This window comes from Xiphophorus hellerii, chromosome 14 (assembly GCF_003331165.1).
Source record: "Xiphophorus hellerii strain 12219 chromosome 14, Xiphophorus_hellerii-4.1, whole genome shotgun sequence".
Lineage (NCBI taxonomy): Eukaryota > Metazoa > Chordata > Actinopteri > Cyprinodontiformes > Poeciliidae > Xiphophorus > Xiphophorus hellerii.
Genome location: NC_045685.1, coordinates 17319274 through 17391362, shown reverse-complemented (window position 1 = coordinate 17391362; position 72089 = coordinate 17319274). Strand labels below are relative to the sequence as shown.

General features: G+C 39.2%; 2 protein-coding genes and 1 long non-coding RNA gene across 4 annotated transcripts; 2 read left to right on the top strand and 1 right to left on the bottom strand.

Moving 5' to 3' along the window:
• Positions 1–49989: 49989 nt before the first annotated feature.
• Positions 49990–60601, top strand: LOC116733375 (protein FAM83D-like). The gene is made up of 10 exons (XM_032584200.1): positions 49990–51070; positions 52074–52220; positions 55303–55427; positions 55510–55831; positions 56044–56144; positions 56681–56740; positions 57342–57395; positions 57475–57691; positions 58181–58387; positions 60073–60601. The coding sequence occupies exons 1-10, from the start codon at positions 50654–50656 to the stop codon at positions 60265–60267; spliced, it is 1845 nt and encodes a 614-aa protein (XP_032440091.1). The 5' UTR covers positions 49990–50653; the 3' UTR covers positions 60268–60601.
• Positions 60602–61771: 1170 nt separating this feature from the next.
• LOC116733395 (something about silencing protein 10-like) lies at positions 61772–67917 on the top strand. Of its 2 annotated transcripts, XM_032584230.1 has the most exons (16): positions 61772–61965; positions 62162–62249; positions 63203–63259; positions 63335–63391; positions 63473–63584; positions 63664–63732; positions 63821–63942; positions 64018–64173; positions 64263–64334; positions 65030–65070; positions 65144–65240; positions 65703–65834; positions 65916–66037; positions 66112–66181; positions 67543–67650; positions 67733–67917. In XM_032584230.1, exons 1-16 carry the CDS (start codon positions 61949–61951, stop codon positions 67820–67822), a joined length of 1410 nt encoding a protein of 469 aa, XP_032440121.1. In that variant the 5' UTR covers positions 61772–61948; the 3' UTR covers positions 67823–67917. The 2 variants fall into 2 exon arrangements, with proteins under 2 accessions (XP_032440121.1, XP_032440120.1); XM_032584229.1 differs by having other exon boundaries at positions 65910–66037; positions 67543–67917.
• LOC116733396 (uncharacterized) lies at positions 67865–69354 on the bottom strand. The gene is made up of 2 exons (XR_004342014.1): positions 68814–69354; positions 67865–68138 (listed from the first exon to the last, which is right to left on the bottom strand). It is a non-coding gene; the product is annotated as an uncharacterized LOC116733396 (long non-coding RNA).
• Positions 69355–72089: the final 2735 nt, after the last annotated feature.

Here is a 72089-nt window from a genome sequence, read left to right as displayed (position 1 = left end):
ACTTGCGTACCTTGCAGACAAAAAGATCGCCTTGCTCATCATTACAATCCCAGACAGCGCTGATTAACTGAGCAGTGATAATCTACCTCTGCCATCTCCGCAAAATGTTGCAAGCGTTTTGTTCCCAGATCCTTAGTCACACTGTCCAGACAGCTTCGTGTGTGAAGGAAGGTACGCCACAGAAAAGCCAGCTGAGCCTCTTTGGAGGCCTCGGGTGCAAAACCTTCCTCAGTCAGCCATGTCAAGATCTGCTCCAGCTCCTGGAAGAAGAAGCATAGACAGGATTATGTGAAGCAATAGACAGCACTTTTATGCCTGTGAAGCTTGTATTTATTTATTTTTTGCTTCTTGAAATGAATTAGAATCCACAAAGGAAATAAAAATCTTCCTATACTTTTAATCAAATACAATGATAAAAGCACCATTCAGTTTTTATACTTCACTAATCTGGAACACACTTATAGAAAACTGCAAAACTGATTAAACAGTTTTTTAAATCAAGGCTAAATCCATTTTGCTTAGAGATGCCTTTGATTAATAATACCTGGAACATCGTAAAGTCTACTTTATGATGATGTTCACTTTATGATGTACATCATTGTTTATCCTTGCATTTTGTCATTGCAATGTGATTTTATTGTTGTTTTATTTTTCCTTCTAGTCATGTAAAGCGTTTTAGAAAATATGTTCTTATAGGGTCTTCCCTTGTCAATCTTCTTTATGTTTTCAGGCACAAATTTAATAAATAATAAAATAAATTGATAAAATATACTGTAATGACGCCAACACCGCAGCTGTAGTCCCGCCAAACAGGGTTTATTAGAAATAGGTACACGCTGCTATTCCTGAGGCTGCAGCTCACGCCTCTAACAAACGGGCACACTCAACTGTTAGCTTCATTGCTAACTCCCCTCTGAACTCTCCCCCACTTCCGGTCCTGGTACTCCCGCTCCACCTATCCCCCGCCCACATGACAGGCCTATCACATGAGAGTGGGAGCCAGCAGAGTCAGACAGGGAAAGCCCATAACACTCTAACAGAAAGGATCACAATGCAACTTATAACAAATACAAATAACCATATGAACCCCAGCAGAACTAAAACACAGAATCGTTACACTACCCCCCCACTACAGAGTTCCTCGCCCACGAGGGAACAAACAAAGTCATCAAACCGTCTTGGGGCCCTCCTCGTCCGCTGTGGGCGCGCTCCCTGCGGCGCTTCAGACGGCATCGCTGGGACATCATTCGGCAACAGCGGTATGGCTTCTGGAGAAGCTGGTAGCGATACCGGCGACCCCGACTGATGGCCTTCTGGGGCCTGTGGTGCAGCCCTGCCTTGGTAGGGGGCCAACCTGTCCCTGTGCAGTGCTAGTTTTCTCCTGTTCTGGAGCATCTGCACTCTGTAAACAACCTCCCCCATGCGCTCCAACACTCTGCAGGGGCCCACCCACTGACTGTCCAGCTTCGGGCAACGACCCTTCTTTCTCCGAGGGTTGTAAACCCAGACCAACTCTCCTGGTGTAAAGTGTCGGCCCTTAGCTCTTACATCATAGTTCCGTTTTTGACGCACACCTGCTTGTTCCTGTTGTCTCCGAGCAAATGCATGTGCTGTCTCCAACCTATCCTGAAGCTTTCTGGCATACTCAGGACCAGCTGAAACAGCAGGTGCATCCGGAGGGCGTCCAAAAGACAGTTCAGCTGGTGTGCGCAACTCTCTCCCCAACATGAGGAGCGATGGAGTGCACGCTGTGGAGTCCTGTACAGCTGAGCGGCATGCCATTAGCACCAGTGGAAGGTGCTCGTCCCAGTCCCGCTGATGCTCCGCTGTGAGAATGGCAAGCTGCTGTCCCAAGGTGCGGTGGAGTCTTTCCACCAGTCCGTCGCTCTGGGGATGTAGTGATGTCGTTCTTGTTTTCTGGATGCCAAGACGGCTGCACATGACAGAAAAAACCCGTGACTCAAAATTTCTGCCCTGGTCACTATGAATAATGTCTGGCACCCCAAACCTGCTAATAAATCCCCCCAACAAGGCATCTGCCACTGTCTCTGCCTCCTGATCAGGGATGGCGTAGGCCTCTGGCCATTTTGTAAAATAGTCAATAGCTGACAGAACATAACAGTTTCCCTTGTCTGAGCGTGGCAGTGGACCCATAACGTCCACCGCCACTCTTTCCATAGGGGCCCCTACAACAAACTGTTGCAGGAGGGCATGCGACTGACCTGTCGGCCCCTTCCGTGCTGTGCAGAGGTCACAGCGGCGGCAGAAGTCCTCCACGTCCCTCCTGCACCGGCCCCAATAAAACCCCTGCCGGAGGCGGCGGAGTGTTTTTGTGACGCCAAAATGTCCGGACCCAGATGCTCCATGCATGGCCTGCAGGACTACGTCTTTCAGGCCTTTGGGGACTACAATTTGCCACCGCTCCTCACCTGTGGCAGGGTCTTTCCATGCCCTCTGCAGCACCCCGTCTTCCAGACACAGAGCCTCAAACTTGGACCACAATCCTTTAGTTGCCAGCGAGAGCCCAGCCACCTCCTCCCATGGTGGTTTCAGTTGCCTCTCCACCCACTGTAACACAGGCTGGACGTCAGGATCCTGTTCCTGTTGATGCCTCCAGCTGTCTGTGCCAACCGCCTGCAGCTCCCTGCAGATTACTGGGTCACCCCGACATGATCCTGGCTGGCTCCGTTGCAGCTGTTCCTCCTCCAACCTCTCCCTCCGGTCACAGTAACTGCATCCCCATGCAGCACAAGGGCGACGGGAGAGGGCATCGGCATTAGCGTGCTTAGCTCCAGCCCGATGGACAACTGAGAAGTTGTAGGACTGCAGCTCTTCCAGCCACCGGGCCACCTGACCCTCAGGTTCCTTAAAAGACACCAGCCATTGGAGAGCAGAGTGATCAGTCCTTATAGTGAAAGGCAGGCCACACAGGTAGTACTTAAAATGACGCACAGAAAGCACCACCGCCAGCAGCTCCCGCCTTGTCACGCAGTAACGCCTCTCTGCTTTGTTAAAGGCCCTGCTAAAATACCCCACCACTCTCTCGCCTTCTTCCCCCAACTGGGAAAGGACACCCCCGACTCCCACGTTACTTGCATCCGTGTCAAGAATGAAAGGGAGAGAGGGGTCAGCAGGAGCGAGCACTGGGGCCTCAGTCAGACTTTGCCGCAGACAGTCAAATGCTCCCTGGCACTGTTCAGTCCACACGTAGTCTCGGTTCTTCTGGAGGAGTTGGAACAGGGGAGCCGCTATACTTGCAAACCCCCGCACAAACCTCCTGTAATAAGAAGCCAGGCCCAGGAAACTTTTAAGATCTCTCTGGGTTGAGGGGATTGGCCACTCTGCCACCATCTTTACTTTGTCCTCCATCGTGCTGATTCCCTCCCTTCCAACCCGGTGACCCAGAAATGTCACTTCTTGTTGCATGAAGTGACATTTATCTGGGTGGAGCCTCAGCCCTGCTGCTCTAATTCTCTCCACCACCCGACGGAGTGAACCCAGGGCCGTTGCAAAAGAGGTGCCATGGACCAGTATGTCATCCAGATACACCAGGCACTCTTGGCGAGGGATGTCAGCCAGCACCCGGTCCATCAGTCTGGAAAAGGTGGCAGGTGCATTGCACAGCCCAAATGAGAGCACTTTAAACTGCCAAAGTCCCCGTCCCGTGCAAAAAGCAGTCTTTGGTCTGGCACTCGTTGATAGGGGGACCTGGTAATAACCGCTGCGAAGATCCAGAGACGAGAACCAGTTGGAGCCTGACACTAGGTCCAGTGACTCATCGACCCTAGGTAGTGGATATGAATCTTTTTCTGTCACCCCATTCAGCGGCCTGTAATCAGCACACAGGCGCCACTCTCCATTCTTTTTAGGCACCATGACAACAGCAGCCACCCAGGGACTGTCCGAAGGCTCAATAATGCCAGCCTGCAACATGTCCAACACTGCCTTGTCACATGCTTCCTGCCGGGCCAGGGGGAGCCGGCGGGGCCGACATTTTATCGGGGGTGCATCTCCTGTCAGAACGTCGTGCTCCACCAACCGAGTCCGCCCCACCTGGTCTTCACTCAGAGCAAAACTGTCCTTAAAGTCCACGAGCAGCTGCCACAGTTGTTATTGCTGCTGGGTGTCCAAAACCCTACAGTTCTCTGCCCAGATCTTCTGCATCATGGTCACCGATGCATCTTCTGTCTCATGAGGCATCCAAACTGGGGGTATAGGGTATGTAGGTGTGGGGACTGTTGCGGCAGCAATCTGGTTGATCTGAGGTGAGATGTGCTCAACAGCTGCAATCTGAGGTTCTGTGTGACAGACCACAGGCCCCAGCAGAACTGGGTCAGAAACTGCGGGCATCAGCGGAATGAGGGGGCCTTCTTTAAAGCTCCATGTCCCCCATCCCAAATCCAACTGGCACCCCGCAGCCCTTAAAAAGTCCAATCCTAATATGCACATGTCCTGCACCTCTGCTACCCACACGGGGTGGGTGATAGATCGGCCACCTACATTAACAGTCATTGTCCCCCTCCCCTTCATAGGTGCCATGTCCCCTGTGACTGTGCGCTGTAGTGGGCTGAATCCGAGTCCAGTCTGGTACCACATCAGGCCTCACTAGCGTTACTGTGGAACCAGTGTCAATCAGGGCCGTGCAGGGAATTCCTTCCACTGTGACTGGGACATAACAAAAATCCCCAACACAGGTGCGGCCAACCACTGCAACCATGGTCGGTTGGCTTTGGCTTGAGTGCATGTCTGGGGGAGTCTGGGCCAGGACCCCCTGATGACGCTGTCGGGCCCCGCCTGCTGGCAATGAAGGTGTGGAGGCTACGGCAAGGGTCTGCGATGCCTCCCCCATGCAGACCCCGTATCGTTTCCCTGCTTCTTGACTGCTTTAGGACACCGTCTGAGGAGATGCCCTGGTTGACCACAGCCCCAACAAAGGACAGGGGCTGCGGATTTCCGCCAACTCTGAGGCCCAAGCAGGCTTCTCCAGGTTCCACTCTGCTCCCTCCACAGATCTGCATGCTGGTGGTTGTCCTCTCTGGTCCTCTCCAGCTGCTACTCCAACCAAGCACTCCCTCTCCACAGCTAAATCCAAAGCATCCTGCAGGGTTTGGGGGTGCATCAGCTGGACCTGCACAGCAGCTCCGGAGGTGACAGAGCTCTGATGAACTGATCTTTCGCCAATTCGTTCTGTACACCTGACTGCATGTGTGCATACGCTCTGCGTGTGAGGCTCTCAATGTCATTAGATAAAACACGCAAGGGTTCACCCGGCAACCTGCTCCTGCCACTGACTTTATTTTTAAAGATGTCGGGCTGTACACATTGTCCAAACCGCCTCTTTAGAGCTCCGATTAAGGCATCATAGTCTTTTCTGTCCTCTGAACCGAGCAGCAATAAGCAGTCCAATGCATCATCTTGTAGGCAGAGAGCTAGCTGCAGGGCTTTATGCTCCACTGTCCAACGTCCAGCCTGTGCCAGCAGCTCAAACTGTGCATGGAACGCCTCCCAGCTTGACCTACCGGAGTACTTGGGCGTCTTCAACTGAACAGCCATGCTATGGACGCCACCATCATTGCAATAGTCCTGCCCGCCACCACACTTGTTGACAAGATCGTTCGGCGCTTCCTGGGACAATGGCGTCGACGGGCGCAACTTCGCACCGGCACCCAGACCTGCTTCGGCAGCCATCCTCGCTGCGGAGCCGTGCAGGGAAGCCTTCGCCCGAGCCATTTTATTAAGCTCCGCACACCACGCCTCACTGTCCTCCTCTCTTTCCGACTTAACTCTCACGTGGGGAAACGTGCCGTCCATGATGCTAGTGCAGCCGGCGGAGATAACGAGCTAACAAGACCCACTCGGCTCCGCTCGTAATGGTTTACTTCTGACACCAATGTAATGACGCCAACACCGCAGCTGTAGTCCCGCCAAACAGGGTTTATTAGAAATAGGTACACGCTGCTATTCCTGAGGCTGCAGCTCACGCTTCTAACAAACGGGCACACTCAACTGTTAGCTTCATTGCTAACTCCCCTCTGAACTCTCCCCCACTTCCGGTCCTGGTACTTCCGGTCCTGGGACTCCCGCCCACATGACAGGCCTATCACATGAGAGTGGGAGCCAGCAGAGTCAGACAGGGAAAGCCCATAACACTCTAACAGAAAGGATCACAATGCAACTTATAACAAATACAAATAACCATATGAACCCCAGCAGAACTAAAACACAGAATCGTTACAATACGTTTGTTTTTAATATATCCGGACTATAACATAAACACTGCATTTACACTTCGTCTTAAGTTTCTGCTAAAAAAAAATGATTAGATAATTTCACTTTTACAAGAAGTTTGTGTTGTTGTTTTTTTTTAAATGAACGTAGATGATTTTTGTTTTTAAAAGCAACCATGACACAAACGTTTCTGAAAACGGTGTTATTCTGATTGTCCTATTAAGGTCTGCAGTGAGAACTGCGTCCTCTGTTAGCTGGAGGAGTCGCTGTTTACTTTAGCTGCTGAGATTGTCTGCAAAGTTCAGCTTCGGATCCATCCGAAAACACCATGTGACGTTTCTACTCTTGTTTTTGCGGAGAACCGTGTTTTCAGAAGAGCTGCTGCGTCTTAAAAGTTTCACGCTTCGGCTCTTCCAGCTATTAAGAAAAAATATATATATGTTCACTACCTCTGCTTGAGCCATCAGTCCTGAATCGAGAAACAACTTTGAGTGGTGATGTGTGAACAAAGACGCCCTTTACTTGGAGTTGTCTATTCGTCCAGGTTACTACAAAATGCTAACACCGAGATTCAGAACCATAAACGTATGAGAAGTTTTTTCTCTTTCCGTCGGTCAACAGTTATAAACTCGGACCGAGAGATGCGTTCAATGTACTCCCTAACGTAGGATTTAGTATCCAGAGCCCTGAAAGTGCCATGTGATGACAACTTGAAATGTGAACTAAAATGCAGCATGGCATGAGGTGAATATTTAAAGTATATATAATCACGTTCTGTGGTAGTAATGACAGCAAGAGAGCGATATTAAGTTTGAACCGCAGTGATTTATCCGGTGGTCCCTGAAGGCGTCACAGCTTACCAAACTGTTCGGTACGTCAAGTTGTTTGGGTGACGTGTTGATCATTTCTCCTACCTTTTTTTTCTTCCACAACTTAACTAAAAACAAAACAAGAATCCAAAAGGGGTGGATGATAATTCTTAACATATTTTAAAACTCTCTTCTGAACTGAGTTTAATCAAATTCGGCTTTGCACATCAAGAGACTGTTATGTTTTTTTTTATTATTATTTCCACATTCTTCCATGCAAAAAGACTCAGATGGAAGCTCATGTATAAATATAAATGTCTAGGTCCAACCATAGTCTTTTATATCAAGTTCTGAACACCGATATGTCATTGTTCTATTTCATTGTTGAAGGAAAGCGAGCATCTGCATCAGTCCTGGTTTCTCTTCCATCTGTTTAACCATCAGCTCTGACCAGCATTTCTGTCTTTGCTAAGCAGGCCCACAGAATAAAGCTGCCACCAGGGTGGGGATGATGTGCACAGGGCTATGTGTTGCCAGTTTAAATAATATTGCACACTTAAACACCTCCATGCATTTCAAAATCCAAATGTATATTTTCAGTTTATTACTCCTGTAAAGTTAAAATAAATAGCCATAACACCTATATGATGTACGGTAAGCCAATTACAAAAAATGTAAGTATCTTACACACATAGCATAGGAATGATTAAGCATCTGGTGATGACATGTTGGTAACGGGGTCCCTATCATATACAGAACTCTTACTTTATGTTGCTGTTATTTTGTTACTCTAACTGTGGTTATTGCAGAAGACTCTTGGATGCACAAGCGCTGTGTGTGAGGTTCGGGGTGAATACCATTAGAGATGCCGTGTGTTTTTCAACAGTCAATAAAGCTAACTTATAAAAGATAAAACTAAAGCTTGTCCATTCCACAGTCCCCATTTAAAAATCTGCTCAGGGCTAAAAAAAGTCTTGGCTCCAATTTACCCATTTAAAGACAAACTCCAAGGATTTTCTGCTTTATTCATTTTTATTTTAAAAGACTGAGAACATCCCTGTAAAGAAATCAAAATGGTCAGCAAGGAATTCCCAGGAATGAAAGGGAACCAGGATGGATGGATGGGTGGATGGATGAATGAAGGGAACCAGGATGGATGGATGAAGGGATCCAGGCATGGATGGATGAGTTCATCTGGGTCAGAAGGCAGCTTCTTATGAGGACGGTATAGTTAAATCCTCATTTTCTTCTCTCAGATCTGCCCAGCAGGAGAAGCTCGCTGCGTCTCCTCTCTTCCAGCGTCCATCGGCTCAGTGTGACGTAGCGACTCAAACTCAACAGGTGAGGCCGTTTTCAGGCTGTTTGATCTCAAATCTCCCCCACCAGTGGCGCCTCAGATGAGCGAGTCGTAGCGACACACCGCCGACCCGTTCGGCTCATTACCGACGGTACCACAGCCTGATTCTATCAAGCTGCTGTGGGACACCTGATGAAACTCTCCCTGCTCAGACCCAAATAAAAAGGAGAAACAGGAACTCAGACATGAATTATTTTCATCAACATTTGTAAGGTTGTTGTGATGGAAAATAAAAATCCAACTGAGAAAAAAGAAGCTGCTGAGTGGAGGACCGAAGGGAAAGAGTCCTCTTCTTCTGGTCCTAACAGGAAGAAGACATTTAAATTTATTCTGGACACTTAAAATGTCTTCTGGTTCTAGTACTAAATGTTCATTAGAATTTAAAGTTTATTGATATTTGAGAATGTGTTTTTGCATCATTGTGCCATAGCCACTATATTAGTTGACAATGGTATTAAAACAACATTATCGTTTATGGCAATAACTTCTGGGACAATTTATTGTCCAGCAAAATTTATGTTGACAACCGTCACAATAAGTTTTGCTGGATGATAAATTGTCCAAGAAGTTATTGCCATAAACGATAAAACGGTAATGAGACCATTTTCAACCAATACAATGGCTAAAGCATAACAATGCAAGAACACAGTCTCAAAGATAAAACTTTAAAAACCAAACTGAGAAGAAAGAAGCTTCTGAGTGGAAGACTGAAGGGAAAAAGTCCTCTTCATCTCAAACTTTAAATTCTAATGAACATTTAACACTGGAACTGGAAGACATTTAGAATATCCTAAATACATAAACAGAATCTACAAAATAAAAGGAATTATAAAGTGCATGGTCTCAATTAAACCTTGTTTTAAAAGAACAATTTTGTTAACAAAACACCAGATTGAAGACTTTATTCATCCAGTTTTTGGTAGAAACAGAGAAACAAATCAAGCAAATGGAAATTGAGGACAGGAAGGCGACAACAGGACAGGTGCAGGTTCTAGGTCAAGCCCTTTAACGACTCAGAATATAATCACCACTTTTCAAAAACTAACTTCTAAATATTACTTAAATAAACAGCAGAATACCTGCAGCATTCCTTAAGAAAGATTGCCAAGAAAGTTTCAAGTCAACAATCAGGAAGCGACAGCTGGGAAAACTTTCAGGGTTTCCTACAGAAAACCTGCTGAGTCCAGTGGAAGAGCTGCTCTTACATCAGCGGTCTGCTGCGTGTTTCGGTTATAAAATGTCAAGTTACAGAAAGTCTGAGGTGCAGGATCAGGAATCAAAACTCAGAAATAACAGCATGTGAAGCCAACGGAAAACTGATGGGACGGCACAATTGGTTCACAACTCCTCAGTCAGTTCAATGTCTTAACTATAAACCTTTACTTTAATCTGTCTTTACCATCACTGGTGGAGAAAATCCCCATCTAAAATAACAACCCAAAGCTTGGTGAGGGGGGGGAAAAATAAAGCCTGGTGGCCCCGCCAGGGTGATAAAACACTTGGAGAAACTGACTTCAGTCTATAGCTCTGGTGGTAAGCGGGAACCCTGTCTATATCGTCATCTCTAAATAGGAACACTGTATCTATATTTCTAAGCAATCTTTGGGCTGCTCTTGGTCAGATCCCTCAACTAGGACCGTTTGCCCCGGCAGACCCAACCCAAATAGATGCATGAAGCCTCCGACAGCCCTAGGATCACTGGGACACTCAAACCCCTCCACCACGATAAGGTGGCAGCCCACGGAGGGGAAAAACAAAGACAGAAACAGTTCCATTCTCTGACCTGAACTGATCTGTAGAGAGGCCAGAAGGTGGCGCTCTTGTGTTTCTAACTAAACAACAAGTTTAGTTAGAAACTAAACCTTTTCTAACTAAAAAACTTAGTTAGAAACTTAGCTTTTTGTTTTCTCAGTTATTTTTCTCTCCACAGAAGCTACACCTGGTCTGGTGTTCTGACTAGCTGTGGTTGCTTCCTGGAAAAGGTCATTGGCTGACATGATGCTGCCATCACCTAACCGTTCTCCCTCTCCTTTTCATTTCCACGAACATGGAAAGTTCTCCTAATCAGTTGACCTGTTGTTGTGTCTCTGCTCTGTCTTCTCTCACCTCCAGTCGGTCATAGCAGGTGGCTGCTGGTACTGAGCTCGGTTCTGGTTCTGCTGAAGATTTCTTCCTGGTAGAGCGGAGTTCTTCTGCTGCACTGTCGCTACATGCATGCTCTGTGTTAGGGACTGCTGTAAAGTCAACAACTCAACACAAGCGATTTGCTGTCGCCCCCTGCTGGTCAGATGGAGTGAATGCTGTAAGTAACGAATCCATACAATCTGTTGGGTTTTATTTGGTACAAACTTTTCAAACTACTTTATAATTAAGTGAACCTAATGAATTGATAACTTGGATCAATAGTAATCTGACTAAATTGAAATGACTTTTTATAAAATGCCTCGACAACAACATCGTTGTGAATTAGCGTTATAATTATAAGCTTTTAATGTTTTGGTATCTATTTTGGGGGTTTTGAATGTTTTGGTATCTATTTTGGTGTTTTGAATGTTTTGTTATTTTTGGGGGGGTTTTGAATGTTTTGGTGTCTATTTTGGGGGTTTTGAACTTTCTTGTATTGGTTGTTGGGGTTTTTGTTTTTTTATATTGTTTATTTTTGGGGCTCATTTATTAGTTTGAAAGTTCAATTTTATATATTGCTAATTCACAACAAATGTCATCTCAATGCACTTTGAAGTAATTTTACTTCAATCACATGTATTCATATTGCTAATGCTATAAGCTCAGTTGATTATTAAAGTAGTCTAAAAAGTTTGTACCAAACTAAACTCAGCAAATTGTATGGAGTCGTTACTTACAGCATTCACTCCATCTGACCAGCAGGGGGCGACAGCAAACCGCTTGTGTTGAGTTGTTGACTTTACAGCAGTCCCTAACACAGAGCATGCATGTAGCGACAGTGCAGCAGAAGAACTCCCCTCCAACAGGAAGAAATCTTCAACAGAACCAGAACCGAGCTCAGTATCAGCAGCCATCTGCCATGACTGACTGGAGCTGAGAGAAGACAGAGCAGAGACACAACAACAGGTCAACTGATCAGGAGAACTTTCCATGTTCGTGGAAATGAAGAGGAGAGGGAGAAATGTTAGGTGATGGCAGTATCATGTCAGCCAATGACCTTTTCCAGGAAGCAACCACAGCTAGTCAGAACAGGAGACCAGGTGTAGCTCCTATGGAAAGAAAAATAACTGAGAAAACAAAAGCAGTTGAAATAAATTATATAAAAGAAAATGACAAACAGCATAAATACAGACAGATCACAATAAACCAGTCTAAGCCTACTCATAATAAATGCCATAACCATGGTAACGCTAAAATGATGCAAAAAACACACCCTCAAACATCAATATACATTAAATTCTAACATTTAACATATCTAAAATAAATAAAACTAAACTAAATTGTTCATAAAAAAACAGAATGGCTAGAGAAGGCCAAAGTACCAGACTGAAACTTATCCAGTTTTTGGAAGAAAAAAAAAAAAAAAAAAGATAAACTGAAGTCGTTTTGATAAGCGTTTCAAGTTCAGTTATTTCTTCTGTCTGTCGATGGTGGGGGCAATGAAGTACAAAATCCAAGAGAAAAAAAAAAAGACGATCCAGGTGGATTTCTGAACGACAACCGGACAACAACAGGACAGGTGCAGGTTTAACTCTTTAGCAACTCAATGAATAGTCACTTTTCAAAACTCACACTTGTAAATATCAAACAGCAAAATACCTGCAGTATTTCTTGAGGAAGATTGCCGACACTGATGATAGGATAATTAATGTCATCCATCAGCAGGGGGTTGGAGGAGGAGAGGAAAGCCTTTTCTGTTGGATGATGGGGATCCGATGAAGGGCGAATCCGAGACGAAAAACTAGATGATCCAGGAGAATTCCTAAAGGACAAAAGGACAACAAGACAGGTGCAAGTTTAAGGTCAAACCCGTTCTATGAAGTCATCATTTTCAAATAGTCAAAATACCTCTCTAATAACAGCAAAATACCTGCAGCATTTCTTGTGGAAGACATCTGAGCCCAATGGCAGGGTCACTGAGGTCATCCATCACCCAGGTGGCATTAAGGTTCTTTTTCGTTGTTGTTGGGGCAATGATCCAGGAGGGTTGCTGAAGGACAACAACAGGACAGGTGCAGGTTTAACTCTTTAGCAACTCAATGAATAGTCACTTTTCAAAACTCACACTTGTAAATATCAAACAGCAAAATACCTGCAGTATTTCTTGAGGAAGATTGCCGACACTGATGATAGGATAATTAATGTCATCCATCAGCAGGGGGTTGGAGGAGGAGACGAGGGCCTTTTCTGTTGGATGATGGGGATCCGATGAAGGGCGAATCCGAGACGAAAAACTAGATGATCCAGGAGAATTCCTAAAGGACAAAAGGACAACAAGACAGGTGCAAGTTTAAGGTCAAAACCCGTTCTCTGAAGTCATCATTTTCAAATACTCAAAATACCTCTCTAATAACAGCAAAATACCTGCAGCATTTCTTGAAGAAGATATCTGAGCTCGATGGCAGGGTCACTGAGGTCATCCATCAGCAGTGGGGGAGACGAAGGCCTTTTCCGTCGGCCATTGTTGGGAGCAGTCGGGGAGTGGATGGGTCACTTGAGGACTTTTCTCCCCCATCAGTCGCTGGGATTTTTGTTGTCACTGCAATAGTTTTCAAGCATTTACCTGTCGGCCGGGTTCGTTTTCACACAAACCCGACCGAAAGGTAACCAACCCTTACCCGTCGGGAGAGTTTGTTTTCACACAAACCCCACCGAAAGGTAACCAACCCTTTACCCGTCGGGAGAGTTTTGTTTTCACACAAACCCCACCGAAAGGTAACCAACCCTTACCCGTCGGGAGAGTTTGTTTTCACACAAACCCGACCGAAAGGCAACCAACCCTTTACCCGTCGGGATAGTTCGTTTTCACACAAACCCCACCGAAAGGCAACCAACCCTTTACCCGTCGGGAGAGTTCGTTTTCACACAAACCCGACCGAAAGGTAACCAACCCTTACCCGTCGGGAGAGTTTGTTTTCACACAAACCCCACCGAAAGGTAACAACCCTTACCCGTCGGGAGAGTTCGTTTTCACACAAACCCCACGAAAGGTAACCAACCCTTTACCCGTCGGAGAATTCGTTTTCACACAAACCCGACCGAAAGGCAACCAACCCTTTACCCGTCGGGAGAGTTCGTTTTCACACAAACCCGACCGAAAGGCAACCAACCCTTTACCCGTCGGGAGAGTTCGTTTCACACAACCCCACCGAAAGGCAACCAACCCTTTACCCGTCGGGAGAGTTCGTTTTCACACAAACCCCACCGAAAGTTAACCACCCTATACCCGTCGGGAGAGTTCGTTTTCACACAAAACCCCACCGAAAGGCAACCAACCCTTTACCCGTCGGGAGAGTTCGTTTTCACACAAACCCGACCGAAAGGCAACCAACCCTTTACCCCGTCGGGAGAGTTCGTTTTCACACAAACCCGCCCGAAATGCAACCAACCCTTTACCCGTCTGTAGGGTTTGTTTTCACACACTCGACCGAACTGTATGTGAAAAACACCGAACACACAACCTTTTGTTACCAAGGGTAACCCCTTTTGTAACCAAGATCAAAAGTTAACATAGCCTACAGTGTTTTTCATGAGTGGAGCATTGTGCCTGGAATAGATCAACCCCTTCGTTGTACGCATTTGTAACTAAATACCTTAAACTCATTCGATGACTTCATAGCCTTGAGTACCAAACCACATTTCCTGGCGTTGTATTCACACTCCTACCTACCTTTCAGTCCGAGGCCTTCTGGCGTCTTGAGTCGTCGTTCCATGTCAACAAAAACTGTTGATTGGCTTCCATATCTTCCCGGTCCATATACCATATCTTCCCGGTCCACATACCATAGCTTCCCGGTCCACATACCGTGTGGTGCTGAGAAGGCCTTAAATTCTCAACCATGACCTCAAAACTATCATTCACCACCATAGATACTGCGGATGCATGTGGTGACAGGGGAGAACAAATCTTCCCTTTAACAGGAAGATTTCCAAAAAAAAAAAAAAAAAAAAAACGGCCATCAAACATTGGCTAAAAGTTATAAAAGCTTAAGCTTAACACTTTCCAAAAAGAAAGACTTCCCTTTAACAGGAAGAATAAAGAGAGACAGAAAAAAAAGAGCTGCTTCAGGAGTGTTTCTATAGGAGAAAAGGGAGTTAATTGTAGTAGAAGCTCCTGTGGTGGCATCATCTGAGAAGAAAAAAATGTTATTTGCAACACAAAGTCCACCAGTTGCTTAGTCTAGGAGGGAAAATGGGTTAAAAACAAATTTAAACACTGAACAGGTCCCAGTTGATCCTCTCCAGATGGAAAACAAGGAGCTGAAAACCTGTAAATAAGAAATGGTGGATTACAGTGTGAACATTACCTCTGCATCCTGCGGCCTGCAGCTCCAGGAGATCTCGACCTGCTGCTGCTGTGCAGAGCTGCACACGTGTGTTAGAATCATGGCAGCAAACCAGCAAAATGCAAAGACCTTTGCACGGTTTTCCCCTCAAACTAACCGACTAAGTTGAGTAATGCTGTTGGATGCAGGTAATGTTAGCTAAGAGATGAAAAGCTAATACCAACACAGCACCTTAAGCTTGTTAACAAGCAGCCTTTAGGCTACTGGTGTTGTTTATGTTCAAAAGTGGGAAGTACTTGTTACATTCGAGTAGCTTTTTTGGAGGGGGGGGAGAGAGGTACTTAGAGTAGTTTTATTGCACTGTACCTTTTTCTTTTACTTGAGTGATATTATTGCTAAGTAGATTCATTTTACACCCACAGAATAAGCCGATGATATATGGCAAGCCGTTTTAACATAAATTCGGTTTCTTCTGACTATCCGTAATTACGTTCTAGATATCTAAAAATGCATTTTGACTAGACAAAACTACATTTTGACTATCTGGAGCGGTAACTTAAGATATCTGCATTTACATTCTGACTAGTAAGAATAATAATTCGAGATATCTTCAATTACATTTTGACGAGTCAAAATTCCTTTCAAGATATCTCAAATTACGACACTGGTTCCGTCATTAATTACAATTTAAGATATCTTTAACTTAATTATGACTAGTCAAAATTACAATTTTAGATATCTGAATTAAGAATTGCGTGGAAGCCCCTTTGTGCTGTCCAAACAGTTGCCTGCAGAATTTTATGTTTCCTGCACAAAATTGTCGATAAATGCCACAACATAGAAAGAGCTCGGCCATGTTGGATATGCAGAGAACTCAAAACTTCATCAACTATAAGACTGCTTCTCAAATCTGCAAAGAATTTCCTGTTTATTCGTTTCCGACAAACCGAATGCACTTAAAAACTGCTTTGAAAAGCTAAAATTGCTATTGTCAAAGCATTTTCAACATATGAAATGTTTTTTCTATTTTCTTTTTTCTTCTATTTGTCATTGCTTTATTGAACTTTCAAATTACCACGTAAGTCAGGGTCGTTTTGACTACACATAATATTATTCAAGATATCAGTTAATGTCATTCTGACTAGTCAGAATGTTAATTTAAGATATCTTAAATAGAAAAGCTGTGTAATTCAAGATATCTCCAAATCATTCAGAGATATCTTAAAAAGAATTTTGACTAGTCAAAATTACAATTCAAGATATCTTTAATTTAGTTTTGTCTAGCAATTATTTGCTTTTAAGATATCTATAATTTAGTTTTCACTAGTCAAAACTACATATTTCCTATCCAAAAATAAATGTAAGATATCTCGAATGTTGTTGTCATTCGAGATATCTTTAATTAGAATTATGACTAATCAAAACTAAATTCGAGATAACTCGAATTTACTTTATGATTAGTCATAATTTGATTGTAGATATCTGAAGTGTGCATTTCAGATAGTTAGTAATTCATTGTAGATATCTTGAATTGAAGTCTCCATACAACTCTATGATAAATCTGACGTCATTTCGACTAGTCAGAATGTAATTAGAGATATATCAAATAGGTATTTTATTAAGTCAAAATATAATTAGAGATATCTTAAATCGCTAAAACGTCTAGTCATAAAACAATTTGAGATATCTGGAACGTAAGGGGGGCAAAACCGAATTTAAGTTGAAACGGCTTGCCGTAGCTTAGCCCCCCTGTTAAACTCGTCTGGAGCCGAGCCTGTGGTCGATGGAAAAAGACAAAAACTAAAAGTAAGGTTTCCGAAATATAACTTACCGAATAACCAACGCAGCGATTTCAAACATGGCACTCCAGCAGCCTACTTGCCGTCACTGCAGCCTCCTCGTAGGTCAAGTAGGCCTCGATGTCCATAATCGATCAGCTGGCAGCTCCAGCTGCCATTTTATCTCCTCAGATGTTTCAGGGACACCAGCAACCAAACAAACCGCCGCTGAGAGGCCATGGTCGGGTCTCTCCTTGTGTGCTGCTCTGTTTGGACACAAAAAATTACTTCACTAACCAGGCCGAGCGGCAGAATCAGCTGTGTGCCGCCTCCCCCTCCCCCGAACTGGAAGCCATTTGTTGTTTTCACTTTAAAGTGGCTAACTCTCTGTTATTCCTATATTGATTTGATACAATAAGGGCTTCCGCACTTCCCATAACTGTGGCTTCTGTCACTTTATTCAGCAATTAAAACTGTTTAATCCATTGTTAACACGTCGTAACCTGCTTTTCCAAGCCGCCTTTAAACGTCACATGATCGTCAAGATGCTCGCCCTGGCTCTACACCTGTGCAAAGGAGACCTGCTGCTGCTGTGCAGAGCTGCACACGTGTGTTAGAATCATGGCAGCAAACCAGCAAACTGCAAAGACCTTTGCACGGTTTTCCCCTCAAACTAACCGACTAAGTTGAGTAATGCTGTTGGATGCAGGTAATGTTAGCTAAGAGATGACAAGCTAATACCAACACAGCACCTTAAGCTTGTTAACAAGCAGCCTTTAGGCTACTGGTGTTGTTTATGTTCAAAAGTGGGAAGTACTTGTTACATTCGAGTAGCTTTTTTGGAGGGGGGGGAGAGAGGTACTTAGAGTAGTTTTATTGCACTGTACCTTTTTCTTTTACTTGAGTGATATTATTGCTAAGTAGATTCATTTTACACCCACAGAATAAGCCGATGATATATGGCAAGCCGTTTTAACATAAATTCGGTTTCTTCTGACTATCCGTAATTACGTTCTAGATATCTAAAAATGCATTTTGACTAGACAAAACTACATTTTGACTATCTGGAGCGGTAACTTAAGATATCTGCATTTACATTCTGACTAGTAAGAATAATAATTCGAGATATCTTCAATTACATTTTGACGAGTCAAAATTCCTTTCAAGATATCTCAAATTACGACACTGGTTCCGTCATTAATTACAATTTAAGATATCTTTAACTTAATTATGACTAGTCAAAATTACAATTTTAGATATCTGAATTAAGAATTGCGTGGAAGCCCCTTTGTGCTGTCCAAACAGTTGCCTGCAGAATTTTATGTTTCCTGCACAAAATTGTCGATAAATGCCACAACATAGAAAGAGCTCGGCCATGTTGGATATGCAGAGAACTCAAAACTTCATCAACTATAAGACTGCTTCTAAAATCTGCAAAGAATTTCCTGTTTATTCGTTTCCGACAAACCGAATGCACTTAAAAACTGCTTTGAAAAGCTAAAATTGCTATTGTCAAAGCATTTTCAACATATGAAATGTTTTTTCTATTTTTTTTTTTTCTTCTATTTGTCATTGCTTTATTAAACTTTCAAATTGCCACGTAAGTCAGGGTCGTTTTGACTACACATAATACATATTCAAGATATCAGTTAATGTCATTCTGACTAGTCAGAATGTTAATTTAAGATATCTTAAATAGAAAAGCTGTGTAATTCAAGATATCTCCAAATCATTCAGAGATATCTTAAAAAGAATTTTGACTAGTCAAAATTACAATTCAAGATATCTTTAATTTAGTTTTGTCTAGTAATTATTTGCTTTTAAGATATCTATAATTTAGTTTTCACTAGTCAAAACTACATCCTATCCAAAAATAAATTTAAGATATCTCGAATGTTGTTGTCATTCGAGATATCTTTAATTAGAATTATGACTAATCAAAACTAAATTCGAGATATCTCGAATTTACTTTATGATTAGTCATAATTTGATTGTAGATATCTTGAATTGAAGTCTCCATACAACTCTATGATAAATCTGACGTCATTTCGACTAGTCAGAATGTAATTAGAGATATATCAAATAGGTATTTTATTAAGTCAAAATATAATTAGAGATATCTTAAATCGCTAAAACGTCTAGTCATAAAACAATTTGAGATATCTGGAATGTAAGGGCGGCAAAACCGAATTTAAGTTGAAACGGCTTGCCGTAGCTTAGCCCCCCTGTTAAACTCGTCTGTAGCCTGTCGTCGATGGAAAAAGACAAAAACTAAAAGTAAGGTTTCCGAAATATAACTTACCGAATAACCAACGCAGCGATTTCAAACATGGCACTCCAGCGGCCTACTAGCCTTCACTGCAGCCTCCTCGTAGGTCAAGTAGGCCTCGATGTCCATAATCGATCAGCTGGCAGCTCCAGCTGCCATTTTATCTCCTCAGATGTTTCAGGGACGCCAGCAACCAAACAAACCGCCGCTGAGAGGCCGCGGTCAGGTCTCTCCTTGTGTGCTGCTCTGTTTGGACACAAAAAATTACTTCACCAACGTCTTCGGTGGAAAAAGACAAAAACTTAGAATAAGGTTTCCGAAAAATAACTTACCGAATTACAACGCAGCGATTTCAAACTTGGCGTCACTGCGGCCTGCTTGGCGTCACTGCGGCCTGCTCGTTGGCCTACTTTCAAGTACAAGACGCCAAACTAGTCCTCGTCGAACACCGACACGATTTCAGTCGGATCCACAAACATTTCAGTCTTTAGGCTGGCGTCCACTCGGATTCCGCGTGTTGGGAGATCAGAGAACATCGTGTTAAATCCACGTCCCCAAATTCATGAATGTCAGACTGACAGTTCCGTGTCCGTGGAGTCAAGTGCTAGCAGGATCTTTTTTTTTTTTTTTAAAAAAACGCTCATGTAGAAACTGCGTCATCTTTATATCCTATATGGCGCATGCGCGTCACGCTCATTGATAACAAAAAATGGCGCCATTCGCCACTGTTGCCAGATTTTAAATTTTCCAGCGCAAACACAAGGTAAAACTAAACCTATAAAACCTGCCCAACTGCAAAGGAACAGTGCAAATTTAAACCTCTAATAAAACTCATGTTAATAGCACTTTATGTTTTACTCATAATCTATCGCTAATATATTTGTAGAATAATTTAGAGAAACAGAACAATGTAACATTTATTTTTCATAATGTAGGACTGATTTTTTTTAAGTTTTCAAAATGTACATTTTTCTAAGAACTAATACATTTTTAGAAAAAATTAGACAAACCCTAAAACTATAAGAGGGATAAATGTGCTTTTTATATTTTCAAAGCTAAATACCAAACTGCTGCTCCAGTATGTCCTGACTCTTATGGAGAGTGAAGAGTGTCAAATGATAACAAATAACTTATGTAATAATTATTTAAGTGTGCCATTAATTTATTAAAACTCTTCACTGTTCATAGATCTGTCTTTTGATCCATCTTTAAATAATATAAGTTTATTCACAAATTGCTTATTTAAAAAATGTAAGTAATGTTTTGTAAAATAAATTCTTCTTTATCTTTGATTATTTTTTGCAAATATAACTCAACAGATCTTAATTAAATGTTCAGCTTGGATTTAATTTAAATGTAAATTATGAACTTTTTGTCATCTTGATATTTCTGAACTAAATAAACTTTATTAAAAGTTTATTTTAATAAAGTCAGAATCCAGAGCTGTGCAGATTACTACCAACTTCAACTGCGATCTCTACAGAAACAGAGACGCTTGGCCTTCAGTGAAACCACCTGTCAGATCAACTTTTTTGTCGAAAAATCGTTTAGTTTCAACCATATTTATTATCTTTCAAGTCCCTTACTTAACTATTAACCATTTATTTAAGGAAAGTTGTGAAACTGCAAAATAAAACAGAATTTTCCTCCACTTGTCAATTTTCTCTAATGTGTTTTGAAAAAAACATTCAACTTAAAGTAGCAGTAAAGCTGAACTGATAACGTGCAGAGGTTGCATAAAACAACATAGAATAGAAGTACTTTATTCATCCCAGCAGGGAAATTACTTCGCAGTTACAGCATAGAGACACAATACTAAGACTCAATAACAACTACCACTGAGTAGTAGTTGTAGATAAAATAAAAAATAAAAATAAAATATGAAATGCTGTTAATATAAGAAACAACTTAAGAGCAGTCCTTGCAAAGATTCAAAAAAATGCAGATATGTATATGTAATTATATGTACAGCAAGTGTGCCACAGTTCAGTTGTGCAAAATTGGACTGATTAGTGCAGAACAATGATTTAGCTTTTATTGTACAGTGAGATGGCATGTGGCAGGAAGGATTTCCTGTATCTGTCCCTACGACAGCATAGCTGGAGCAGCCTATGTGAGAAGGTGCTCCTCTGTCTGTCCACTATGTGGTGGAGAGGGTGCTGTTTATTGTCCATAATAGACAGAACCTTCTTCAGTGTCCTCCTCTCCACCACAGTTTCCAGGGACTCCAGCCTTAGTCCCAGTACAGAGCCAGCTTTCCTGATGATTTTGTCCAGTCTATTAGAGTCGCTGGCTCTGATGCTGCTTCCCCAACACACAGCAGCAAAGAAGATGGCACCGGCAACAACACTGTGATAAAAGGTCTCCAACATCTTGCTGCACACATTGAAGGATCTCAGCTTCCTTAAAAAATAGAGTCTGCTCATCCCCTTCTTGCACACAGCGTCAGTGTTAGAAGCGATCAAATTGTGTATTAACAGGCAAGACAACAGTTCAGTGTGGCTACACCGCCTAATAACTTTCTGCCATGGCAGCACAGTGCTTCCCGTACATGGAGGAGAAAAATCATAGCAGTCTCTCAGTTCATTGAGCAATACAGAATATAAGCTTTCAAATAGCTTATTTATTATATTTTTATACTACCATAAACCATAAATAGAGTTAAAATGTAAATTTTCTGTGTTTAACTGATATATTTTCTACATTATGCTAAAACAATATCTATGGTTGTGTTAAATTCTCTTTCATGCTCAGTCTTTAGTGTAAGACAGTTTAGGACGCCCCCTTGTGGATTGAAGTAATCCCTTCACTCCTTCCAGAGCCTGAGATTTATTGCTGGTGTGTTTTTCAGAGAAGAAAAGCAACACATGGAAAACATTTAACATTAATTCCTGAAGGTGGGGTCTCTGTGTGCAGGTGAGGTTTTCTGAATCAGTGGGACTGACCACCTGTCTGAGCTCGGGGACGTGGGAGGGGCTCACGGCAGGCTCTGTCCTAGGATGCCCTCTTGACTTGGTGGTGGGAGACAGTAGGACTCTGGCTGCTGTAACATCACTGTCTCCCACTCCCAAGTAAGAAGCTGCTGCTGAACTGCAGAGCTCCTTCAGTGACAGATTGCTGCATCGGAGCCCAAAGGAGCATTATTGCAGCTCCAGCAGCTGTTAGACTTTGTAACATCACTGCTTCCTTCTGGTATTTGCACATTCCAGCTGATATTTGCAAAGTTTTTCTGAGTTTTGTGAATAGTCTGTCACTTTTTTCTATCTAGACATATGCACATTTTGTGCATTTTTTAAAATTATTCAACTCAGTTGCACATTTTTACTAATCTGAGTATGCTATTTATAATAACTATACTGTATTATTTTCCTTATGTTGTAAATTTGCCGTTAGTGTACTACAACTGTCCTTTATCATTCCTCAGTTACGCTACGTGTGTAACATACCTGCTATAATTAGCATAATTTGTAATTAGCTTACATCATACCGGTATTATTATGACTATTTATATTAACCTTACAGGAGTAGCAAGCTAAAAAAAATATATTTGATTTAAAATGCAGAGGAGTATTTAAATGTGCCATATCATTTAAACTACACACACAATGAGTTCTGGACGAGCAGCTGCATCCAAAACCTACGTCACCAAGTGGGAATGCAGATCAGCCTCCGGAGCAGAGGAGAAGGCTCTTTAGAGGGACAAATCATGCTTTCCTGTCTGGCTAAAGGCCCTGTTCATCTTCCCATGTCTGAATTTTTCAGGGAACAAAGTGACCAGATCAGACATTTTAGAATAATTATGAATGCTTCAGATAAGGCCCATATTGGATTTTTTTTTTTTTTTTTTTTTGTATTTTCGTGCACATAGGGTCTTTTATAGCACAATCAAGTAACTGTGTTAGCTACAGTTGTTGTAAAAATGCTGTATATACCAAACATGACTTAATTTGATGCCTTGAAATTGGGCTTCTATCTTTTTAAGACCGTGGTGTCAAACTTCAGTCCTGCAACTTTTAGGTGTCTCCCTGCTTCACCACACCTGGCTCCTATATTATATTAATATTTTGATATAAAGCTCAAAAAAGTTTTTTACTTTTAAACTGGCACTCGGAGAAATATTCATATCCCTTGCAAGCACCCAGACTCCTCTCTCAATGTTTTCATTGCACACTTAGGTATTTTAATCAGTCCCATTGTTCCAACTTTGTAGGAACAATTTGCCTTCTATTGTTTCAAAATGACAGCCCACAAGTTAATAAAGAAATGTCTATAAAGACATGCATGAGTGATATCAGTGTGGAAGAATATGGGGGAATTTTACTGCCACAAGTCGAAAGCAGGATTTCAGACTGAAGGAAACAAACGCACCCAGTACAATACTTTTATTCTATTGGCTGAGAGGTTGCCAGGCAACGGTACTTTTTCTTCCAAGAGAGCAGAAAAGAATTTGCATGCGAGCAGAGAGCTTTGATCCGAGCAGAGACCAATTCTGAGCAGACTCCAGTTCATCTTTCAAATGCCGGATCTCGTTGTGGGCCATGGCCAACCTGCGGGAACCTTCTTCCACATCCCGCTCCAGTCGGGAACACTCCTTCTCCAAACGTCTTGGTTCACCGGCCAAAGGTGTCTCCCCACCCTGGAAGGGGATGAAGACACATGCTACCAAAATGGACAAATCTGAAGCAATTTAAATGTTTGCAAATAACAAAGAAAGACTTGAGTAAAAATATCCAAAAACAAGCTGAGACAGAGACAACACCTTGAGATACGATCTGGAGAAAGATGCATGAGTGGTGTTGGACCTTGAACTTCTGTCATGCAAAGTTTATCTGCTGCTGGCAAGATTAGTATCACTGGAAAAGGCAAAACAAAGAGTGACGTTAGAGAATAAAAAAACTGGCATGCAGAAGATGCCCACAAAGTCAGTTTCATGATCATCCAAATGACAAAAAAGCAGTTTCATAGTTTGTTAGTCCATGCAGAATACAATGCTGCTTAGTATGAAAGTGCTGTTACAAGATCAATAAAGATATTTTACAGATTTTCTCAGTCGCTTCGGTGCATTTCTCGAATCATTCTCAACATTTGCAAAACGGTAAACACATTTCTCAAAACAGTTTGTACAAACAGAACACCATGGATTACCTGCAAAAACCAATGTCTTTCTCAAAATCCTTAGCTCATTTCTCAAAATTAAATATCTGTGTCAGTGAACACGTCAAAGCCTCAATAAGACAAGTCCTTATTTCATCGAGTACAAATAAGACAGTCAAACTGATTAGTAATGTTGTCAATACAAGAGTATCCTGTCCAGTCCCTTGTCTTTTCATTGTCAGAAACGTAACATCGTCTTGTGCTCCAGCTATACAGTATAATCTATATACCGGACAGTTGATGGTTCATGAGATGCAACTTTGAGCTACTTCAGAAAATTGCTCGATCTTTGGTTGAGCTGATGCCTCACACATTTTGAGAACGTCAGGATTCACCTGGGAGCAATGTACCAACTCAGGACAGACTTAGTAAGAAAAGACTAATGAAAATGTACAGAAATATGCCCAACATATTATTACAACTTTGCATGTTAAGACTTTTGCTTAAATGTTGTTTAGGTTGAGATGATTCAAGAGATAACTACACATTTCAGTCAACATGACATAAGCAACAGAAAAGGTAGGAAAAAGTAGAGAACTGTACATAATCACTTTCATGGATATATCAAAGCATTTCAACTGGTTGAAAGAAATGAGAAACTGCTTTTCTTGATGTGCATGAGAGACGCAATAATACGAAGGTTGGGCAAGTAGCTTTGAGAATTACAGTTCTGTTCTGAGAAATGCACCAAAGTAATTGAGAAAAACTGTAATACTGGACAAATGTTCTGAGAAAAGAAAGTTATCCAAACCAACCGAGCTCTATGTTAAAAATCCCCCAAACACTCATCAAAACCTGGTACTAGCTTTAGTGAGCTATTAGTTTTTAATATTGAGCTGACTTGGCTTGGATAGTTTTGTTTCCCATCCATAAATTAAATCAGAATTTGAAAACTGTATTTTGTATTTACACAAGTTTTCTTAGTGTGATATTTTTTTTCTCGCATTTTTAAAGGGAACACAGAAGCAAAAACAGAAGAAGTCTGTAAGAGGGCTAAACATGTTTCCTTAGCACTGCAGTTAGAAGCTCGTATACATACAGGTACGAAGGTGTGCTTGCTCTGCAAAGTCTTATGGAGTCCAAATATTTTCTTCCAGGAGCTTTGTAAAGGTCGTGGGGACCTCTTGTGGGTGGGCTGCAAAATTACAATTAATACCAGAAATTATTCATATAATAATCAAGAAAAAGGAAAACATATAAACTTTACCGCTGCAACCTATCATTCAATCAATCAAATGCAAAGTGCTTTAATGGGGTTAACAGCTTAAGATTAATTATGCAAACAAAATGTTCAGTCTACTACAGATAAAGTAAAAATAATTACTAAGCAAATCCAACTAAATAATATATAAATTGTAAAATTGAGGAAACAGAGTATGTAATAAGTATGTATTGTAAAGAGGAAATAATTTAGAAATATTACAATTCTAAATTTGTAAGATTTTACTTCATTGTAAGAAAAACAAATATTACCGGTAACTGAACAAAAAATCTTTGTTTTATAAAATTGTAAAGACTCAAAAATAAAAAAAGGGCTTAGATCATATTAAAAATGCAACAAAACCAAACAAAAATAAAGCTTCAAAAAAATTATAAATGTTCTAAAGATGAATATCATAGTCAGCATATCTAATTCAACATTTAGTTTAGGTTTTTACATGAAAGAGTCACAAAAATCCTTCTCATGTGACCTGAATCATCATAGTCAGAGGATTTTGACTATGACTAATTAATACTTTCAAAAAGCAATTAAAGCACCTTAAAATTAGTTCAAAAATGCACTTGTCACTCCCGCAGAGACTTTAGAATCAGAGTGGTGTGAACTCACTTTTTGGTCTTAATCAGCATTATAGACAAATGTTTATAATGGTCAGGTTGCAGACCAGTGCAGCAGAATTCATTAGAGTCTCAGCACTGGACTGGACTGAGATAAAAACACATTCTACTCCAATAAATCTCACTTTTTTACCTTGACAGTTTTTATCTGTGAAGACTTTAAAAATTAAACCCACACACCACGAAAATAATAGTACTACTGTTTCACCAACCGACATATGACGGGGTTCAGTGGTTCTGCGTGGGTCCTCAGTCGACTCTCTGGGTCTCCATCACCAGGATCCTGATTCATCTCAAGCAGGGAAGCCCTCTCCACCAGGAGATACGCCACCTGCTCACTGGGGGAGCTGTGAATCAGCTCAGTGAGACCCTGCTGGTACAACATTTTAGCAACTTCATTTATCTGGGAATCTGGAAGAAAGGAGTAGGAGAGGTGGATGTAATTTGGATGTACTTTAACTCATAATCATTATATTTCTGGGGTTAAAAGTGTTTTGGTGATTTGGTGTTACATGAAGACAGATATTGATAGCAAAAGCAGCACATGTTGCATCAATAAAGTGCTACATTTAATAAAAAAAAAAAATGATTAGATAATTTCACTTTTACAAGAAGTTTGTGGGTTTTTAAAAAAATGAACGTAGATGATTTTTGTTTTTAAGTACCGTATGTATAATCACGTTCTGTGGTAGTAATGACAGCAAGAGAGCGATATTAAGTTTGAACCGCAGTGATTTGTCCGGTGGTCCCTGAAGGCGTCACAGGTTACCAAACTGTTCGGTACGTCACGTTGTTTGGGTGACGTGTTGATCATTTCTCCTACCTTTTTTTTCTTCCACAACTTAACTAAAAACAAAACAAGAATCCAAAAGGGGTGGATGATAATTCTTAACATATTTTAAAACTCTCTTCTGAACTGAGTTTAATCAAATTCGGCTTTGCACATCAAGAGACTGTTATGTTTTTTTATTATTTCCACATTCTTCCATGCAAATAGACTCAGATGGAAGCTCATGTATAAATACAAATGTCTAGGTCCAACCATAGTCTTTTATATTTAGTTCTGAACACCGATATGTCATTGTTCTATTTCATTGTTGAAGGAAAGCGAGCATCTGCATCAGTCCTGGTTTCTCTTCCATCTGTTTAACCATCAGCTCTGACCAGCATTTCTGTCTTTGCTAAGCAGGCCCACAGAATAAAGCTGCCACCAGGGTGGGGATGATGTGCACAGGGCTATGTGTTGCCAGTTTAAATAATATTGCACACTTAAACACCTCCATGCATTTCAAAATCCAAATGTATATTTTCAGTTTATTACTCCTGTAAAGTTAAAATAAATAGCCATAACACCTATATGATGTACGGTAAGCCAATTACAAAAAATGTAAGTATCTTACACACATAGCATAGGAATGATTAAGCATCTGGTGATGACATGTTGGTAACGGGGTCCCTATCATATACAGAACTCTTACTTTATGTTGCTGTTATTTTGTTACTCTAACTGTGGTTATTGCAGAAGACTCTTGGATGCACAAGCGCTGTGTGTGAGGTTCGGGGTGAATACCATTAGAGGTGCCGTGTGTTTTTCAACAGTCAATAAAGCTAACTTATAAAAGATAAAACTAAAGCTCGTCCATTCCACAGTCCCCATTTAAAAATCTGCTCAGGGCTAAAAAAAAGGCTTGGCTCCAATTTACCCATTTAAAGACAAACTCCAAGGATTTTCTGCTTTATTCATTTTTATTTTAAAAGACTGAGAACATCCCTGTAAAGAAATCAAAATGGTCAGCAAGGAATTCCCAGGAATGAAAGGGAACCAGGATGGATGGATGAAGGGAACCAGGCATGGATGGATGAGTTCATCTGGGTCAGAAGGCAGCTTCTTATGAGGACGGTATAGTTAAATCCTCATTTTCTTCTCTCAGATCTGCCCAGCAGGAGAAGCTCGCTGCGTCTCCTCTCTTCCAGCGTCCATCGGCTCAGTGTGACGTAGCGACTCAAACTCAACAGGTGAGGCCGTTTTCAGGCTGTTTGATCTCAAATCTCCCCCACCAGTGGCGCCTCAGATGAGCGAGTCGTAGCGACACACCGCCGACCCGTTCGGCTCATTACCGACGGTACCACAGCCCGATTCTATCAAGCTGCTGTGGGACACCTGATGAAACTCTCCCTGCTCAGACCCAAATAAAAAGGAGAAACAGGAACTCAGACATGAATTATTTTCATCAACATTTGTAAGGTTGTTGTGATGGAAAATAAAAATCCAACTGAGAAAAAAGAAGCTGCTGAGTGGAGGACCGAAGGGAAAGAGTCCTCTTCTTCTGGTCCTAACAGGAAGAAGACATTTAAATTTATTCTGGACACTTAAAATGTCTTCTGGTTCTAGTACTAAATGTTCATTAGAATTTAAAGTTTATTGATATTTGAGAATGTGTTTTTGCATCATTGTGCCATAGCCACTATATTAGTTGACAATGGTATTAAAACAACATTATCGTTTATGGCAATAACTTCTGGGACAATTTATTGTCCAGCAAAATTTATGTTGACAACCGTCACAATAAGTTTTGCTGGATGATAAATTGTCCAAGAAGTTATTGCCATAAACGATAAAACGGTAATGAGACCATTTTCAACCAATACAATGGCTAAAGCATAACAATGCAAGAACACAGTCTCAAAGATAAAACTTTAAAAACCAAACTGAGAAGAAAGAAGCTTCTGAGTGGAAGACTGAAGGGAAAAAGTCATCTTCATCTCAAACTTTAAATTCTAATGAACATTTAACACTGGAACTGGAAGACATTTAGAATATCCTAAATACATAAACAGAATCTACAAAATAAAAGGAATTATAAAGTGCATGGTCTCAATTAAACCTTGTTTTAAAAGAACAATTTTGTTAACAAAACACCAGATTGAAGACTTTATTCATCCAGTTTTTGGTAGAAACAGAGAAACAAATCAAGCAAATGGAAATTGAGGACAGGAAGGCGACAACAGGACAGGTGCAGGTTCTAGGTCAAGCCCTTTAACGACTCAGAATATAATCACCACTTTTCAAAAACTAACTTCTAAATATTACTTAAATAAACAGCAGAATACCTGCAGCATTCCTTAAGAAAGATTGCCAAGAAAGTTTCAAGTCAACAATCAGGAAGCGTCACCTGGGAAAACTTTCAGGGTTTCCTACAGAAAACCTGCTGAGTCCAGTGGAAGAGCTGCTCTTACATCAGCGGTCTGCTGCGTGTTTCGGTTATAAAATGTCAAGTTACAGAAAGTCTGAGGTGCAGGATCAGGAATCAAAACTCAGAAATAACAGCATGTGAAGCCAACGGAAAACTGATGGGACGGCACAATTGGTTCACAACTCCTCAGTCAGTTCAATGTCTTAACTATAAACCTTTACTTTAATCTGTCTTTACCATCACTGGTGGAGAAAATCCCCATCTAAAATAACAACCCAAAGCTTGGTGAGGGGGGAGGGAAAATAAAGCCTGGTGGCCCCGCCAGGGTGATAAAACACTTGGAGAAACTGACTTCAGTCTATAGCTCTGGTGGTAAGCGGGAACCCTGTCTATATCGTCATCTCTAAATAGGAACACTGTATCTATATTTCTAAGCAATCTTTGGGCTGCTCTTGGTCAGATCCCTCACCTAGGACCGGTTGCCCCGGCAGACCCAACCCAAATAGATGCATGAAGCCTCCGACAGCCCTAGGATCACTGGGACACTCAAACCCCTCCACCACGATAAGGTGGCAGCCCACGGAGGGGAAAAACAAAGACAGAAACAGTTCCATTCTCTGACCTGAACTGATCTGTAGAGAGGCCAGAAGGTGGCGCTCTTGTGTTTCTAACTAAACAACAAGTTTAGTTAGAAACTAAACCTTTTCTAACTAAAAAGCTTAGTTAGAAACTTAGCTTTTTGTTTTCTCAGTTATTTTTCTCTCCACAGAAGCTACACCTGGTCTGGTGTTCTGACTAGCTGTGGTTGCTTCCTGGAAAAGGTCATTGGCTGACATGATGCTGCCATCACCTAACCGTTCTCCCTCTCCTTTTCATTTCCACGAACATGGAAAGTTCTCCTAATCAGTTGACCTGTTGTTGTGTCTCTGCTCTGTCTTCTCTCACCTCCAGTCGGTCATAGCAGGTGGCTGCTGGTACTGAGCCCGGTTCTGGTTCTGCTGAAGATTTCTTCCTGGTAGAGCGGAGTTCTTCTGCTGCACTGTCGCTACATGCATGCTCTGTGTTAGGGACTGCTGTAAAGTCAACAACTCAACACAAGCGATTTGCTGTCGCCCCCTGCTGGTCAGATGGAGTGAATGCTGTAAGTAACGAATCCATACAGTCTGTTGGGTTTTATTTGGTACAAACTTTTTAAACTACTTTATAATTAAGTGAACCTAATGAATTGATAACTTGGATCAATAGTAATCTGACTAAATTGAAATGACTTTTTATAAAATGCCTCGACAACAACATCGTTGTGAATTAGCGTTATAATTATAAGCTTTTAATGTTTTGGTATCTATTTTGGGGGTTTTGAATGTTTTGGTATCTATTTTGGTGTTTTGAATGTTTTGTTATTTTTGGGGGGGTTTTGAATGTTTTGGTATCTATTTTGGGGGTTTTGAACTTTCTTGTATTGGTTGTTGGGGTTTTTGTTTTTTTATATTGTTTATTTTTGGGGCTCATTTATTAGTTTGAAAGTTCAATTTTATATATTGCTAATTCACAACAAATGTCATCTCAAAGCACTTTGAAGTAATTTTACTTCAATCACATGTATTCATATTGCTAATGCTATAAGCTCAGTTGATTATTAAAGTAGTCTAAAAAGTTTGTACCAAACTAAACTCAGCAAATTGTATGGAGTCGTTACTTACAGCATTCACTCCATCTGACCAGCAGGGGGCGACAGCAAATCGCTTGTGTTGAGTTGTTGACTTTACAGCAGTCCCCAATACAGAGCATGCATGTAGCGACAGTGCAGCAGAAGAACTCCGCTCTACCAGGAAGAAATCTTCAACAGAACCAGAACCGAGCTCAGTATCAGCAGCCATCTGCCATGACTGACTGGAGCTGAGAGAAGACAGAGCAGAGACACAACAACAGGTCAACTGATCAGGAGAACTTTCCATGTTCGTGGAAATGAAGAGGAGAGGGAGAACGGTTAGGTGATGGCAGCATCATGTCAGCCAATGACCTTTTCCAGGAAGCAACCACAGCTAGTCAGAACAGGAGACCAGGTGTAGCTCCTATGGAAAGAAAAATAACTGAGAAAACAAAAGCAGTTGAAATAAATTATATAAAAAGAAAATGACAAAAAGCATAAATACAGACAGATCACAATAAACCAGTCTAAGCCTACTCATAATAAATGCCATAACCATGGTAACGCTAAAATGATGCAAAAACACACCCTCAAACATCAATATACATTAAATTCTAACATTTAACATATCTAAAATAAATAAAACTAAACAAAATTGTTCATAAAAAAAGAGAATGGCTAGAGAAGGCCAAAGTACCAGACTGAAGACTTATCCAGTTTTTGGAAGAAAAAAAAAAAAAAAGATAAACTGAAGTCGTTTTGATAAGCGTTTCAAGTTCAGTTATTTCTTCTGTCTGTCGATGGTGGGGGCAATGAAGTACAAAATCCAAGAGAAAAAAAAAAGACGATCCAGGTGGATTTCTGAACGACAACCGGACAACAACAGGACAGGTGCAGGTTTAACTCTTTAGCAACTCAATGAATAGTCACTTTTCAAAACTCACACTTGTAAATATCAAACGGCAAAATACCTGCAGTATTTCTTGAGGAAGATTACCGACACTGATGATAGGGTAATTAATGTCATCCATCAGCAGGGGGTTGGAGGAGGAGAGGAAAGCCTTTTCTGTTGGATGATGGGGATCCGATGAAGGGCGAATCCGAGACGAAAAACTAGATGATCCAGGAGAATTCCTAAAGGACAAAAGGACAACAAGACAGGTGCAAGTTTAAGGTCAAACCCGTTCTATGAAGTCATCATTTTCAAATAGTCAAAATACCTCTCTAATAACAGCAAAATACCTGCAGCATTTCTTGTGGAAGACATCTGAGCCCAATGGCAGGGTCACTGAGGTCATCCATCACCCAGGTGGCATTAAGGTTCTTTTTCGTTGTTGTTGGGGCAATGATCCAGGAGGGTTGCTGAAGGACAACAACAGGACAGGTGCAGGTTTAACTCTTTAGCAACTCAATGAATAGTCACTTTTCAAAACTCACACTTGTAAATATCAAACAGCAAAATACCTGCAGTATTTCTTGAGGAAGATTGCCGACACTGATGATAGGATAATTAATGTCATCCATCAGCAGGGGGTTGGAGGAGGAGACGAGGGCCTTTTCTGTTGGATGATGGGGATCCGATGAAGGGCGAATCCGAGACGAAAAACTAGATGATCCAGGAGAATTCCTAAAGGACAAAAGGACAACAAGACAGGTGCAAGTTTAAGGTCAAAACCCGTTCTCTGAAGTCATCATTTTCAAATACTCAAAATACCTCTCTAATAACAGCAAAATACCTGCAGCATTTCTTGAAGAAGATATCTGAGCTCGATGGCAGGGTCACTGAGGTCATCCATCAGCAGTGGGGGAGACGAAGGCCTTTTCCGTCGGCCATTGTTGGGAGCAGTCGGGGAGTGGATGGGTCACTTGAGGACTTTTCTCCCCCATCAGTCGCTGGGATTTTTGTTGTCACTGCAATAGTTTTCAAGCATTTACCTGTCGGCCGGGTTCGTTTTCACACAAACCCGACCGAAAGGTAACCAACCCTTACCCGTCGGGAGAGTTTGTTTTCACACAAACCCCACCGAAAGGCAACCAACCCTTTACCCGTCGGGAGAGTTCGTTTTCACACAAACCCGACCGAAAGGCAACCAACCCTTTACCCGTCGGGAGAGTTTGTTTTCACACAAACCCCACCGAAAGGTAACCAACCCTTTACCCGTCGGGAGAGTTCGTTTTCACACAAACCCCACCGAAAGGTAACCAACCCTTTACCCGTCGGGAGAGTTCGTTTTCACACAAACCCCACCGAAAGGTAACCACCCCTTTACCCGTCGGGAGAGTTCGTTTTCACACAAACCCGACCGAAAGGTAACCAACCCTTACCCGTCGGGAGAGTTTGTTTTCACACAAACCCCACCGAAAGGTAACCAACCCTTACCCGTCGGGAGAGTTTGTTTTCACACAAACCCCACCGAAAGGTAACCAACCCTTTACCCATCGGGAGAGTTCGTTTTCACACAAACCCGACCGAAAGGCAACCAACCCTTTACCCGTCGGGAGAGTTCGTTTTCACACAAAGCCCACCGAAAGTTAACCAACCCTTTACCCGTCGGGAGAGTTCGTTTTCACACAAACCCGACCGAAAGGCAACCAACCCTTTACCCGTCGGGAGAGTTCGTTTTCACACAAAGCCCACCGAAAGTTAACCAACCCTTTACCCGTCGGGAGAGTTCGTTTTCACACAAACCCGACCGAAAGGCAACCAACCCTTTACTCGTCGGGAGAGTTCGTTTTCACACAAACCCGCCCGAAAGGTAACTAACGCTTTACCCGTCTGTAGGGTTTGTTTTCACACACTCGACCGAACTGTATGTGAAAAACACCGAACACACAACCTTTTGTTACCAAGGGTAACCCCTTTTGTAACCAAGATCAAAAGTTAACATAGCCTACAGTGTTTTTCATGAGTGGAGCATTGTGCCTGGAATAGATCAACCCCTTCGTTGTACTCATTTGTAACTAAATACCTTAAACTCATCCGATGACTTCATAGCCTTGAGTACCAAACCACATTTCCTGGCGTTGTATTCACACTCCTACCTACCTTTCAGTCCGAGGCCTTCTGGCGTCTTGAGTCGTCGTTCCATCTCAACAAAAACTGTTGATTGGCTTCCATATCTTCCCGGTCCATATACCATATCTTCCCGGTCCACATACCATAGCTTCCCGGTCCACATACCGTGTGGTGCTGAGAAGGCCTTAAATTCTCAACCATGACCTCAAAACTATCATTCACCACCATAGATACTGCGGATGCATGTGGTGACAGGGGAGAAAAAATCTTCCCGTTAACAGGAAGATTTCCAAAAAAAAAACGGCCATCAAACATTGGCTAAAAGTCATAAAAGCTTAAGCTTAACACTTTCCAAAAAGAAAGACTTCCCTTTAACAAGAAGAATAAAGAGAGACAGAAAAAAAAAGAGCTGCTTCAGGAGTGTTTCTATAGGAGAAAAGGGAGTTAGTTGTAGTAGAAGCTCCTGTGGTGGCTTCATCTGAGAAGAAAAAAATGTTATTTGCAACAAAAAGTCCACCAGTTGCTTAGTCTAGGAGGGAAAATGGGTTAAAAACAAATTTAAACACTGAACAGGTTCCAGTTGATCCTCTCCAGATGGAAAACAAGGAGCTGAAAACCTGTAAATAAGAAATGGTGGATTACAGTGTGAACATTACCTCTGCATCCTGCGGCCTGCAGCTCCAGGAGATCTCGACCTGCTGCTGCTGTGCAGAGCTGCACACGTGTGTTAGAATCATGGCAGCAAACCAGCAAAATGCAAAGACCTTTGCACGGTTTTCCCCTCAAACTAACCGACTAAGTTGAGTAATGCTGTTGGATGCAGGTAATGTTAGCTAAGAGATGACAAGCTAATACCAACACAGCACCTTACGCTTGTTAACAAGCAGCCTTTAGGCTACTGGTGTTGTTTATGTTCAAAAGTGGGAAGTACTTGTTACATTCGAGTAGCTTTTTTTTGGGGGGGTGGGAGGGAGGGAAAGGTACTTGGAGCAGTTTTATTGCACTGTACCTTTTTCTTTTACTTGAGTGATATTATTGCTAAGTAGATTCATTTTACACCCACAGAATAAGCCGATGATATATGGCAAGCCGTTTTAACATAAATTCGGTTTCTTCTGACTATCCGTAATTACGTTCTAGATATCTAAAAATGCATTTTGACTAGACAAAACTACATTTTGACTATCTGGAGCGGTAACTTAAGATATCTGCATTTACATTCAGACTAGTAAGAATAATAATTCGAGATATCTTCAATTACATTTTGACGAGTCAAAATTCCTTTCAAGATATCTCAAATTACGACACTGGTTCCGTCATTAATAACAATTTAAGATATCTTTAACTTAATTATGACTAGTCAAAATTACAATTTTAGATATCTGAATTAAGAATTGCGTGAAAGCCCCTTTGTGCTGTCCAAACAGTTGCCTGCAGAATTTTATGTTTCCTGCACAAAATTGTCGATAAATGCCACAACATAGAAAGAGCTCGGCCATGTTGGATATGCAGAGAACTCAAAACTTCATCAACTATAAGACTGCTTCTCAAATCTGCAAAGAATTTCCTGTTTATTCGTTTCCGACAAACCGAATGCACTTAAAAACTGCTTTGAAAAGCTAAAATTGCTATTGTCAAAGCATTTTCAACATATGAAATGTTTTTTCTATTTTTTTTTTTTCTTCTATTTGTCATTGCTTTATTAAACTTTCAAATTGCCACGTAAGTCAGGGTCGTTTTGACTACACATAATATTATTCAAGATATCAGTTAATGTCATTCTGACTAGTCAGAATGTTAATTTAAGATATCTTAAATAGAAAAGCTGTGTAATTCAAGATATCTCCAAATCATTCAGAGATATCTTAAAAAGAATTTTGACTAGTCAAAATTACAATTCAAGATATCTTTAATTTAGTTTTGTCTAGCAATTATTTGCTTTTAAGATATCTATAATTTAGTTTTCACTAGTCAAAACTACATATTTCCTATCCAAAAATAAATGTAAGATATCTCAAATGTTGTTGTCATTCGAGATATCTTTAATTAGAATTATGACTAATCAAAACTAAATTCGAGATAACTCGAATTTACTTTATGATTAGTCATAATTTGATTGTAGATATCTGAAGTGTGCATTTCAGATAGTTAGTAATTCATTGTAGATATCTTGAATTGAAGTCTCCATACAACTATGATAAATCTGACGTCATTTCGACTAGTCAGAATGTAATTAGAGATATATCAAATAGGTATTTTATTAAGTCAAAATATAATTAGAGATATCTTAAATCGCTAAAACGTCTAGTCATAAAACAATTTGAGATATCTGGAACGTAAGGGCGGCAAAACCGAATTTAAGTTGAAACGGCTTGCCGTAGCTTAGCCCCCCTGTTAAACTCGTCTGGAGCCGAGCCTGTCGTCGATGGAAAAAGACAAAAACTAAAAGTAAGGTTTCCGAAATATAACTTACCGAATAACCAACGCAGCGATTTCAAACATGGCACTCCAGCGGCCTACTTGCCGTCACTGCAGCCTCCTCGTAGGTCAAGTAGGCCTCGATGTCCATAATCGATCAGCTGGCAGCTCCAGCTGCCATTTTATCTCCTCAGATGTTTCAGGGACGCCAGCAACCAAACAAACCGCCGCTGAGAGGCCGCGGTCGGGTCTCTCCTTGTGTGCTGCTCTGTTTGGACACAAAAAATTACTTCACTAACCAGGCCGAGCGGCAGAATCAGCTGTGTGCCGCCTCCCCCTCCCCCGAACTGGAAGCCATTGATGTTTTCACTTTAAAGTGGCTAACTCTCTGTTATTCCTATATTGATTTGATACAATAAGGGCTTCCGCACTTCCCATAACTGTGGCTTCTGTCACTTTATTCAGCAATTAAAACTGTTTAATCCATTGTTAACACGTCGTAACCTGCTTTTCCAAGCCGCCTTTAAACGTCACATGATCGTCAAGATGCTCGCCCTGGCTCTACACCTGTGCAAAGGAGACCTGCTGCTGCTGTGCAGAGCTGCACACGTGTGTTAGAATCATGGCAGCAAACCAGCAAAATGCAAAGACCTTTGCACGGTTTTCCCCTCAAACTAACCGACTAAGTTGAGTAATGCTGTTGGATGCAGGTAATGTTAGCTAAGAGATGACAAGCTAATACCAACACAGCACCTTACGCTTGTTAACAAGCAGCCTGTAGGCTACTGGTGTTGTTTATGTTCAAAAGTGGGAAGTACTTGTTACATTCGAGTAGCTTTTTTTTGGGGGGGTGGGAGGGAGGGAAAGGTACTTGGAGCAGTTTTATTGCACTGTACCTTTTTCTTTTACTTGAGTGATATTATTGCTAAGTAGATTCATTTTACACCCACAGAATAAGCCGATGATATATGGCAAGCCGTTTTAACATAAATTCGGTTTCTTCTGACTATCCGTAATTACGTTCTAGATATCTAAAAATGCATTTTGACTAGACAAAACTACATTTTGACTATCTGGAGCGGTAACTTAAGATATCTGCATTTACATTCAGACTAGTAAGAATAATAATTCGAGATATCTTCAATTACATTTTGACGAGTCAAAATTCCTTTCAAGATATCTCAAATTACGACACTGGTTCCGTCATTAATAACAATTTAAGATATCTTTAACTTAATTATGACTAGTCAAAATTACAATTTTAGATATCTGAATTAAGAATTGCGTGAAAGCCCCTTTGTGCTGTCCAAACAGTTGCCTGCAGAATTTTATGTTTCCTGCACAAAATTGTCGATAAATGCCACAACATAGAAAGAGCTCGGCCATGTTGGATATGCAGAGAACTCAAAACTTCATCAACTATAAGACTGCTTCTAAAATCTGCAAAGAATTTCCTGTTTATTCGTTTCCGACAAACCGAATGCACTTAAAAACTGCTTTGAAAAGCTAAAATTGCTATTGTCAAAGCATTTTCAACATATGAAATGTTTTTTCTATTTTTTTTTTTCTTCTATTTGTCATTGCTTTATTAAACTTTCAAATTGCCACGTAAGTCAGGGTCGTTTTGACTACACATAATATTATTCAAGATATCAGTTAATGTCATTCTGACTAGTCAGAATGTTAATTTAAGATATCTTAAATAGAAAAGCTGTGTAATTCAAGATATCTCCAAATCATTCAGAGACATCTTAAAAAGAATTTTTACTAGTCAAAATTACAATTCAAGATATCTTTAATTTAGTTTTGTCTAGTAATTATTTGCTTTTAAGATATCTATAATTTAGTTTTCACTAGTCAAAACTACATATTTCCTATCCAAAAATAAATGTAAGATATCTCGAATGTTGTTGTCATTCGAGATATCTTTAATTAGAATTATGACTAATCAAAACTAAATTCGAGATATCTCGAATTTACTTTATGATTAGTCATAATTTGATTGTAGATATCTGAAGTGTGCATTTCAGATAGTTAGTAATTCATTGTAGATATCTTGAATTGAAGTCTCCATACAACTCTATGATAAATCTGACGTCATTTCGACTTGTCAGAATGTAATTAAAGATATATCAAATAGGTATTTTATTAAGTCAAAATATAATTAGAGATATCTTAAATCGCTAAAACGTCTAGTCATAAAACAATTTGAGATATCTGGAACGTAAGGGCGGCAAAACCGAATTTAAGTTGAAACGGCTTGCCGTAGCTTAGCCCCCCTGTTAAACTCGTCTGTAGCCTGTCGTCGATGGAAAAAGACAAAAACTAAAAGTAAGGTTTCCGAAATATAACTTACCGAATAACCAACGCAGCGATTTCAAACATGGCACTCCAGCAGCCTACTAGCCTTCACTGCAGCCTCCTCGTAGGTCAAGTAGGCCTCGATGTCCATAATCGATCAGCTGGCAGCTCCAGCTGCCATTTTATCTCCTCAGATGTTTCAGGGACGCCAGCAACCAAACAAACCGCCGCTGAGAGGCCGCGGTCAGGTCTCTCCTTGTGTGCTGCTCTGTTTGGACACAAAAAATTACTTCACCAACGTCTTCGGTGGTAAAAGACAAAAACTTAGAATAAGGTTTCCGAAAAATAACTTACCGAATTACAACGCAGCGATTTCAAACTTGGCGTCACTGCGGCCTGCTTGGCGTCACTGCGGCCTGCTCGTTGGCCTACTTTCAAGTACAAGACGCCAAACTAGGCCTCGTCGAACACCGACACGATTTCAGTCGGATCCACAAACATTTCAGTCTTTAGGCTGGCGTCCACTCGGATTCCGCGTGTTGGGAGATCAGAGAACATCGTGTTAAATCCACGTCCCCAAATTCATGAATGTCAGACTGACAGTTCCGTGTCCGTGGAGTCAAGTGCTAGCAGGATCTTTTTTTTTTTTTTTTAAAAACGCTCATGTAGAAACTGCGTCATCTTTATATCCTATATGGCGCATGCGCGTCACGCTCATTGATAACAAAAAATGGCGCCATTCGCCACTGTTGCCAGATTTTAAATTTTCCAGCGCAAACACAAGGTAAAACTAAACCTATAAAACCTGCCCAACTGCAAAGGAACAGTGCAAATTTAATCCTCTAATAAAACTCATGTTAATAGCACTTTATGTTTTACTCATAATCTATCGCTAATATATTTGTAGAATAATTTAGAGAAACAGAACAATGTAACATTTATTTTTCATAATGTAGGACTGATTTTTTTTAAGTTTTCAAAATGTACATTTTTCTAAGAACTAATACATTTTTAGAAAAAATTAGAGAAACCCTAAAACTATAAGAGGGATAAATGTGCTTTTTATATTTTCAAAGCTAAATACCAAACTGCTGCTCCAGTATGTCCTGACTCTTATGGAGAGTGAAGAGTGTCAAATGATAATAAATAACTTATGTAATAATTATTTGAGTGTGCCATTAATTCATTAAAACTCTTCACTGTTCATAGATCTGTCTTTTGATCCATCTTTAAATAATATAAGTTTATTCACAAATTGCTTATTTAAAAAATGTAAGTAAAGTTTTGTAAAAATAAATTTTTCTTTATCTTTGATTATTTTTTGCAAATATAACTCAACAGATCTTAATTAAATGTTCAGCTTGGATTTAATTTAAATGTAAATTATGAACTTTTTGTCATCTTGATATTTCTGAACTAAATAAACTTTATTAAAAGTTTATTTTAATAAAGTCAGAATCCAGAGCTGTGCAGATTACTACCAACTTCAACTGCGATCTCTACAGAAACAGAGACGCTTGGCCTTCAGTGAAACCACCTGTCAGATCAACTTTTCTGTCGAAAAATCGTTTAGTTTCAACCATATTTATTATCTTTCAAGTCCCGTACTTAACTATTAACCATTTATTTAAGGAACGTTGTGAAACTGCAAAATAAAAACAGAATTTTCCTCCACTTGTCAATTTTCTCTAATGTGTTTTGAAAAAAAACATTCAACTTAAAGTAGCAGTAAAGCTGAACTGATAATATGCAGAGGTTGCATAAAACAACATAGCGATCAAATTGTGTATTAACAGGCAAGACAACAGTTCAGTGTGGCTACACCGCCTAATAACTTTCTGCCATGGCAGCACAGTGCTTCCCGTACATGGAGGAGAAAAATCATAGCAGTCTCTCAGTTCATTGAGCAATACAGAATATAAGCTTTCAAATAGCTTATTTATTATATTTTTATACTACCATAAACCATAAATAGAGTTAAAATGTAAATTTTCTGTGTTTAACTGATATATTTTCTACATTATGCTAAAACAATATCTATGGTTGTGTTAAATTCTCTTTCATGCTCAGTCTTTAGTGTAAGACAGTTTAGGACGCCCCCTTGTGGATTGAAGTAATCCCTTCACTCCTTCCAGAGCCTGAGATTTATTGCTGGTGTGTTTTTCAGAGAAGAAAAGCAACACATGGAAAACATTTAACATTAATTCCTGAAGGTGGGGTCTCTGTGTGCAGGTGAGGTTTTCTGAATCAGTGGGACTGACCACCTGTCTGAGCTCGGGGACGTGGGAGGGGCTCACGGCAGGCTCTGTCCTAGGATGCCCTCTTGACTTGGTGGTGGGAGACAGTAGGACTCTGGCTGCTGTAACATCACTGTCTCCCACTCCCAAGTAAGAAGCTGCTGCTGAACTGCAGAGCTCCTTCAGTGACAGATTGCTGCATCGGAGCCCAAAGGAGCATTATTGCAGCTCCAGCAGCTGTTAGACTTTGTAACATCACTGCTTCCTTCTGGTATTTGCACATTCCAGCTGATATTTGCAAAGTTTTTCTGAGTTTTGTGAATAGTCTGTCACTTTTTTCTATCTAGACATATGCACATTTTGTGCATTTTTTAAAATTATTCAACTCAGTTGCACATTTTTACTAATCTGAGTATGCTATTTATAATAACTATACTGTATTATTTTCCTTATGTTGTAAATTTGCCGTTAGTGTACTACAACTGTCCTTTATCATTCCTCAGTTACGCTACGTGTGTAACATACCTGCTATAATTAGCATAATTTGTAATTAGCTTACATCATACCGGTATTATTATGACTATTTATATTAACCCTACAGGAGTAGCAAGCTAAAAAAAATATATTTGATTTAAAATGCAGAGGAGTATTTAAATGTGCCATATCATTTAAACTACACACAATCTCCACTAAACTTTATATTTTGGTCTGTCTGATGATGTAATTTTAGAATATTAAATGATTAATAATTTAATCAGTTACTCAGTACTTGAGCAGATTTTTTACCAAATACTGTCATGTTCTGTGTTTTTCTGTGTCCCTGAGTCTCCTTGCTGTCCTGTCTTCCTCTTGATTGTTTGCCAGGTGTGTCTCATACTGTTTTACTTGAGTAATTTCTTGACTGGCTACTTTTTACTTTGAGTAAAAGTATGTTGAAGTCGTGCTACTCTTAGTTGAGTACAGTTTTTAGATACTTTGGATACTCTGTCTGTATCACCGGTGTTGTAGTTTAGAGATATTTTCTTTACAGCTTGAGATGCATCATATATTATTGGTTAATTTTATACATCAATCATGTCAACACAACCAAATGTAAGTCAATGTCACTTAAATTAAAAAAAAGACTGTTTTAGATTAGATGAAAGAAGGAGTGAAACTTAATAAAAAGTGAAACCTTTTATTTGATTTAAGTCAGAATTTCTTCCGAAGTTAACAGACTGTTGTTTTGTGCTCTGGGTGGTCTGAGACTTCCTGCTCATTAGCGACCAAAAATAATCTGCTTTTTCCTGTCTCTTTCCCAGCTGCCACATGTAGGAAGTTGTAGCTTTTATGAACAGCTGGACTGACACCAAGAAGACATTTGCAGAAATGTAGCATAACTTGCACATGTAGTGCATTTTTGCAATTCTTGTGTTTCCAGTTCCCAATGGAAAATCAAACAATGAGTATTTTCATTTGTGTCTGTGTTGGATACAGTTTTGGTGATTAATTTGTGTGTTTATGCATTACCAGGGAAACACTATATCTGGTGCAGTTGCCCAACACGGTACCAGAAATCTGTTGACCACAGCTCTTAGGGGGAGGGCAGGGAAACGTTTTTGAGGAAATGGGTGTAGAGAACCCCTCCTATGCCCAACTCTGCATTCCTCCTCTGCACTCTTTTCTTCAAGTTAATTTTTCCAAACGCCTCTGCAGAAGAAAGACGAGAGGAAAACAGCAGAGCAGCAGCTGAACCATCAGAGAGAACTATCAGGAGTTTATATCCTGTTGCTCTGAACATAACGGTAAGTTTTTTCTTTGCAGCAGCCTGACGCATATTAGATTACACCAAAATAGGTCATTGCATGTTTTTATGAAGATGCTAACCAGAGAGCTTGCAGATGTAATTAGATGTCCTAAAATAGCTTTGGTCTGAATGTTTTACACAAGTAGAATGATGGTTTTATGTATTTATGATTGGTTTGCATTTGTAAGATTCCAAAGTTACATCTGCATATAGTCAAAGAGTCGTACAAACACATTTCTCTCTGACCACTTCCTGACAATAACAGAGCAGGGAAGGATATCAAACCTCCCTCTCTAGAGTTTTACTGTAGACATATTACGTTACACTGACAATGGCAACGTACTATGTTGCTTATAAATCAATTTGTTCTAACTGGAATGTAAAAGTGAAGTTTAGCAAGAAGAAGAAGAAACAATGAACTGATACTTATGTTCAAATTCAATCCTAAACAAAACACTGAATGTCGGGATTTATTGGAAAGTTATTCCAGAGATCAGGGTAAAAATGGGAGGAAAAAGCTATGAAGCCAGATGTATTTTTCATCAACTAAAGGTTTTGCTAACAGTCCGAATATTAGGCCGTACACTTGCAACATGGTGTATTTATTTCAGATAAGTAAAGTGGAGCAAGATTTAAATCTAAATGTGATTACTTTCACTTTCATCATAGTCGGACGACGGCTGGCTAGATAATCAAAAATGTTCTTTTTTACTGCCTGCAACTTTTTGGACAAACTGCAGCTGAAGGGAGAACTAAATCTATCACAACTAAAACATCTAGGTAAACATACAGCTCCGGAAAAAATTAAGAAGCCACTTAAAATGATCAATTTCTCTGATTTTATTCTTTGTAGGTATATGTTTGAATAGAAAGAATATTGTTCTTTTGTTCTATAAACCTACTGACAACATGTCTCTGAAATTCCAAGCAACAATTTAGTATTTATTTAAATGAGAAATTGTCAAAATAACAAAATAGACCTCAAATAATGAAAAGAAAACTAACAAGTTCATATTCATTTAGAAATAACAACACTAATGTTTTAACTCAGTTCAGAAATCAACATTTTTTAATAACCAGGAGGTTTTCAAAGTGCAGTGGGCTCTTTATATTTTTCCAGAGCTGTATACAGAGGGTAAATAAGTACTGAACTCATCACAATATCTCATTGTAAACATATTTCTAAAGGTGCTATAGACATGAAATTTTCACCAGGTGTTGCCTAGCATTACATGTAACTTTTCCTCTATGTTTTGAAGCTGTTCATTACCAACAGAGGCTCTTGTACACAGTATTTAATGAAAATCAATAAGTATTCAATACTTTTTTCTTGTGTCATTTCATATTGTTACACATAACTTAATTTCAGATTTTTATTTATTTTGGTTTCTTTTCATGCATGGATTACTTGGCTTGGCATCAACACCAGTAATGTGTCAATAGCGTATTCAGAAATATGTTTAAAATGAAAAGTTGCGATATGTTCAATACTTATTTTACTCGCTTTACTTATTTTACTTGTAATATAAATGAACACGTCATTTATATTACAAAGTGATTATTTAAGAATGTTATTTCCCCTTCGCAACAGGAAAGCAGAACTGAGTGAATACAGCCTTTTCTACTCCTGCAGGGAATTTTAAATATATGTGACATTAATTAACTTAACCCTTTGATGCATAGTGGTCACTACAGTGGACAGCTATCTAAAAGCCATTTTCTTGTGCTTCCTGTGGATTTTTATGTTATAAATGCACACAGACCACTGAAGTGGACACTAATGCATCATAAAATATACCATCAACTACTGGCCATCAGCTGCAAATGCAAGAAATTATTTTTGTTAAATACAATATGGCCGACAGACAAAAAAGCATGAGAACCGACCCGGTCCCTCCTTCTACTGTAGACGACTCTTGCAAGTAAAAAAAATATTGTGACATCAGATAACCCCTAAGGAACAATACTACTGATGTATTTTTCAAATAACAACTTTGTGTTTGGACAAAATTACAATTGATCACATAAAAATAAAAAATTTTAAAAAATCTATTTTTACAAAAAAAATGTTCCTACCTTTTTTTATGCCTTAAGAAAAAAATTTTTAAAAATGGAAAAAAAATTCTGACACAAAGGATCATAATTCATGCATCAGAGGGTTAATTTTCATAAATCAAACTCCTGATTTAATTAGAGGTTTTTAATGAATTAGTCTTAGCAGCATGATTTAAGTCTTTAAAACAGTTCCTGTGCCTTCTGGTTGTTAAATATAGCAGAAGATTACCAACCTTCTAACAGAATCACTTCGTCCAACATCCTTGGTGAAAAACTTTTATGTTTGTTTGATTGTTTGTTTGTTTGTTTGCATGATTTAAGGAGTTTCAAAGTTTGCTTCAGAAAGTGGATGGAGCATGAAGTGGCCCCACCTTCACTTCTCTCTTTCTTGTGCTTTGATTAATAAGATCCTCATCACAGATGAAAAGCTGAATGATGAAAGAGCTGAGTTTCCTCAGGAGCCACAAATTAACTCCACTTTTATGTGTCATTTTAGAACATGCAGAGGGAAAAATAAAATGTTTATCACTGGTAAAGCAAAATTGTCAGTGTCTATTGGAAATTATTTAAATGGTTAAACAATAGTTTCTTCTGTTTTAACACCACAGGTTGATTGGCCGTAGGACATACTTTGCTGCAAACAGCCATGGTGCGTCTGCTGGTATCCGTCACTGTCCTGCATTTGGTCAGCTTGGCCATGCTTTTCATCGCCACTCTGGAAAAGGTTGGACGAAGAATTAGTTTGAATGTGCTCTATCCTTGTTTAAACACTAGAGCGCACCATCATACCTTCTGCTTTTACAAAAGGAAAGTGTCCAACTTTCCTTCAGGAATTAAAGTGTTTAACACTTCAGTAACTCTTTTTTTGTGTGTGAGCCTTTATATCTGATGCTTCTGTTACACCTGAATGTCCCCTTTGTGTTTCTATTCAGTTTTATTTATTAACACAAATATTTGCTCAAGCTTCCAAATAATTAAATTAAGGTTTTAACTGTGCAAAAAGTCCAGTCTTGAGTTTTCTTGCTACTAAGCTGACAGTAGGCTGTTAGAGTTATAACAAAGAAGAAGGGATTAATGTCGAAAACTAAGCCTTAAAGTACGTGTAAAGTCCTAGAGTTAGTAAATCCTGCAGCACACAGAGTTCAGAGGTCACCAACCTTCTTGAGAGCGAGTGGCTGCAGACAAACTCCATGTGAAATGAGTTCTGGACGAGCAGCTGCATCCAAAACTTACGTCACCAAGTGGGAATGCAGATCAGCCTCCGGAGCAGAGGAGAAGGCTCTTTAGAGGGACAAATCATGCTTTCCTGTCTGGCTAAAGGCCCTGTTCATCTTCCCATATCTGAATTTTTCAGGGAACAAAGTGACCAGATCAGACATTTTAGAATAATTATGAATGCTATAGATAAGGCCCATATTGGATTATTATTATTTTTTGTATTTTCCATGCACATAGGGCCTTTTATAGCACAATCAAGTAACTGTGTTAGCTACAGTTGCTGTAAAAATGCTGTATATACCAAACATGACTTAATTTGACGCCTTGAAATTGGGCTTCTATCTTTTTAAGACCGTGGTGTCAAACTTCAGTCCTGCAGCTTTTAGGTGTCTCCCTGCTTCACCACACCTGGCTCCTATATTATATTAATATTTTGATATAAAGCTCAAAAAAGTTTTTTACTTTTAAACTGGCACTCGGAGAAATATTCATATCCCTTCCAAGCACCCAGACTCCTCTCTCAATGTTTTCATTGCACACTTAGGTATTTTAATCAATCCCATTGTTCCAACTTTGTAGTAAAGACATGCATGAGTGATATCAGTGTGGAAGAATATGGGGGAATTTTACTGCCACAAGTCGAGAGCACACATATTCAGTCTGAAAGCAGGATTTCAGACTGAAGGAAACAAACGCACCCAGTACAACACTTTTATTCTATTGGCTGAGAGGTTGCCAGGCAACGGTACTTTTTCTTCCAAGAGAGCAGAAAAGAATTTGCATGCGAGCAGAGAGGTTTGATCCGAACAGAGACCAATTCTGAGCGCGAGGAGAAAGGTTTGAGAGAGCGCAGTGAATATTTGAAAGAGAGCAGAAGTTTGGAGTACAAGCACTACAAGTTTTGAGAAGCAAGTCATGAAGTCCTGCTTTCAAAATGAAAATATAAGCGCAAGTTTTAAAAGTTTTGAGAACAAAGACATGAAATCCTGCTCTCAAATTGAAAATGTGTGCTGTCAATTTATCTATTTCCCCATAGAAGAACTTGACTGACCTGTTACATTAGGTGAGAGCCAGGGGAGTTTCTTCTAAAGATAAGCTACAAGCTTAGCTTAGCTGTCTGATGAACTCAAACTTCAGCTTTTTGGTCATTATTTCAGAAAGTGTGTTAGGCAGGAAATAACAATGCCTTGGATAAGAATAGGAACACCAAACTGGCAGTAAAAAATGAGCTCACCAAAAGAAAAATGTCTATTTAAAAAAAAAAAAAAGACTCGGAGAACTAAAACTCAAACCTCTGTGGGACACCTGAAGACGGTTTTGGACACAAGATGTCCTCTCAGTCTGTTATGTGGAGAAACTTTGAAGCAGAATTGGCAAATATTACCAAGTCAACATGTGTGACGCCGTTCAAAGAAGACCGAATGAATCAACACATTATTAGTTTAAGGGCGTACACACTTATGCAATCAGGTTGTTACACCTTTATCCCAAAGATTTATTGGTTTAGCAAATAATTTACATCACATTAAAGCTGGGAAAACTACCCGAAATCATTTATTATACATGTCATGTTTAAAGACTTTAACATTTGAGCCACATTACCTTTTTAACATTATCTTTATAATCTTAAGTTTTGTCAAATACTGAATTAAATAACCATTGGTGCAGCTAGATTGTTTTTGGTCCAGTTCTGGAGGTGAAAAGCACCGGTGTTGGATTCAAGCTCTGTGGTAGATTCTGCAACATGTCAGTAAATATGACATGTTTTTGTTATTCTTGCAGGTTTTACAGACTTTGCCGCTTGCCTCATCTTCACCTTCCACAGAAAGGAGATTCTAAGCCACTCCAGAGATCCAAGCAATGGACGCTTTGGCTTCTGCGTCATCCTGGCGTGGCTGTGCGTCCCTCTGCTTCTCGTCAGTGGAGTCCTGTACGTCCATCTGCGAAAGAAGCAGTGAAGCAAGAAGAAATAAATGCATAAAGGGAGCTGTTTTCAGAGAATCTTTAAATAGAACGAGGTTAAATGTCCAGGAGCGACACATTTTCTTTTCTTTTATTCTCTTGTGTGGTGAAATAATCTTGATAGCATCTCAGAAATGCTTTGAGATCTAATCTCATTGTGTAATATGAAGCATTATGAAAGAGAAAAATAAACTCATAACTTGGTTTTTAATCATTGTTTGGGATCATTTTGAAGCACTCACGTTGCTTATTTTAATATTTTCAAAGAAACACGTTGTGAGATCTCTCCTTTACTGGAGAGGGTTTCTGTGTTAATGGGACTAAAATATGCATTTGGATTTGTTTTGTGCGTTACACAAAGGCACTCCAAGAATATGGCACTGCCAGCTGTATGAGTCTTTCTCTTTCTCTTTGTGTTTTAATCTGTAGCTCATTTGTGGCATTCAGTGTTTATCTTGTCAAACTATGACCTCACCATTTTTCTGCAGAACTGAATGGGAACAAATAAGGAAGCAACTTGTGCAACTTGATACTTCATAATATCTAGAAGTATTTCCTACTAAATCAAAAAAAAAGCGATGTGATTGCACCTGTTGCCTGCAGAAAGGAAGGCTGCCTCGCCACAGTAACAAGGTAAAATGTTTCCTATTAACCCATCCATCAGGCCGAACCAGTCTGTAAGGATAACTGTGAGGTGAACGTCAGATACCTGGAAATACTGTTCAAAGCTCACACACCTCTAGGAGAGGTGGAGGGACAAATTAGCAGAAACCAAACATCCGAGGCAATATTGTCTAAATAAAGTGTCTAGCAAAAATATTGTATTTTTGTGATACAAGCACCACAAACCTAAATGTGCTTCAAAGGCTTTTGAGTGAGAAATCAACACAAAGCGCATCAATGAAACGGAAGGAAAATTACACGTCATGCATTTGTATTAAGCTCTCGTCTTTCACTGTAATTACACTTGCAAGTCTGTACATCTTTACCAGCTTTGCACATCTTGGGACTGAACCTTTTACTTAATCTTCTTTTCAAAACAGTTCAAGCTCAGTCAGATTTGAAGGAGCGCCTCTTTAAACATCAAGTTCTAAGTCTGATTGATTTACGTCTCAGCTTTGAGCCAATCTAATACTTATGTTTTTTATTAGTTCTCTGGTCGTGTGTTTACTGGCGACCTCTTGGTGGAAAGTCAACCTCCTCCCAGCGAAGTCTTGTGCAGCTTCAGTTTAGTGCCCTGCATTGAACTCAATCCATCTTCCCATTAGTGCTGACCAGATTGTCTGTCACTACTGTTTGCTGTGTTTCCTACTTGGCTCCAGGGCAAACTCTAAATGGAAGATCTCACAATTTGTAGAGTGCAGGACAAACCCCTTTCGGATAAGAGTTGAAAATTCTCATCAAACTGGTTCTGATTCAAGTTGGAAGATGTAAATCACAGACGCTAACAGAACCTTATGTTTCCTTTTCCGAGGATCCCAATAGGAGTTTTGTCACCACCTACTGGCTGGAATGTGAACTAGTTAACAGTTGTGCATTTTTTTCCCTTGATGAATATAGGCGATATCTGTACCCGGGAGTGTGCAGCCAAGTGATTTTTCACTATTTAGTTGTTTCTGAAAGACTGATGATAAATACAAAATTATTCAAAAACAATTTCTAACCGTTTTTTTTTATTATTGCAATGGAATAGCAGCCTCTGTGACTGTTCAGGAAAGGGATTTTGTTGAAGAAGGTTGTGCCCGGGGTCTTTCTGCGTGGAGTTTGCATGTTCTCCTGCATATGTGACATACTCCATAGGTAAAAAAAACAACACATTAATTAATCACTCTAAACTGCCTTAAGAAGTGACTGTGCATGGCTGCGTTTTCTGTGTGTCTCTATGTAGCTTTCTGATGGATTTGCAGTGTCCAAAACGACCCCTGAAGATATAGTCCATCCCTCCATGCAGCCCTGCATCGCTAGACATGAATACACACAATGAATGGATGAATGTTTACAGTATGTTCCTAATGTGGCTAATTTGCATCATACCTAATGATGCAAATTAGGTGCATCCTTCTGTAGGTGCATAATTCAAAGGAACAATAAATATCTATTGTTAATATAAATGTATAATAATTCAGGCACTAAGGAGCAAAAGATTATCCTATCAACAGATTCTCCCACCTGTGAATCTCGACACATATGAGGCTGAAAAAAGTTAAATACAAAAGGAATTCCAAACTTTTCAGAATCTTATGTGCAAGAAAAAAAACATATTAAAAACCTTCTTCCAATTCACAATTATGTGGCAATTTGCGTTGAGCTATTCCATAAACACCCCCATGAACTCCACTGAAGAGTTGTGCAAAAATGTGGAAAAAGTCTGAATGATATGAAAACATATTTGCATTGCTGTGAGGACTGAAGGGATTGGGCGACGACAGGGTGTCTCACAGCACGACGCCATGTGTCAGCTGCACTGAATGTCTGGAATCTGAGAACAATGTCAGCAGGAAGGAGTGGAGGAGTTTCAGGAGAGCGATCAAACTCACCCAAGGGGAGGGACTTGTGACCAAACACAAGCTCACCGGCAGCGCAGCAGGTGAGGAGGAATGCTGTGTGTCTTTTTTACTTGTCATTTGGACTCGCGGATGTTTTTGCTCCTCCGTTTATGGAGACGGAGATGCTGGAGATTGTAAAATGTGGTTAATGTTTTTCCTTAATCTGGAGAGGAACCGTGGAGTCTGAGATATCTGACGCCGTCTGGACAGATTGTAAATTTTACTCAAGTGAAGACATCAATACCGGATGACTGAACCTGGACATTTATTGGCAGCCTGGACGTAGAATGACCTGTTGTGAACAGGAAGACCAGATTTGCTCTACAAGGTGGAAATGATTTGAAGGGACAGGTCAGGCATCACCTGGAATCATGTCGAACTCCCAGGAGCAGAGTCTGGATGAGAATGTGGTTTTCCTGCCGGTGGACGAGTCCTCGCCTCACTTCCTCCACTCTGAGCGAGAGCGCGAAGCCGTGGAGAGGCTCCTCAGCAGCGGACCCGAGGCCTTCTACGGCTCCATCGGCCCGGAGCTTTCAAGCTACTTCTTATCTCCTCAAGAGGTGAGTCGGATAAGCAGCTGGGCTCAGAACTATCACTTCCACGAGCAGGACGGAGCCGATAGGAGCGTCGACTCGGAGAAGATCTGTTCCACCTACAACCCCTACCAATGGGACGTCCCGGTCCCCAACCTGGAGCTCGGCTGGCCGGAGAAGCCCGCCGGGGTTCTGAAGAGCAGCGTCACGGTCCACTCCAGCCACCCTGCTGAGGAAGACCTGCAAATCAGAGAGGTCATCAGGCGACACTTACAAGCAGCCAAACGGTTTGCAGTTAAAGCTGCAAACGTTTACAAAATGTTTTTTTTTTACATATTTGTTAAAACTGTCGCTATGTTTTGACAGCATATTATGAGACAGATAATCTGTGAAAATACCAAACTCCTCCACCTCCTCCATGAGCTACTGTTGCTGTCTGACTGAAGTACTGCTGTCAGTCAAAAACAACCAATCAGAACCAGGAGGAGGGTCTCAGCGCTTTCAATCAACTTTGTGTACACGCTGCTAAATTATCTAATAGTGGAGAAACAACTTACTGTTACAGAAAAAACGTTGTTATGCTAACTAGCCTGACCATAGAGGTGAACTAGCTTGTAGCATAGCAGAGGCAAAGAGGGAGGGTGTGAGCAGTGCGCACACGAGTGTGATTAACAACACTGCAGATGGCAGTAAGAGCACATGGGGAAGAAGGCAGAGGAGCTCAGTGCTCCCACAGATTATCTCTCATATTATGCTGCATATAGATAGTTTTAACAAATATGTAAAAATACTGCAGCTTTAAAGATGAGAGGAAACTCTAAACTTTAAAATAAAACTTTCCAAACTGATTTTACCAAAAATTAATTTTTACATGATGAAAGTTGAAGTTTACATTTTTAGATACGTTTTAACTCAACCAAAGTGCGTTTGCATGAATTCACGGAGCTTAAATTGAAGTTATACTTGCATGGCGCATGAAAATTAGACAAAATAAATGCAGCAAAAAGACAGAAGGCAAAAAGTAAAGTAGCTCTAAATCCAAAGATTGCAAAAAAAAAGAAAAGAGGAAGTTTTACATCTTCTAACCTCTCACCCCAAAACAGAAAGGAAACAAACATCCCTTTAAAGAAGCATCACTTTAAGTTATTAGCTAAACTCTCTACACAATCAAGCATCTGACGCCCACATTTAAAACCAACAGTGACAGAAAGAGAGGGAGTGTGTCGTGGTTTCTGAAACCCTGCTGTGTGTTTTGCAGGTAATCGCCGTGGTGACGGACCAGTTGACAGACAACGCAATCATTTTTGACTTGCACACGGCCGCCTCCCGAGGTGTGCCCGTCTACATCATCCTGAACCAAAGGTCTCTGCAGCAGAACTTCACCCTGAACAGGCTCAGGCATCCCGTGAGTCAACACCGAACACATGGCCATTGTTGTTCGATACGTGAACTTCACTGCCCAATGAAAGCCAAGCCGGACACGTCCCATATATTGCATGTGGGACTTGTTGCGTAGGCACGCTTATAATGGGAATGTAAAATGTTGATTTAACCGCGTGTGGTTTAGCTGGTTGCACTGCATTCATGTCTGTCTCTGTTTCTTTGGAATGATGAAAATATGGTCTGTTAAAATTAAAAGGAAAATCGTCACTGCTGATAGTGACCGGAGCTGCAGTCTGAGATGATCAGAGTGTTTTCCAACCTACGCAAAGTGACGTGTCTGTACGTGATTTATAGAGTACACAAATACTGAAACAGCTGTACACATACAGCGCTTTGCAAAAGTTTAACTTCACCACATTTTCTGCAAAGTATTTAGTTTAAATTTTATATGAAAAGTCAGCAAAGTTGTTTTTTTGTTTGTTTGTTTGTTTTTAAAGGCGATTCAAGGTTTAAAATAATAATCTGAAAATTGTGATGTTAATTCGTATTCAGCCATCTTTACGCTGATACTTTAAAATAAAATCTGGGGTAGCCAGTTTCCCCAACTGGATTTAGGCCTTTGACTTTGACTAGGCCATTCTAAGGCATGAAAACACTTTCTTCTAAGCCTTTCTCCTGTAGCTTTTGCTTTATGTTGTTTTCCTGCTGCGTTCAGTTTTTTCAGCTTTTCAACACAACGGTTTCCAAGCGGTTACCACGTAGGACAGAATCAGCAAGTTGAAACACTATTGGGTCACAAAAATGGTTTTGATCGGCTTACTAAAAATATAGAAATAATTGTATTGTTAAACTCTTAACTGCTCCTGCTCCCGACAAATAAACTAAACATGTAACATTTAAATATAATATTGTTAAGATTTTGGTCACTTTTTCATATAAAAGTGACCAAAACCAAAATTTTCATTTTATACATTTGACATATTAGAAATCTTATTCTGGTTTTCCAAATGAAGCTTACTAAAGTCATTTACACATTCTTAGTTTTAGTCTGAAATTCCTAATGACTAACTTCTATTGATGCATTAAGTTTCTCTTTCTCATTTCTTGTTAACTTTACAGTCTGGTTCCTGCATTTGTCTCGTTTTGGACCGGTTTATATTCTTTCATTTTTCTTGACTTACTCTGAACTTTCAGGTTTGTCTGTTTGTTTAAATAAGTCACTGAAGTAGCAGGTCTAAACATGTGCAGGTGTGAAACGATGTGATGCTGAAGAAAAATAGACAGAATTAAAAGTCCAGTAAAAATAAAATTTAAATACAAACATGTAAAACAAACAAAATACAAAATTTAATTTAATCATCAGGCTCCTAAACACATTAATAATAAATTTTTACTAACACATTTTTGCACACAGTGGTTTAAATGCACTTTTCAATCTCAGTCTGTCTGACTAAATGGAGTTAGGCCATAAGTATTCAGACCCCTGGCAGATTTAGATGTAAACAATTTATTTTACTAACATGTTTCTTCTGCATATTAGATAATAATATTAATATTTTGTAGAATCTGTCCAGGGCTTTATTATGCTTCCGTAGATTTTCTTGTCTTGTTTTGAATTAGTTTGTAATTATTTTGTTTATGCAATATAATTAATTTATTTGCTCTTTAGCACATTAACAGGGTTTTAATTACACATTTTTGATAATTAATGCGTTGGTAAGTAATATATTTCATTAAATTGAGATAAGGGGTAGGATTAAATAAGTGTAACGTAGTGTAAGCTAATTGTTTTGTTCTTGGTTAAGCACATTTCCTCTGGTTGCTTGTTTTCTTGTCTTTAAAAACCTGTTTGAAATAAATAAATCAAAGATTAGCGTGATGGTAAAGAGGCCGTCCAGCCTCACAGCTCATCACTAGACATAAATTATCAAATTGCCAGTGGAAACATGAACAAAACTGTTCATCAATTACTAAAAAAGGTTAGATTTTTCTTTTTTAGTTTTGAGAAGAGCTGAAATATTTTTTGACATTAACATTTTATAATAAAACAGGTCATTTCTTAGTGTTTTCCTCATTTAGAATATTTAATTATGTTTAGAGAGGCTTCCTTCATATTTACCAGCATACCTAAACTGATTGATCCACATTTTTCCGTCTGCTTTTAGCCGGAAATGTTCTGCTGGCAGGTGTGCTACGTGCCTTTTTTTCATTTACGTTTTCTGTTTGCTCTTCTTCAGAAACGTTTCAGCCGAGTGCTTCGGATTGTTTTCACGCTTCGAACTTCCTCTTCTGTTCTGACAGGAATTTAATCCTTATTGTCGGCTCGTAATGTTTTATCATCGAAAACAATCAGGTTCAGAGAGACGAATATAATCCATTTCAGCTTCAAGTCAGTTAATTTATACGTCAGTTTGCGTCACATCATTTGATCATTTAGTAACAGAAATACGTTGAAATAACATAAATTTAGAAATGTGTTGTGGTCACTCATTTCTATCAGTTTATGAACTGACAGAATTTTTTTTAAATTAATAACTCAATAGTTTTAAGTGCAGCATAGGCATTTTAAATAATGACAAATAATTCAAATTTATTCCATGAACTCATTTTTGTTTAAGTTAACTTTATATCTACATTGATCATGGACTGTTTATTGATAATTGTTTGTATATTATGGTCTTTACTTTTTATAAATCAGAATGTGGTCAACAAGTAAAATTAAAAATAGCAGCCAAATATTTTTTTAATGATTTCTACAGAAAACGATTTGTTGTAGCAGAAAAAGCACCAATAGGCTATTCTAAGCTGTTAATTTGTTCCAATGATATATAAAATCTAATTGATTCTAATGATCAAATATTGCAGTCAAGTTCAGCTTATTATTCAAATTGGCTAAAGAAACATTAGACGATTGCTTACGTCGTGTTGTTGACTTTCCAGAAATCTCTCATACTGAGCATGCATGTGGTGACAGTGGAGAGGAAAAACTCTCCATTAGCAGGAAGAACCAGGACACCAGACCTTCTGTTAAAATTATAGAGCAACACTCAGTTTCTTTCAGCTTCAGTTTGACTTTATTTGTTGTTGTTTTTTGTCTCTGTCAGTACATGCGGGTTCGGGTTATTGGCGGGAAAACGTTTTGCTCCAGGACTGGAAAGATGGTGGTTGGCGAAATGAAAGACAATTTCATCCTGGTGGATTTAGAGGCAGTGATTCATGGCAACTACAGGTGAACAAAAATGTCATTATCAAAGCATTTTACACATTTTTTGTTAGTCAACTAACCGGATATTTCTTCTGTTTTCCTTCAGCCTCACCTGGACAGACGCTCATCTTCACCGGCAGCTTGTCACAGTCCTGAGGGGCCCGGTTATCGACTCGTTTGACCGAGAGTTCAGGATCCTTTTTGCTGATTTGGTCCCTGTTCCCGACACTTGGGGAGTCACAGACAGCCCTCAAGTTTACAACCACTACCAGACCAAAGACTTCTCACGCCTCCGGCAGCAGCTCTCTGCTGAGTCTGAGATCACAAACCCTCCTCCTCCGCCTGCTGACGTCTTTCTGGACTGGGAAGCGATGGGCGTTCTTCAGAGAGACAGCAGCCGGCCTGCGTCTCTTCTGGGTCTACATAAGGCAGGGGTGTCCAAAGTCGGTCCTCGAGGGCCGGCATCCTGCATATTTTAGTTCTCTCCCTGGTGGTAGCAGCAACCTTTTCAGCATGTCAATGTTCTTCTTAGGCCTTCTAACGAGCCATCATTTGATCCAGGTGCGTTAAACCAGGGAGAGAACTAAAACATGCAGGATGCCGGCCCTCCAGGACCGACTTTGGGCACCCCTGACATAAGGAAAACATAGCTGAAAAAATGTCACAGCTGGAAATAGATAAGGACAGCCCCACTGAGGACAGATTTACCCACAATGAGCACCTGGTGTGGAACAGGAGAAGGTACGGTAGCTGGATTATCTCTCTTTCTCCTTGAAGACAAGAGAATACAGGTCAACGTCGATATAACTTACATTTTCATAAGTGTTGCACCGATAAATCAGTCCTGATTTCCTTCATTTTGGAAGACCTGTGACCAGCCAATACTTACGTGTGAAGCCGATGTTATCCACCAGTCTTATCTTCTTCAGTAAAAGTCTAAAAATCTTCTCTTTTTCTCTGCCGTGAGAGAAATTTGACCCACCAGGTCATGTCTGCAGGTTTCCAGTTAACAATAATCATCCCACTGCTACCAAATGAGCAACTTTCTAGCAACATTTCAGACAAAAGTATCAGTATTGATCCAAATCGGAGTCAGCTGGTCATGCTTGTTAAAGATTGGCCAGAAAACGCCACCCCTAATTTTTATGCATATTTTAAACACAAACCAAGCTAAGATATTTTTTGACTTTCTTATTCATGTAATCCACAACAGCAGATGCATTTTTTTTTTCCTGGTCATGTTCTCTTTCTGAAATCTTCTTACATTCAATCAACAGGATGAATGAAAATACATCCCCGCTCACAACCAGAGTGACAGATAATTCAAAAACTATCAAGTGAGTTTTTTATTGGCATTCACAGACGTGGAAAAATAGGTTGGCACCTCCGATTAGACCTTCAAATTAATGCTGAAACCATTCATCTCCACTGCCTTTTTCTATATTCTGTCACTTTAAAGGGACAAACTTTATTAGGACTTTGCATGATAGATCAATGCAAAGAATAATGTACAGTTGTGAAAGGACAATATTAAAAACCCCACATGACCTGGCATTTTAAAGATTTGCACTCTAAGAATGTTACCAGGCATTTGAGAAAAGAAACAGATCGACATTTTTACAGGAATCCTGCTGGAGTATTTGTGTGGAACATTTCATGTTGTTTTCCTCTTCCAGTTCAGCAAATTTCACATGCTTAATTTTTGAATGGTAGGACAGAAATAGCTTTGTTTCAGCATGATTTTCCTACAGCTTATTGACATTAGTGCCCGAATGGTTGCCACAGAGACCTGGTGATGCCAAAATGCATCTATTTGCAGCAGTTTTCTACAGGGGTGCCAACACATATTTCGATGTCTGTATTTGTCATTATACTAATCAAGAACTTTAGCACTTGTTTCATCCAAAAACTTGCCTGAGAATTGTTTTATCTCTGCAGCAGCAACGCAGAAGTACTGTCAACAAACCCACCAGCTGCCGAGGGAATAATAAGGTAAAATCATTAATATACCAAACTCCTCACACAATAAAACGCAGCTAAACCAAAAAATAAAAATCTGTTTTCCCTGCAGGCCTGAGTGTCTGATAGAGAGGAACATCTCCAGGGAGCTTTCTGCAGAGAAAAAGCCAAATAAACCTGAGCGGACCGTAACTAGAATCGATGTTCCTCCAGAAACAACAAATAAGTTTTATTCCAAGAGACGATCAGTTGCTCTGATGGAGAGTTTTGAAGAAGAGGATAACAAAACAGACGATGTTAGTCTGAGAGAGCGCAGCTCGTCTTCCACAGTGAGTATCTGATCCTTTAATACTAACTTGAAAGCAGAGATGAACAGAGCACCCAAAAAATGTACTCAAGTAAGAGCAAAAAAGTATTTGTTAAAACTGATCAAATTATCAATCATTTAATATTTAAAAGTTACATAATCAGATGGACGAAAAGAGGAAATTTTGGTATTTTAAGGTCAACCATGACAATAATTAATGTAAATAACAAAAAAATAACAAATTTAGGCAAAAGAAAATTATTCCAAATCAGTTTCTTTCAATAAAAAAAAAACTTATGAAACTTTTACAAAAAACAAATGTGTGTCTGGTGAATTTTTGCTTAAAACACGTTTGTTCTTCATTCAGTGGGTAGAAAATTTAAATTACTCAAGTACAGCGTAGTAAAAATACTCCTAAAAGTACATTTTTCCAAAAAAGTTACTCAAGTAAATGTAACTAGTTACTACCCAACTCTGCTTGAATGCTGATTCTGTTCTCTGCTTTTTCCAGGAGAAAAAACCTTTAATCCTGAAGGTGCCGCACCGGGGCAACTTCAGCTCTGTGAGCGACATCATGAAGAAGCTCAAGCAGGGAACGTCGGCGATGCGGAGGAACGAAACGAGCTCCACCATGTCGGATCGGACCCAGTCCATGATGGACCTGAGCGAGAACAATCACAGCGACAGGAAGGCCCCAGTGCCTCGCTTTCTGACCAACGTGAGCGTTCACAGTATCTACTGATACGACCATGTTTACTGCCCCATGTTTACTGCAGCTGATGGAGAGAACAGAACAGAACAGAACAGAACAGAACAGAATAGAACAGAACAGAACAGAATAGAATAGAAATGAACAGAACAGAACAGAATAATCTGTTATTTGTTGCTGTATGAGCAGAATTGATTTGTGCTTTCATTACTGTCAAATACTTTTCAAGCCTAAACATAAACAGCCATATAATAATAAGATAGGCTCTAAAAACAAACAGTCTTATGAAAAAAGTTGATTACTAAGCTATGAGATGTTGGTTAGTTGTGACAAAAATAATTTCTTGTTTTGAGCGCAATAGAAATTGTCATTTTAAAACTGATAATCCATCAGATAATTTATATTTGTATATTTTTTAACTTTTTCACATTTGTTGTCCCAAAACGCCACCTTTGTTTGGAGAACATGAAGAATATTAATGTATGTTACTTTGGGTCTGATCTTAAAACATTCAAAATAAGGAGCGCTAAATTGCACGTGCAATTTGTGAATGTGTGCACACTGTGGATTTTGTGCGGGCTTAAAACAATCAACATGAGAGCAGAGAAAACAGAAAGATAAAGTCGAAAGCCATAAAGTTACAATAATAACAATAATACATGTCATTAAAATAAGTATTTTAAAGTGTTACAGTACAGCAAAACATTTCAAATGAATCATAATAAAAACAGGCATCGCCTGGTGATATTTCTCATCTATTTTTTATTATCTTATTGTATATCTTTTTAATGCTCCATATATTCTGACAAGCAATGTCTTCATTGTCTTCATGCTTTTCAACATCTCTAAATATAGACGCAAAAACATCTATTTTTTTATAGATGTTCTATCCCTGCAATCTTTATAGGTATAGAACCAGATTGCAGGTTCTATACCTGAACTTGCAATCTGGTTCAGGTTCACTAAACCTCATTTGTTCTGCATACTAATGAAGGCAGACGTGCTAAATTGCATGTTTGCTCTACAATCCTGGTTTTCACATGTTATCAAGTTTGCACCAATTTTTATACCCACAAGCCTTTTAAAGATCAGGTCCTAAACTTCACTGCTTTAAAAAGTGAAAATATTGAAGCACAATTGAAGCAGAGCAGCAAGACTGAAGCATGAAAACGATCCAAAGTACTTTAGAAGAGAAAACTGAAAAGGTACCTAAAAAAAAAAGGGGTTGTCTGACTTTATTTCAGCAGAGCAACGTTGTGTTGATGAGACGAAACTAAAAATGACACGTAGTTTACCAGTATAATATATCCGCCAACTAGAATGTTCATGTTTAGAAATGAGAGAAGCATCGCTAAAGCTAAAGATAATGATAATGGTACTTTACCTGTTTTTATTTGTGGTTTTATTATAAAATTTGCATTTTAAAAAATATTTAAGACCTTCCCAATAATCAACGTTACACAATCAAACCTTTTTTTTTATAATTGCTGACCAGCTTTTTTCATGTTTCTACCGATTTTTATTTATTTATCTTTAGTGATTAGCTTTGAGGTTGGAAGGCCTCTTTACCATAACACTAATATTTAAAGCACCTCTACAGTTTCCTTTGACTACACAAATATGTGAACTAACAGATTTATCACTTTGAGAAGTAACTAATAATTTATTTCTTTTTCTGTTTGCTCGTTTTCCAGCACAACTCGGATCAAATGACGCCCGCGTTGGCGCTGATGCAGAGGAGGAACGATGGAGTGAAAACTGCTCTAAATCGACATCCAGCAAACTTTATGCCCACTGAGCGACCGCGCAGCTCCACCTTAAACTCCACCTTTAGCTCCAGCTTTTTCCTGAGAAAGCTGAAGTCAGACAAAGAAGAACCTGCACTATGATGAAGGACAAGAAGAGAGACTTTACAGCGTTATTAGCTCCTGAAGCTGTGACTCACAGAAGGCTTCACCATGCAAAATAAACACTCAGATGCTTTATTTGTTTGAATGTCACTAAAAATAAATTAAATACTATTGTTGCTCAGGACAGTGTGTAGTTTTATTTGTATTATTTGAGAAGATCCAATGTCTTGCATTTATTTATTTTTACTGTATTTAATAACTAACTGAGTGACTTTAATGTGTCTTACGGGGATTTTATGTGATAGATTCACAAATTATTGTATCGTTGTGAAGTGGAAAATAAATAAGAGATGAGTCTAGTGTTTTCAACTTACAATACATGAAAATTTGGGATTTGAACATGACAAATATGCAAATATGCTGAATTAAATACACTGTATTGCCTCATCTGGCTTCACACTGAGGTGAGAATGAGTTACAGTCTTGATCCATTTTTCATATGAAGAAGTTAATAGGTGAACCTATTAACTTCTCTGAAAAGGTGGTTAAGGGATCTCTGAGATTTTTCACTGTACCTCCAAAAGAATACATTTATAAGGTCAGACACTAATGTTGGACAAAAAGGTCTGGCTCACAGTTTTGTTCTTAATTCTTCCCAAAGGTTTCAAATCAGGTGTAGGACAAACTATAAACCCCTCCACACCAAACTTTACACTTCACACAATGCAGTCAGAAACGTACACTCGCATTAAACTGGGAAGTAATTAATAGGAAAAACATTTCCTAACTGGACTTACTGCACAGGTAGAAACCTGTACTAGAAATTCATGAGATTCTGAAGTTGTACCATTCTTCCACAAACATTTATAAAAGCCTGCACCCATGATTAGGTGCAGGCTTTTATAGACCGGATGGTTAAAACATCGGAATTTGAACATTTGAAAGTGGAGATAAATGGATAAGAAAACAAATCAGATTTAAATCCGATTTAAATCTGCAGGCAAAAATATATACTACCTCTGTTGAGAACCACTGCATATCAATCACACCCCACAAGAAATATGGGTTTGGAAATGTTCAGATTTTTTCAAATTGGCACAAATCTTTGAAGACAAAACTTTAAAATGTTCTTTAAGGGCAGTCGAAGGACAATTTTGTTTATAAAGACTTCATAATTTATTTTATTTGTTGTTTCTATTGTTCTGTTTATTAATTAATTATTTATTTATTCTATTTAACATGTTTAAAACTTTAAATGTTTTTCAAATTTGGGATATATTGTTTATCACGTTGAGAAAAAGATGCAATCAAGGAAATGTGGTTTCCTTGATTGCAAGGAAACACTGAGATGTTTCCTTGGGAGCAGCCAGATCAGTTCTTTTCACTCAAATTATCTTTAAGTTTTATTTTGTTTTCTTCTTCTTCTTCTTCTTGGATTTTTAGTGGATATTCTGTCTCTAACGTAGAAAGCAGATTAATTTATTTTTAGCTGTAATCCCAGGCCAGTCCAGCAGGTGGCGGTGTTTTCCGATGCAAACCAAAGAATAAGACAAACACGGAAACACATGGTATCCAGCGTTGGGGATCAAACCTCTGGAGCTCTACTGGATGTTTGAGCCTATTTTCTTTTAATACCAGAAATATAACATCTATTTGATCGAAAAACACACCGGCTTGTTTTTTTTATTTTTATTTAAGTTCAGCCTGGATCGCTGACATCATGGTTCGAGCAATACGGTGAGTTTTTTTCTAAAGTTGTCTTTCATTAATGTCGTTTTCTGCGTTTCAGGAGAAGTTTTAGTGTTTTTTTTCTGACCAAACAAGCAATACAGCCTGACTACTGGGAGGAAACTGGACGAAATCGAGCAGGAGAGCTGTGGTTTGTGACTGCAGGAGGTCTGAGCTTTAACATCTCTGTGTTTTTGCTGTGCAGAGCCAAAAAACAGAAGAGGCCCCGAAATGTGGAGCAGTTTGATGAAGATGACCCCAAAGCCTACAGAAACATGCCAGCTCCTGATAAGGTAGGAGATGCATCGTTAAGCTGGAATGATCTGTTTTTAGGGGCAAAATTATGAATATTTGTCTTATTTATTTACAGAGGTGGACGGAGTATCCAAAAATTGTGCTCAAGTAGAAGTAGCGCTGCTTCAACATATTTTTACTCGAGCAAAAGTAAAAAGTAGCCATCCAAGAAATTACTCGAGTAAAAAAAGTATTTGGTAAAACTGATCAAATTATCAGTCCTTTAATATTTAAAAATTTCATAATGAGATGGAAGAAAAACTATGAAATTAATTGGAATGTTTTGGTATTTTAAGGAAGTAAATGACAATAATTCATATAAGTAACAAAAAATAACAAAATTAGGCAAAAGAAAATTTTTCCAAATCATTTTATTTCAATAGGAAACTTTTGAAACTTTAATAAAAACTGCAGGTGTGTGTCTGTGGTGAATTGTTGAGTTAAAACATTTATTTGTCTTTCTTTCACTGGGTAGAAAATCCAGAAATTTTACTCAAGTAAGGATAGCGATACTTTATAATAAAAATACTCAAGTGAAAGTAAAAAGTACACGATAGTAAAAATATTCCTAAAAGTAAATTTTTTCAAAAATGTTACTCAAGTTAATGCAATTGAGTACAAGTAACTACTGGCTACCCAGTAACTACTGTGTTTATTAATCTCCACACTGCAACTGGAAGACATTTTACATTTCCTAAATGAAACACAACAACCAGAAACGATAAATAAAAAGGAAATAAAAACGAGACAAACCGAAACATGAATAAAATGGACTATAAAGTCTATCAAAAATGTTGATCATCAGAATAGTTCATTTAAATTTCTCATTCGATTAATTGATTTAATTACTTAATTCAGCAGCCTTACTGACTAAAGATTTTCTCTCAAGTGATTAAATTCTTGACGGCAGCAGAGGAAAATCTTTATTTTCACCGTTTTCTTTATTTTACAGAAGTCATCAGAGTTTTATAAGGACAAGATCGATGAGTTTCATGATGAGAAGATCGCTGTAAGCTCACTCACTCTGGTGATTTTACCTGTTGGAGTCTTTTTTTTTCTTACCGCATCTTTTGTTGCGCTGCAGAAACTTCTCGCTCATGGAGTTCAGATGGAGAGCGACGTGGAGGAGCTGGACGATGAGGTTTTGATTTATGAGTTTGTTCTGGGTTTTAAATATCGATGATAAATGCTCCCCAAACTAAAACTTCCCCGAACGTCCCAGGAGGAGGTGATGGCTCTGGACAAGTCGGAGTCAGAAGAAGAGGAGGAAGAAGAGGAGGCAGAGGAGGAGGGGACAGATATGGAGAGTGATCTGGAGGAGAAAAAGGAAGAAGGTAAAGATTGAAGGAAGGTGTTTAAAGTTTAAATTTTTTTTATTTACCGTTCTTTCTAAGCTGTTTTTATTATCCTCAGATCTTCCGAATGAGATGGCGTGGGGCACCAAGAAGAAAATGTTCTACAACACGGATTATGTCGCCTCTAGTAAATTGTTTTGTTATTTCCAGTGACATTAATGGGCCGATTTGTGATGTTTTGGTGCCGATTTGGGATTTTGATCGTGTTATTGCAGAGGGGAGATCACAGGAAGAGTTGGACGCTGAGGAGCAGGAGGAGGAAGAAGAAGCAAAAAATGTCCAGAAACGTTTAGCCGAAAATCTGAGCGAGGAGGATTATGATTTAAACTTTCTCCAGGTACAAATTATCCCCCCTCATAAACAGTCGATCCCATTCAAGATTAGGTTTCTTAATGAGACTTTATCCTCAAAGGAGTTTGCAGTGGAGGAGAAGGATGAAGACAAAACTGTGGAGAAACGGGAGAAAATTGTGAAGGACTTGAAGCAGATGTCTAAGAAGGAAAAGATGAAACTTTTAAAGAAAGAATCACCGGAGCTGCTTGAGCTCATCCAGGACTTCAAGGCAAAGGTACGACTTATAACCCCTTACATAAAACCTCATGAGCCTTTTATAAGCCGACATCATCTCATGTGTGGTTGACATCTTTTTGTTTGCAGCTCACTGAACTGAAGGATGAGCTGGAGCCGATGATGCAGATGGTCAAAAATGGGAAGATCCCTGCAGGACAGGTCAGAACCTGCCTCCAAACGTCACCAGAATCTGTTTTACAACTTGTTGAAATCAAAAGTTTAAATCCAGTGAGATCAAGGCCCAAACTTTTCCATGCCACCTCCACCAAACAGCGTTCGCTTCTGTGCCAGGACTCACTTTACAAACTCATGATGCTGCAAAATATTTAAAGAAACATCAACTTTTAGATTTTTTTTTCTCACACCTTTATTCACTTTTCAATAATCACTATATTTATTTAACATAAATTCTGTCTCATACCTTCTGATTTTAGTGAACCAGCAGTTCATCCTCCACAGCAGAGCTGCTGCACGGTTCCTTCGCTCCTTGTCTTGACAGAAGCTTTTAAATGTTGCGCTGCTATTCTAGTTTCAGGAGCAAAACAGCCTGATAAATCTGACTGTGAAAAGTAGATTAGATTTTAGGCTAAAAACAATTATTAAAAATTGATCATTTATTTTTTTTCTTAATCTTTCCTCAACCTTTCTGAGCTTCCCCTCAGTCAGATCACTTTTTCAGTGAATATAGCTCTGAAATCCAACTTATTCTCACGTGTACTTCTTTTTCACCTGGTGTCTGTAAGTGGGGGTTTTGCTGTCAGAGATGTATTCCTGCACAATGTGTTTCAAGTTGGTTGTAGATTAAAAGCTCAGTTTGTGTGAAACTGATGAGTTTTTAACTTGTTTCCCCAAAGTGGGCGGACTACCTGGAGACAAAACAGCAACTTTACCTCAAGTGAGTCCTGATTAGATTGTCTCCACGTGTTAAGAGGAAACGCTCTGTGGTTAATGCGTATTTTCTGCTACAGCTACTGCACCAACATCAGCTTCTACTTGGTGCTGAAAGCAAAACGGATCCCTGCACACAACCACCCTGTGATCGAACGGCTGCTCGCCTACAGAAACGTAAGTCAACATGCTGACGGTGACGCATCAGGCAGCAAACATTACATTTTGTCAAGTGCCATCATCAAGAAAACATACGTAAAATATATTATTGATCAATATTGATAGCACTTACTACCAATCAAAAGCAACTCCAAACAGGTGTACCTTTTGTCTACATCTCAGTGTTTCAGCATTTTGCAGTTTTCTGGAAGTTTGTTCCAGATTTGTGGTGCATAGAAGCTGAATGCTGGTTCTCCATGTGTGGTTCTGGTAAAGCAGAGCAGACCAGAACCAGAAGACCTGAGTTCTTAATCCATTGATAAACACAATGTCAGAAAAATTCACTTTTTAAAAAAAAATCCAAACTTTGGGCGTAAAAGCGTTTGAGTAAACATTAATTCTGGAGGGTTTTCTTTCAGCCTACTTCATGTTGTTGAACAGGTTCTATTCAAGTATTTTATTTACTTCTTATTATTGCAGCTCATCAATGAACTGAGTGCAGTCGATGCTCGTCTGGCTCCAGAGTTTCGCAAACATCTTGCTGGAGATGAGAAAGATGAAACCTCAAAGAGAAAAACAGAGGGCAAGAAGACCAAAGTACCAAAACAAAAGGTGTCATATTTCTGCTTTTTCAGATTAATCAGATTTTAAAACTGTCGTCGATGTTAAACGTCAGCATGTGGTCAGATGCAGGACTCTGGAGAAACTCCATCTGAGAACAGCGACTCAGACTTGGACGAAGATGCAGCTCTGCGTTTCTACAAGGAAGTGGAGGAACGGGTGAAACTGAAGAGGAAGAACAAAAACCCAGAACCGTGAGTGTGGTGTGAACCTTTAGTCTGCTGATTATTATGAGACGGAAAAGTAAGAAAACTTACATTTGATGCAGGGTGGAGGAAAATGATGATGAGGGGGATGAAGAGCTGGATCAAGATGCCAAAAGAGGAATCACTTATCAGGTACTGAGCATGACCCACATTTCTATACATTAGATGAGAAATGCAGTAATTATTCCCAGTGGACAGATTTCACCTCAAACACTTCAAACATCTGGATGATGATGAGCAGAAAAGAAGAATACGTTGGTCTGCATTTCACTTTAAAAGCCAGGAGATACCAAACATAGAAACCTTAAAAACTTCCAACAATTTTGTTTAGTGTCTCATAATCTAGTCCAGATTGAATACATTCGAAATAAAGTTAATCCAGAGGCTGGAAAAAAAAAGCAGAGGTAGTAATTTAATGTAGTGCAGCGTTTGTGAAAATTAAACTTCTCTCTAAATGTTTTGTATTTACAATACATTATTAAAACTAGTGGATAAATCTAGAAACTTGAGTCTGGAAAAGTGAAATTTACCCCCAACTAGATGATCCTTGAACAGGCTCATGAATATTGTGACAAATTTTTAATAAGTAGCGAGTCTGCAGGTAATACATTTCATTAAATTGAGATAAGGTGTAGGATTAAATAAGTGTTCACTTCTACTTACTCCTTTTCAAAAAGAAAGGTAGTGGGAAACTAGTTATTTTGCTCTTGGTATGCACATGTTTTCTCTACCCTACTGATTGCTTTTCTCGTTTTTAAAAACCTGTTTGAAATAAATAAATCAAATCAATCCCTAGAACGTGTTCAGGTTCCGTAGTTTCTTTAGACCTGACACTTCTTTATTTCACAACTTTCCCACTGTTTTTTAAGCCCCCCATGTTGTTGCTGTAAAAATCCACTCATAGAAAAAAGGTAATAAAAATCCAAAGAACATATTAGAAAGCCTGATTAAAACTCAAATATTGTTTTATAGTAGAAATCAGTTTCTTTCTAAATGAAACTTAAGAAACTTTAACTAAAACTACAGGTGTGTGTCTGGTGAAGTTTTGGTTAAAACCTGTTTGTTCTTCTTTTATAGAAGTTAATTATAGTAGATAAAGAATCCAGAAACTTACTTTTACTATTTCTTTTACTATTACTCCAAGAAAGATTAGAAAAAAAACTACTTAAGTAAAAAGTACAGCACAGTAAAAATACTCCTAAAAGTACATATTTTCAAAAATTTACTCAAGAAAATTTTACTATTTACTGCACACTTCTGCTTAGAAACTTAGATTTTAGATAAATATTTTTAAAATCTTCTGGCTCTTGCGACTCACTAAGAAATGATTGCAAAGTTGAAACAACAACGTTTTTTTAATGCTGCGGTTTTATTTGCGAATTGTCTCAAGTGTCACTGACAACACAGCAGATCAAATATCTCTCATGCATCTTCATGTTTCTGCCCTAATCCCGGATCAGTTCTCAGTGTTTTCTGCTCTGGTGCCTCCACAGATGGCCAAGAACAAGGGGCTGACGCCCAAGAGGAAGAAGATCGACCGGAATCCCAGAGTCAAGCACAGAGAAAAGTTCAGACGGGCCAAAATCCGCAGGAGGGGACAGGTTTGTGTCGCATGCAGCGTTGAAGGAATCGTGTCAGATTATCATCCGTACTGTATTTTTAACCTGCGTTTGTTCTCACCAGGTGCAAAGTGTCCGTAAGGAAGAGACGCGGTACGGAGGCGAGGCGTCTGGGATTCGGGCCGGTGTCAAAAAGAGCACCAAGCTCAAGTAGCCAGCAGCGAGTCCAGAGAGTTGAGTTGATATTGGTCAGTAATCCTGAAATCACGTTTATTCTGATGACATTAATAAACATTCAAACAACGTTAACGATAATCAGCTTGATTTGTTCGTAGAGGAAACTCTTCATGAATTAAACCCGAACCGCAGACTGGGTCAGGGTCATTTCCGTCCAGCGGCTTGCTGAGTTATAAACTCATTGTGCGCCGTCGTCAGGTTGCTCACTATCCGCTCCTCGATCTCCACTTTTAAAACTAAAGGAGACAGAAAATCAGCTGATTTACCTTTAAGTTGTGACTGAAATTTGAATCCTGTGGAGGAAAAACAGGTTTAAGGCTTTTATTCTGACACAATGACACGACTTTCACATTAAACGGTTGATGGACTAAGATTAGTTTTTTTTATCTAACACAACAGTAGAATAATCATCTGGATTAAGAAAGAAAATGTATTTAATCTAAATAAAGACCAAACACCAAGTTTACCAAGTTTGACTTTAGTTTAAATTAGAAAGAAAAGTTGTTTAGATCTTTAGTTTTCAACAACCAGACACAGATTTGTTTTTCTGAAACTTTCTTTAAACAGAAGAACTTCAAACAGATTAAAAACTCACATTTGATCAAATAAAACATATTTATCTGATCTGTTGAGATTTTAAGTCCAAACATCTTCAAAATTCAGAGATCTCTGGATTAAATCAATGAGATTAGACTAAATATTAATTTATTTTTTATTAATTGGTCCAGCACTTGAACATTTTACAATTCAAGAATGAAACAGGAATGAAAATAATTTGTTGTAGATTAAAATCACTTTGATTCCACTGATTTATTGATCTGTTCTCAGATACATTAACATTTATTACTTATGTTATTGTCTTAGTTAACAGGCAAATTTATAAAAATATCAATATAACTATTGATAACTAGTAACTATTGACTGAACTGAAGTCTAAACAAATGTAAACCAAACTAATATATACTTACTTATCTGGTTGGATTGTTTTCATTGTTTCTCAGAGTTTGTAGAGCCGTTTTGTTATAGTGTGATTCATGTTGCAATGTGAAGGAATGACTGACAACACTCTGCTGCTCTACAGTTTCAGTTCCTGATGTTTTTGCTCTCAGATTCATGAACAGCAAACTTGTGACATAAACTCACCATCAGCTTGTTCCTGTTTTCTAACATGTTTGTTTAACATTTTAAACTGAAACCTGAGTTTGATCTAATTTTTAGAAATTCTCTGATCATTGAAAACTGAATCTGGATTCTGATTAGAATCAGTTTGATTCATTTCAGTTCAATAAAATCTATTCCAGAAGTTTGTAGATCTAGAATCAGTAGATCTGTTGCTATAAACCAGATGTTTGCTCTAGTTGTTGTTTCATTTAACAGATTTCTTCCTCTCACAGAGATCAGTTGATCTGTTGATTCTCAGAGGAATCAGTTTTTCTGATTCATTGAACTGAATGAGTTCATTCAGATCCTCCATGTTTTCATGTTTGCTGACCAAATATATTTATTGCATCTGTTTGTAGCAGAAAAATACAGTTTTCTCTCATTTCTCCAATTAAAATAAATAATTCACTTTCATGTTAACATAAAAAGTAGATTGTTCACACAGTTAGTGAATCTATAGATCTATAGATCTATTATCAGTGACAACCAGAGTTAAATCATCCATATATGGGATGAAATTCTCTCTCTGACTTTATAACCAGGAAAAGTTAATACTTTGGTATTTCTATTTTATGCTGAAAGTAATACAACCAAAAAAATAAATAAGAAACAATATTATCTAACTTTTGGTTTTACATTAAAGGCTTGTGAATCTCCAACCTACAGATGAAACATTTATCATGAGGTTTGGGAGACGACACACTTCACCTGATGTTTTCACCACAGGTAGTTTGGTACCCAGTGTCATCAAGTGAGTAAACAAAGTTTATGCACCAAAAAGAGAAATCAGTTCTGACCGACTTTACTAGGAACCTCAACAAAGGAGAAGAGGAAATGTCTCTATTATTGCTTCACTTCTCTTTTCTGAAACTCCTTTGTGTAAGAGAATTTCTTTACTGAAACCCTTTTCCTGTTTTACTGACTCTGGTTCTGAATGTGGTTCTGGTAGAGATCAGAGTCTCTGGGTCGTCAGGAGGAAGCAGAACAGAACCTGATTCTATCAGACTGTTGGACTTTAGATGACAGGAGAACAGATCCGTCCGTCTGTCTGTTCATCATCTGTTTCTGTCGTTTCCTCCTTCAGTCTCTCCTCTGTCAGGATTTCAGTTTGGTTTCATGTTGTTGTTGATCTGCTGTCACTAAAACCAGCTGGTTTAAATATCAGAGGATTCAATCTTCACATCACAACTAATCAGAGAAAGTTTTCATTTCTTTGGAGGTTTTGGATGATAATATTCACCCAAACAGCAACTGGGACCTGATGGGACTTGTTGTCTTTTAATAATCAACAGGCAATAATAATATAATAATCAGGTTTTACCTGATTGGAGGAAATCAGGCAAAATGACAGTTTCTGAGTTTTAGGATTCAAAATGTTTTATAGAGACGAAGAGAAAAACTCAGGAAAAGATCCTTGATGATGTTGTGAATTCAGACTGTTAAGGAGGAAGGAGTTTCATTCCAGACCTTCTGATTCTCTCAACCTGACCAGAGAGAAACTTCTGGACCAGCAGCAGCAGCAGCAGCAGCAGGTTGCCAGTGATTTCTATTGTACCAACACATCAGGGTTTCTGTACTATTGAACTATTTAGATAGAGTAAACAATATATTCCCCTTCTATATTGCTATTATCTACTGTGGAGGTGAAATTTATACCACAACCCAGAACAAGCAGGAAACTCCATAAAGTTTCTAAATTCATAAATGAGCTGAAATAAACAAGCATCCATCTCAGATCTGATGCAGGAGAAACAAAACTGATCTTAGTTAACCTGTGCATCACTTTAAATTGTTTTGTATTTGTTCTAATCTTAAAACATAAAAAATATTCATTAGGATCAAATTTTGACCTGAATGGTTTCATTATTCTATATAATCTGTGTTAGTGGTTCAATCCAATGACTTTAATTCTCCAGATTCTCTCATTAAACTTTATTGATCACTGATGTGAGAGACAGTCTGAGCATCAAACCAGCAGCTTTGCTCTCATATTGAATGAAACATTTTCTCTTTCTGTAAATTTATCTCATGTTCCAGTTTATATACTAGAAGAAAACTTTCAGGGTGAAAAAAAGGACGTTTCCAAAGTCATCATTATATCCATTGTTTCATTATATCCTGTCTAGGGTGACACCTAGTGGAGACAGGCAGCAGCAGCCCTCAAAACCCCACTAGGGACCAGCTTGTTCATATAAATACTAATTATTCATGCAGCCATAATATCTGCCATCTGATCAGCCTGATCACCTTAAACATTCACTCATTAATGCACTTTTTCTACAAAATGTCCACAGATGAACCAGACATTGTGTTTCTTCACTTCAAGCTGCTTCAGTCAGTTGGTTAAACCAGCAGTTGGTTTAACAAGTTGGTTAAAATGATTATTTTCCTGCTGCTTGTTTCATCTTATTGTAAGTAAATCTGTTTACACGAAATAAATCAATAAAGTTGAAAAGACGAGGATGCAGAATAATAATATTCACCAAAATCAGTCAAATCTATAAAGATCCAACCAGGAAGTAAATGATGTTACCTCAGCAGAGATCAGCTGCAATGTGTGGTTTTGTCCACATGGTGGCGCTCTAAGCTCTGACTAAAAGCTGCTCAGCAGTGAAAGTTAGTATTTCTCCTCCTTTCTGTCTTTATTCAGTTCTGATGTGAAAACACAGATTTAGAAATGTTTCTTTAATGAAATGTGTTTATTTCTAACAGCTTTAAGACGTGATTATTAAATATTGATCTGATCAGTTGATCAGCAGCTTCATCCTGATGCTTCACTCTGTGATCTTCACTTCAGTTTACATAAAACAGAATCAGGAAACAACATAAAATAATTTAGTAACATTTGTTGATTTAATTTATTTTTATGGATTAATTGAACATCTTTCATCAGATTCTATGTTTCTACTTCCTGTTTATTTATTTAACTATAAAGATAAAAATTTAACTGAGAAAAGTTTGAAAAACACTGAAAACAAAGAAACAAGAAAAGTTGAATATTTTATTAGCTCAGCAACAAAATATCAACATACATAAATTAAATTATTGAAGTTTAAATGTTTTTGTGATCAGTAATTCAACAA

Coding starts and splice junctions, on each gene's coding strand:
- LOC116733375 (XM_032584200.1), top strand. CDS start 50,654: ATGTCGAACTCCCAGGAGCAGAGTCTGGATGAGAATGTGGTTTTCCTG. Junction 55,428..55,509: donor GTGATTCATGGCAACTACAG/GTGAACAAAAAT, acceptor GTTTTCCTTCAG/CCTCACCTGGACAGACGCTC. Junction 56,741..57,341: donor GATAATTCAAAAACTATCAA/GTGAGTTTTTTA, acceptor TTATCTCTGCAG/CAGCAACGCAGAAGTACTGT.
- LOC116733395 (XM_032584229.1), top strand. Junction 65,071..65,143: donor AAACAGCAACTTTACCTCAA/GTGAGTCCTGAT, acceptor TTTCTGCTACAG/CTACTGCACCAACATCAGCT. Junction 66,038..66,111: donor AAGAACAAAAACCCAGAACC/GTGAGTGTGGTG, acceptor CATTTGATGCAG/GGTGGAGGAAAATGATGATG.